This window comes from Lynx rufus, unplaced genomic scaffold, assembly GCF_022079265.1.
Source record: "Lynx rufus isolate CCGP_SWC_20201006 ecotype Redwood Valley unplaced genomic scaffold, mLynRuf1.p SCAF_21, whole genome shotgun sequence".
Classification (NCBI taxonomy): domain Eukaryota; kingdom Metazoa; phylum Chordata; class Mammalia; order Carnivora; family Felidae; genus Lynx; species Lynx rufus.
In genome coordinates, this window is record NW_025814836.1 from 21488518 (window position 1) to 21551087 (window position 62570).

Genomic DNA, 62570 nt, shown 5'->3' on the forward strand with positions numbered 1-62570 from the left:
TATCAGACTAGTTAAATAAATCATGAAACGATCCATATAATGAATAGTATATAGCCTTTCAAATGAATGAGGCGGGCCGCTCCCCTGAACGGATGTGGAGCCTTCTCTAAGACATATTACTATTACGTGGAAAAGCAAGCTATTGAAGAGGGTGTAGACCGTGCAAGAATGTGTTTTAAAAATAAAATGCGAGGCGTGCATATACTTACATATACACTGATTAACTCTGGAAGGAAACACAAGGGCTGGTAACTGAGGTTGCCTTCCAGGAAGGGAACTGGGCGGGGGACTTCCGCTTCCCTGCATACCCTCTGTAACTTTTGAATTTTGTATATACAATGTATCAAAATGAATTTTTGATTAAGAATAAATGAATTAAAAGCCATTTCACAGTAGAAAAATACCAAAAGGCGGGGAAAAAGCAGAAACAAGATGTTACCAGTGATTGTGTGGTGGTACAGGGAATGCCTTTTACTTACTCTTTGTATTTTTCTATATTTAACCCTGTTTCTTTAATGAGCATGTACTGATTTAAAATGGGGAAAAGAATCGTTTTTAAAAAGCATTGGCAGAGTCACTAATCACCATCTTTCCTGTTGAGCTGCATGTGTTCCCAGCTGGATGTGGCACGAAATCCCCCAGCCACATCTGTTAATCCTGAGCCATCCTTGTAAAGACCCTCTGAGCCTCTGCATGTGGCTTTGGGGAAACAGGTCACCCAGCTGCTTTTCTGGTCCCACCCCAAGCAGGCTGGGGGCGGGCCCTGTGCATGAAAGACAACAGAGTTCCAGGTCCAAGAGCCACCGTGGGTCCCCCAAATTTGGAAAGACCACGAAATAGCAGTTAACATCTGAACAGTGCCCCGGAGTTTGCCAAAAGCATCTTATATGACATCTTACTTGATTCTCACAACTGCAGTGAAACGCAGCTCTGATTATTTCCCCCTTTCGAAAGCTGGTGAAACCGCTGTTCTTCCAGAGAAAGTAACTGGTCCAGGCTCACACAGCATCGTGTCCTGGGGTTAGGAGTTCAGTCCAAGTCTTGGATTCCAAACCAGAAGCTCTCTCCACTTCATTAAGTTGCTGTGGTATAAACACTCAGTGTGCTCCCCAAAATTGATCTCTTTTCCCTGGGCAAACAGCTAGATTACATTTCCCTGCCTTTCTTACGATTAACTGTGTCATTGAATTAAACATGTCTCCTTTGTCTCATGTTTCCACATCTGGAGTTTGAAGATGCTGGGGAAACTGCCCTCCCAGAGTTACCAGATTTCTAGAGACAGGCAACTCTTCCAAGAGTATGTCTGTCACCTGAAAATTAACCAGCCCAACCCAAGCCCCTACTTTCTCCGCTCTAACACCGCAGGACATTATTTCTCTGCCCGAATCACACCAGGGCCAGGTATTAGACAACTAGGGTCAGCCCCTATACCTTGAACCCCTAAAATTATTCAAAGTAGCCAATCCTAAAGCAGCTTACCCTGCCTCACCCATCCCCCTCCCCATGAAAAATACAGTTAAGGCTTTTCACTCTCCCTCTGCCTCCTCACTGACCCTGCTGCTTCCCTGTGTGGTCCCCATGGTGCGGCATAACAAACTTGACAACTATGGGCAACAAACTCTTTTCAATGGCAGCCTGCTCCTTTACCCCTTATCTCGTGGCCTCACCGATGAGATGTGATCAGCGGTATAAGATAACACACTTCCAGGGCTGATCCACCAGAGCCCCCCTTATAAGTCTCTCTCCCTCTCTCTGTCTCTCTCTGTCTCTCCTCCCTGCCTCCCTCTCATTCGCTTCCCCTGTCTATTGCTGGATATAGAGCATCCCAACCCAGCAGAGAGTCCTTTGAGGCCCTAGGGGACGGTGGGGCTGCAAAATGGAAGGTGTTTGCATTACCTGAATCACCACATGGGAGGCCACCTGTCAGACACACATCAGTACTGCGATCTAAGCAAAAACTAAACCTCTATTGTGTTAAGACACTGCAACCTTGAGCTTCTCTACTACAGGAGCTGGACTATCCTGACAAAATATGTTGCTTCCACCTCCTACCACATCCCGGCTTCTCAAACCTCTGCTCCCTCCTCCCTATTCCCCCAAGGCCTTGAAGCTCCTCAGCTCCCCTCAGACTGTCTAAGTCTCCCTAGAAGAGCATCCAATTATATCAAGTATATTCCCCCAAGTTCAGCTTCACAAATGCTGCCTAAGTACCTATCACATGCTGGGCACAGAACAAGACATGAGACCAATGTCACAGTCCTATGAGAGGGCTGGCTATCAGCTCCTGGAGATCAGGAGGTAGGATGTGCCCCGAGGACACAGGGCTGAAGCAGAGAGTATCTGCCACCCTGTATTATAGACTCTTTGATTGCTAGCTGTGCAGATCTCAACATCAAAAGAAAAGGAGAAGGAGGAGGAAGAAGAGGAGGAAAGAGTAGCAGTGCAAGTGATTGAGACTCAAAGAATAGAGATAAGACCAAGAAGGAGCTAAGGGGGGCTGGGGAACAACATGAAGAACTCCAATCCCAGGAAAAGGGGGCCGTAGGGGCTCTAAAAGCATAAGTTAGAACAGTGCAGACCAGCAACATTCCAGTCCCATGTGGTTCTGAAGAGGATGCTAGAGCTGTTTGCTTTCTGTCACTGAAACCAAGCCTTCCTTAGGAAATCCTGGAAGCATCCACAGCTCAGCCCTCCCTGGCCTCCCCCGTCCAGTTAAGAAGCATCTGTGTCTTCACCCTGGGTCTCCGCCTGGGGCCCACCGGACTACCGAGGCTCCTCCGTCGCAGCCACACGGCACTCAGAGGCGCACACTTGCCTTTGGCAAACAGGCAGGGTCTGCTGCAAGGAGCTGGGGGTGCAGGAGGTGTGAGATGCTGTCCTAATCGGGGAGCATTTGGCCGCAAGGAACAGAAGTGCCTCAACTGAGCACAGCTACTAGAGGGTTTTATTGAAGGATGATCAAGAAAACTCAAGGAAGTACCGAGCAGGAAGTGAAAGTCTTTTTCACAGGAGCTGGAAAATCGTTCCCCCCATTCAGAGCTTCTCACTCCCTCCCTCTCTCCTGTTTCTAGTGTCATGACTGTGTGTCCAGTTCTCGCTGTATTACAGCTTCGTCTAGCCACCATGGTCCAGACTCACCCCCAACACGGGTTTTCCATGGGCATCCGTGTGCCGGGCCCACTCAAGCTTGGACTCTGCAGGACTCCCCGGCTCAATGCCCCAGAGCTCATCGACTCAGCCCCTCAGAGTCCTCATTTCAAATTCTTGAGATCAGATGTGATCACCTTAGGTCACGTGTCCACCCTTGGTCTAATCAGTTAAGGTCAAGGGAGAGAGACTGCATGGAACAAACGAGGTGCCCCTTCCAGCGACTAGGAGCCCCATGAGATGAATAAGTAGATTACAGAGGCAGAGACACAAACCTACTCACATGTCCACTACAGACTGGCTCCAGCTCTCAAAATCCTCACCATCTCCTGGGAGAGCTTGAGCTCAAGTAGATTCTCCATCAAGGAAATGAGAGCGAGGCATCAGTCCCATTTCCCAGAGAGGAGCAATGAGTCCAAAGCAGGAAGTCCCTACGGCAGGTGAGGAATTCAGCTGGACCCTTACTGGCTCCTTATTGGAGCCATCTACCCACACTTCACACAGACCTAATCTTTGTCCCCCAGTGACAGCCTGACGTTTGGTCCACCTGGACCTGTAGCCCAAAAATAACCCCCTCCCCATCCTCAGTCTATCGTCAGAAACGCCTGCTGTACTCTTACGTGAGCAGAATGCCAAATTAGAGGTGGCCTTCTGACCCAACCAAACAATACCATGCTCGCTCCCTAGGGGCATAAATGTCAGTACACACCACACGGATCTAAAAGCATCTAAGATGTCACGATGTAAAAATACTGAATGTAAAGGAAGAAAAGCTATTAACAGTGGTGGCAGGAGGGCTGAACTAGAAATGCAGAGACCTGGTTGCCTGTCCTGACCCTGAAACTAGCTCACAAAGTGAAGGTGGACAAGGTCCTTCTTCACTTTGTACCTAGATGACCTCTATGGCCTGCCCTTGCAGCTTCTTTGGTGGAGGGTCATCTTGGACAGGGTTAGAGGGGTGGTGTGTAAAAAGGAAGATGGTTCATGCTTTCCCCTGCTTAGAAAAGCGTCCCTGCATGAGGTCGGGTCCAAGAATTGGTTACAAGAGAGAGGGAAGAGGGCAGTAAACTGGACAGAGTTTTCAGGCCTGGTGCCATCTGGGAGCAAGGAGCTGCATTGCTGTCATGTATATGTGGCTGAATAGCGGCCTGGTATCCTGCTGTTGAAAGATATGGTCAGTTGTTGGGGGCACCTGGGTGGCTCAGTCGGTTGAGTATCCGACTTTGGCTCAGGTCATAATCTCACGGTCTGTGAGTTCGAGCCCCACGTCAGGCTCTGTGATGATGGCTCAGAGCCTGGAGCCTGCTTCAGATTCTGTGTCTCCCTCTCTCTGCCCCTCCCCTCTCATGCTCTGTCTCTCTCTCTCTCTCTCTCTCTCTCTCTCTCTCTGTCTCTGTCAAAAATAAATAAACATTAAAAAAAATTTTTTTTAAGGTATGACCAGTCGTGAAAAAGAAGGAAATCCTACCATTTATGACAACATGGTGATCTTGGGGGGTGTCCTGATAAGTGAAATAGGTCAGACAGAGAAAGACAAATACTGCATAATCTCACTTATATGTGGAATCTAAAAAAAGCCAAGCCCATAGAAACAGAGTAGAATGGCCATTGCCAGAGGCTACAGAGTGGGGGAAATGGGAGATGTTGGTCAGAGGGTACATATTGCCTATTATAAGATGAGTAAGTTCTGGGGTCTAACGTACAGCCTGGTGACTATAGTTGACAATACTGTATCGTATGCTTGAAAGTTGAAAGAGTAAGTGAGCGAGAGTGAGTGATCTTAAGTGCTCTCACCACCACCACAACAAAAAAGGGAAGTATGTGAGGTGAAGGATGGGTTAACTAACCTTATTGTGGTGATCCAATCATCACATTATATACCTCAAACTTACACAGTGTTTTACATCAGTTATATCTCAATAAAGCTAGAACAAAAGGTCCTGATGCTACCTTGGGTCGCAGGTATGGGTATGTACAGAGAGGAGCTAGAGTAGTAGAAAGCACACATGAAGTGAAATATTTGCTTTGTGTGGTCTTCTCTGTAGGGTCTCCAGGGAGCCTACTGGCAAGTCTTCATGGTATTCTGGTGTGAGTTAGGGGCATTTCTGTCACAAGGCACAGAAACCCCACCCAAATTGTCTTAAGCCGCAGAGAGAATTTAGCAACACATGTAACTGAAAGTTCAAAAGTTCAGGGCTAGTGCTAACTTCAGGCATGGCTGGATACAGGCGCTCAGAGTATCACCAAAATTTGGCCTTCCATCTCTGCTTTCTCTGGATAAGATCCATTCTCAGAAGGGCTCTTCTGACAGTTACCACAAGATGACTGCGGTGCCTCCAGCACCACATACTTCTAGGTTCAAGGCCTACAAGAAAGTGTGAGGCTACTTCCCCAGTACTGAAACAAATAAAAATCCTAGAGTTCAATCCGACTAGCCTGCCTTCAGTTAAGTGCCAGTTCCTGAAGCGATTCCTGTCAGCAGGGGAATGAAATGTACCCATTATTTAAGCCACAGCCTAGAGAGAGAGAAGTACACCCTCAGAGGAAAATGGGAAAATGCCATTACAAGAAAAACGGGGAATGGATGCTTGAGAAGCAAGTGACTTGTGGCCACTAGAGCAAGTAACCCAAACTGGACATACTGCTAACAGTGCATTTCCGCTGCAGACATAAATCCACGTGGAAAAGAATTCCATCACCGCTACTTTTGACACGTCGTAGCCTCCTCCCAAGAGCTGATTCTTACTCATCATTCTAACACCTGAAGTGCATACTACAGGATCTGCCTGGTAAACAGTAGTGCTTACCACCTGCTTCTTGAATCGAACTGACTATCTGCAGTGGACGTAGTACCATTAGCACTGTCTGCAGCCTTTAAATAATTTCCCAAGCTCTCTTGTATCCGTTATCTAAAAACCCAGCAAAAATAGGCATTACTGGCCTTGTTTTATAGATGAGAAAACTGAAGATCAGTGAAGCTAAGAAACTTGTCGACTCTAAGTGACTCGCCCAGCTAGTGAGTATTGGAGCAGGATCTCACCCCAGGATTTCTCAGCCCAAAGTATGGGCTCTTTCCCCTCCACTGTGTGGTCAGCCAGAGGACCAAAGACAGGACACAAGGGCCAGAGTTTGGGTCCCTGCCGCCCCAGCCCGGACAGATTCAGACACGATAAACCACTTCCCCCCACCAAGCTGGCCAACAGGGCCTCCTTCCCTAGGGATGGTCCTGCTGCCATGTCATGTGGCCTGGGGACAGCAATAAATACTCAGCTGAACTCTGTAATGCCAAGTGACCTAATGCATCCTCTCTTAGTGCCCCCACCTCCTGCCACCCTTCAGGCCTCTACTGAGGCTGGGGCCAGGGCAAGGTTGAGTTATAAAGCCCATTTAGTGACATACAAAATCCAAAGGTTTGTTTCCTCAAGATTCCGCTGAGCACACATTTTTAAAATAATGACTCCAGCCACTGGAAAACATGTCTCTCCATTTGGTGACTGCCTTTGAAAGGACTGATATGCTTCTGAGCATTTGTTGACTTAATACTTACAAATTAAATTTAGAATTTTTACAGCATTGATATTAAATATGCGTCACCTATTTTGAACTGTATATAAAAGTGTTGATAAGAACTGTACGCATTTCCGAGTATTTACTTAATCTCCTAAATTAACCTTTGAATTTCTGCAAAGTGCCTCACCAAGCAAGTCACTTTTTTTCCTCTTAATGTAGTACATAAAAATATGCACAAGAATTGCATTGTTTTTGAGCATTTATCTGCTTAATCAAAATTTGTGTGTTGGCGCATTCATTTAACTAATTGAAGGTTTTTAATTCTCAAGGAGGGTAAAGATGGCTAGCCAAATGTAAGAACTCTGAGCAACCACAGAGTAACTGCTTCTACAACCTTGGAGCAGCGAAATAAATGCTAACGCTGACACGAGGCGAGGCGGGGGAAGTGAAGGTGAGCAGAGGCCTGGGGGTGGAGGGGAGAAAACGAGAAACAGTAGAGAAGACACTGCAGAACTGCTAGACAACGAGATGTTCCATTGATAAGTATCAGTAAGTGTTACGGGATAAACAAAAAGCATTTATGTCCTCTCCAAATTCATGTGTTGAAGTGGCACCCCCAGTGTGATGGTATGAGGAGGTGAGACCTTTGGGAGGTAATTAGGTGTAGATGGGGCCATGAGGATGGAGCCACCATGATGGCATTGGTGCCCTGATCAGAGGACAAACACACACCAGAGCATCTTCTCTCCACCCTATGAGGACACAGCGAGAAGGCCGCCATCTGCAAGTGAGAAAGAGGGCCCCTCACCAAGAACCAAATCTGCCAGCACATTGAACTTGTACTTCCCAGCCTCCAGAACTGTGAGAAATCAACGTCTATTGTTTAAGCTCCCAGTCTATGCTATTTTGTTATAGCGGCCTGAGCTATAATAAGCATGGTTGGGCCCAAGATAGGAAGTGTGTAACAAATAATGAGTGTCACAGTGAACTCAGACACTATTCACCTCTGACTCCCCCTGTTGCCCTCCATATTCAAAAGGACAGGTTCCTGGGTTTTTCTCAATGATCACAAACCCAAAAGAAAAAAACTTTTCGTAGAATTTCAAATCATGGAGAATAATATGCTCTTTCAAGACCTCGGTCATTGAGCTCATTAAGAGTTATATTTGAGGGATGCCTGGCTGGCTCACTTGGTAGAACATGTGATTCTTGATCTCAGGGTCATGAGTTCAAGCCCCATGTTGGGTGTGGAGTCTATTTAAAAAAAAAAGTTATATTTGAGAAGAATAAGATTAACCTTCACAATGAGGAAGATAAAAATAACATGGTTTTATTAATAGCAGGTGAGATCTGCTAGAATGAAGTATGTTTGTTATACTGAGTATGGCTCACTTCCCATCAGTCCCTGCCCCTAGAGCCATTCTCTACCCTTTGGGTCCTTCTGACAGACTTCCTGACTTCACTAGACTTGTAGAAAGGATGGCCTTGCATTCTGTCCAGGTCTGTGGGATTATACAACACATTGGACTTGGTGATTTGGATAGCCCTACCCAGTTAATTTAGTTTCTCCAAGTGCTCCCCACCAACACACAACACACACACACACACACACACACACACACACACACACACACCCCTAGCAACCTCAGTTCCTTCTCCTCTTCACTCCAGGAGATCCCATCCTGTTTGTATTCAAGGTAATGCTTGCTGTGATCCAAGGATTTAAGTGATTGAAGCACTATCAACCACAAGCACCAACAGCACAAGCAGATTTATCAAGCCAATTCTTACTATTTTCACCATCATAACACTTGTGAACAATGTGAAGAACTTAAGCATGATAGAGTTTAACAAAACCCTCAAACTATTTTTCAGGGAAATAAGTAGGATATTATAGTAATTTATAATTATTCCATCAATGATTTTTTAATCAATATATAATTTTAGATCAGAGCTATAAATGTAGGCTAGAAGGGGTCTAGCTCACAGAATTTTTTCTTTCCTTGAAATTTTTTCAAGGACTTTTTTCTACCGTGAAAATGAGATGATTTCACACTAAAGGAACAATCATCTGGGCTTCCAGTTAAGATGGAGAAGGTCAGGAAATACCATCACTCTTACCATAACAATGAGAAAACATCAGGTAAACCATAAAATCGTATCTTGTAAAACAAACAAAGAGCTAAGGATGCAAAGAAATCTAAATGAACTAAATTCTAAAGAGAGACAAGCCTTTAATAAGTGAACAGAGACTAGTGGCTGCTTTTATTCTTGGGGACATGGGCAGGCAGAGAAGCAAATCTGCAATAGATAGGGGTACTTTGCTGAATTAAGAGGAAATCGGATTAGTTCATAATGACCATAAAGCCTGGCATGATGGATTGGATTCTGACTGAGCCCTCACGTAGAGATGGCACTTGCTGCCCACCAATTCTCCCCCACAGGATGTTTGTCACATGCACAGCAGCATGTGATCTGGGCTGGAGAGCAGAGCAAGAATCTCCCACAGAATGAAAATGTGAAGGCAGGAAAGGAAATCAGAGAGAGAGCTTATGATCATTTACTATTTAGATCCCAAGGAGAAGCATCATCCCATTCTCAAGGCATTTGAAACCAACGGTGATTAAACCATTATTTTACTGCTGAAGGAAGAAAGGACATCGTGTTTCTGGGGATAAACCTTACTCACCTCAGTTTCTACTGTCTTTTTACACACAATATCTAGTTTGTGATCCAAAATTACAGTGAACACAAAAGAATGACAACTCTCAGCAACAGAAAAATGGTCAATAGAAGCAGACCTATAGATGACCTAGATAATGAAATTAACAGATAAGAATTTTTATAAACATTTTAAGAAATAAGTGTAAAGTATAAACATCATGGGTAATAAGATGAAGAATTTCATGAGACAAACAGAAACTCTAAATAAGAATCAAGTGGAAATTTCAGACCTAAAAAAGATATATATATCTGAAATGAAATCACTTCATAATGGACTGAATAAAGTAGAGGAAAGGATCAGTAAACTCAAAAATAGGTCAATGAGAAAAATTACAAAACTGAAGCACAAAGAAAAAGAATTTTAAAAACAGAATATAGCATCAAAGTTCTACAGGGAAAAAACAAAAAGACAGTGTATATAAATACAATTATACAAAAAGAAGTAGAAAGAGAGAATTGGAGCAAAAGAAGTATTTGAAGAAATAATGGCCAGAATTTTCCAAATTTTGTGATATATACCAACCTACAAATCCAGGAAGCTCAGTGAATCCCAAAGAGAGCAAATACAAATAGTACCATTAAGCAAGTTATAGTAAAACCAGTGAAAAATAAAGATGAGAGAAAATTTTAAAGTAGCCATAGAAAAAAGGGACATTAAGTTTAAAGGAATAACCATAAGATTTACAGCAAATGTCTCAACAATGTAAATACTGTTTACAGCAAACAATGGAATGCAAAAATAATAGGATGACATTGTTTAGACACCACAAGAAAAAATGGTCAATCTATAATTCTATATGCTGTGAAAACATTATTCAAAAATGAAAGCAAAATAAAGCCATTTTCAGAAAAACAAAAGAGAATATTCATCACCAGCAGATTGCACTAAAAAAAATACTAAAGGACGCTCTTCAGGCTGAGAAACAGATGGAGGCCCAGATCTTCAGGAAGGAATAAAGAGTACAAAAAAAAGGGTAAATATTGGCAGTCATATACTACATATATGCCTATTGAAAGCAAAGAAATAATAGCACTGAACTGTGGGGTTTATATCATGTCCAGATGTGAAATACATGAAAAATAGCACAGGGGCACCTGGGTGGCTCAGTGGGTTAAGCATCTGATTTTGGCTCAGGTTGTGATCTCATGGTTCATGAGTTCGAGGCCCACATCAGGCTCTGTGCTGACAGCTCAGAGCCTGGAGGCTGCTTCTGATTCTGTGACTCCCTCTCTCTCTCTGCCCATTCCCTGCTCATACTGTCTGTTTCTTTCTCAAAAATAAAATAAACATTAAAAAAAAAAGAAAAAATACCACAAATGGTGGGAGGTAAAGTAAAAAGAATCATACTTTCTAAGATGCTTGCATTATTAAATGTAATAATACCGATTATATATATTACTTATTAAATATGAAAAATTAAAGATGATTATTATAATTTCTACAACAGACATTTAAAATGAATATGAGACAGGCAACAACAGATGTTGGTGAGGATGCAGAGAAAGAGGATCTCTTTTGCATTGTTGGTGGGAATGCAAACTGGTGCAGCCACTCTGGAAAACAGTATGGAGGTTCCTCAAAAAACTAAAAATAGAACTACCCTACAACCCAGCAATTGCACTACTAGGCATTTATCCAAGGGATACAGGTGTGCTGTTTCGAAGGGACAGATGCACCCTCATGTTGATAGTAGCACTATCAACAATAGCCAAAGTATGGAAAGAGCCCAAATGTCCATCGATGCATGAATGGATAAAGAAGATGTGGTATATACATACAATGGAGTATTACTCGGCAATCAAAAAGAATGAAATCTTGCCATTTGCAACTCCGTGGATGAACTGGAGGGTATTATGCTAAGTGAAATTAGTCAGTCAGAGAAAGACAAAAATCATATGACTTCACTCATATGAGGACCTGAAGAGACAAAACAGATGAACATAAGGGAAGGGAAACAAAAATAATATAAAAACAGGGAGGAGGACAAAACAGAAGAGACTCATAAATATGGAGAACAAACTGAGGGTTCCTGGAGGTGTTGTGGGAGGGGGGATGGGCTAAATGGGTAAGGGGCATTAAGTAATCTACTCCTGAAATCATTGCTTCACTATATACTAATTTGGATGTAAATTTTAAAAAATAAAAAATAAAGTTAAATTTAAAAAATAATAAAATAAAATGAATATGAGAAAGTACAGTTTAAAATTCAAAAAAAGAATAAAATGGAATAGTTAAAAATGCTTGGTTAATTCAAAAGAAGGCTGGAAATGAGGAACAAATATATAAGAAAGAAACGGCACACATATTAAAAGGGCAAACTTAAAGCTAGGTATAGCCTTAATCATACAAAATGTAAATACATGAAACACTTCAATTTTAAAAAAAAGAATGTCTAGATAAAGAATCAAGCTCAAATTATTCCATTTACAAGAGACAAACTTTAAATATAAGGACATAGTTTGAATGTAAAAGGATGAAAAAAGACATGCCATATAGAGGTTAATCACAAGAAAGCTAGCTAGTATAGTTGTATTCATATCAGACCAATAGATTTCAAAACATGGAGTATCGCTAGGAGTAATAGGAACATGTTATAACGGTAAGTGTCCACTTATCAGTTAGACTTAACAATCATAATGCATGTGCACCTAATAAGAGAGCTTCAAATTATATGAAGCAAAACCTCACATATATAAAAGGAGAAATAAACAATCCACAATCATAGATGAATATTTTCATAGAATAACTAGTCAAAAAGTCAAGAAGTATAAAGATTTGGGGCACCTGGGTGGCTCAGTCGGTTAAGCATCTGACTTTGGCTCAGGTCATGATCTCACAGTTCATGGGTTCAAGCCCCATCTTGGGCTCTGTGCAGACAGCTCAGAGCCTGGAGCCTGCTTCAGATTCTGTGTCTCCCTCGCTCTGCCCCTCCCCGCCCCTCTCTCAAAAAAAATAAACATTAAAAAAATTCTAAAAAAAAAGTATAAAGATTTGAAAATATTATCAACTACTTGACCTAATTAATATCACAGAAAACAATATTCAACACTACAGAATATAACTTTTGTTAAATTCATATGGAACAGTCACCAAAATAACTATATGCTGGGACATAAATCAAGTTTTGATAAGCCTCAAAGGGTTAAAATCATACAGAGTATGTTTTATGACCACAGTGGATTAAAATAGAAATCATTAACAAAACAAAACCTAAAATATATAAATATGTAGGAATTAAGTAGCACTCTTTAAAACCACAATAATAACAACTCCAAGAATCAAAGAATAAATTTTCAAGGAAATGAGAAAATATTTTGAACTGAAAATACAGCATACTAAAATCTGTGGGATGCAGGTAAAGCAACATTTAGAGGAAAACGTATAGCTTTAAAGGCATCTATTAGGAAAGAATGAAGATGTATAGATCAATGGTCAATGATTCTACCTCAAAAAGCTTTAAAAAAAAATCAACCCAAATAGAAGGAAGAAAATAAACGAGCAAAAATTCAATGAAACAGAAAAGAGGAAAATAACAGAGAAGTCCAACAAAGCAAAAATGTATGTTATTTGAAATTAATAAAATTGGTTAATGTTTACCAAGAAGGAGATAAAAACACAATACCAGTATTAGGTATAAAAAGGAGAGTATTATGATAGATCCTTAAGATGTTGAAAAGATAACAGGAGGATACAATTAAGAACTTTATCTTAATAAATTTGACAACTTAGAAGAAATAAAAAATATCCTTTGAAAACACTATGTTATGAAACTCATCCAAAAAGAAACAGAAAATCCCATATTTGTTAGTTGAATTTGTAGTTAAAACCCTTATACAAATTAAACTTCAGGCCCAGATGGCTTCACTGAGGGATTCTTTTCTTTCTTCCTTTTTTTGGGGAGTGGGGGGAGAGAAAGAGTGCAAGCTGAGAGGGGGAGCAGAGGGAGAGAGAGAGACAGAGACAGAGAATCTCAAGTAGGCTCCACACTCAGCATGAAGCCTGACACTAGGCTCAATGGAGGGCTCGACGCAGGGCTCTATAATATGGGAACATGACCTGAGCTGAAATCAAGAGTCGGTCACTCAACCAATTGAGCCACCCAGGCGCCCCTTCACTGATAGATTCTACCAAACATTTAAGGAACGAAATAATAACACTATGAAGAATGTGAAAAGGTAAGCAACAGACTGGGAGAAAATATTCGCAGCACACATATCTGACGAAAGGCTTGTACTCAAAATATATGAAGAATAGAGAACAAATACATATAATACATAAATGTATATATAACATAATAATAACTCATCCCGATTTAAAAAAGAGAAAAGGGAATTGAAAAGGAACTTCATAAAAGAAAACACTGAGTGGCCAATAGATACATGTAAAGGTGCTCAATATCGTTATTCATCATGGAAATGCAAATTAAAACCATAATGAGGTACCACTCTACACCCACTGGAACAGCCAAAAGTGCTGGTGAGGATGTCGAGCCACTAGAACTTTCATACACTGCTAATGAGAATGTAAGTTGATATAAATTTTATGGAAAACTGTCCATTTCTAACAAAGTTTCATAGACCTATTTAATGTCCTAGCAATTCCTCTATGTAGATACATATTAATATATATATATTAATATATGTACATATATACATATGTACAAATGTCCATATACAGAGTACATATGTCCAGAAAAAAGACTTATACATGAAGGTTCATAAGCAGTTGTATTCACAACAGGCAAGAAGTAAAAACAATCCAAATATCCCTCAATAAGAGCATGAATAAATAAAATATGACATTTGGTACTACCCAGGAATAAAAGGAATGAACTACTGATAACATGCAAGATGGACAATCTCAAAAGTATTATATTGAGAAGCCACATACTGTTAAGATTTTATTCATAGGAAGTTCAATATAAGATAAAAGTAACTTATGGATATAGAAGTCAGTGGTTACCTTTGGTGGGAAATAGGAGACTATTGACTTGGAAAGGAGCATAAGAGAACTTTCTGAGAGATGGAAATGTTCCCTATCTTTATATGGATGGTGGTTACAAATGTAAAATGTATACATATGTAAGAATTCATTAAAATTTGTGCATTTTCGGGAAAAAAACAGTCTCTTCGACAAATGGCATTGGGAAAACTGGACAGCCACATGCAAAAGAATGAAATGAGACCACTTTCTTTCACCATACACAAAAATAAATCCAAAATGGATTAAAGACCTAAGGTGAGACCTGAAACTCAGCACCAAAAAAATCTAAATAATCCAATTTAAAAATTGGCAGAAGACATGAACAGACATTTCTCCAAAGAAGACATCCAGATAGTCAATAGACACCTGAAAATATGCTCAGCATGACTCATCATCAGGGAAATGCAAATCAAAACGAGATATCACCTCACACCTATCATAATGGCTAAAATCTACAACACAAGAAACAACAGGTGTTGGCGAGGATGTGGAGAGAAAGGAACCCTTGTGCACTGTTGGTGGGAATGCAAACTGGTACAGCCACTCAGGAGAACAGTATGGAGGTTCCTCAAAACATTAAAAATAGAACTACCCTATGATCCAGTAATCACATTACTGGGTATGATTTTTTACACAAAAAATACAAAAACGCTCATTCAGAGGGTTACATGCACCCCAATGTTTATTGCAGCATTATTTACAAGAGCCAAACTAAGGAAGCTGCCCAAGTGTCCCCTGATAAATGGATAAAGAAGATGTGGTTTCTATATACAATGGAATACTACACAGCCATAAATAAGAATGAAATCTTGCCATTTGCAGCAACATGAATGGGGCTACAGAGTATGATGCTAAGCAAAACAGGTCATATGTGGAATTTAAGAAACAAACGAAATGAGCAAAGAAAAAAATAAGAGACAGACCAAGAAATGCATCTTATCAGGGAACAAATGGATAGTCACCAGAGGGGAGGTGAGCAGGGGGATGGCTGAAATAGATGATGGGGATAAAAGAGCATACTTATCATGACGAAAAAATTAAAATTAAAAAGTACAAAATTAATCATAAAAATTGTTCACTTTATTGTATATAAACTATGTCTCAAAAGCAAAACCCAGCATACATCTTGTTTCTTTTGAAAGCATGTGAAAATCTGGCAACACGGAGCCCACACTTGGCCACAGTTGGTTGAGGGAGTGCACATGCCGCTTCACCACAGACCCCACCACTCTCTATTGCACACCCCCAACACATCACACTCACTTCCACTACCCACTGGGCCCAGATCCAGGCACCTTAGCACACAAGTTCAGGAGGGGAGCCTGGATGAGGACACCACAGCCACCACCCACCCAGACTGCCAGCGAGCAGGCTACTCAGACTGTAGTTGTTGGTCTGCCTGGTATTTGGAAGTAGGTCTCCTTCCTTCATACGGAGCCAACAATTCAATGGGGGCAGGAAGCCTCTAAAGGGAGAACCTGAACTTCTGAATAATAAAGACTGCTCAAGCAATTAATTGGAGAAATTAAAGAAATGTGACAGTATTTTCATTCCAACCTCGTGAAGCAGTTCGTATGGACTGCATTTTTCAGTCATTTCAGCAAATCATGCGCAAACTCTGTTTTAAGAGAAATGCGCACTCCCTGTAGCCCAGTTCAACCTCCAGACACAGAGCTCCGTCTTTGTCTAGTGGGTGTGCTGGGGAACACTACTGGCAGGAAGTCGGACGAGGAAGACAGTGGTGGGCCCGGGCATCAAGTCCACAAGCCAGAGTCACTCAGCCCATTGGCCGGGCACCTCTTGGTTGCAGACTTGTGATATTCGACTGATTCTCCGACTGGTCTGGCCCAGGCTTGACCTATCAGAACAGATTTTGGCCAAGTGATGGGAACTCTTTTAGTTAATGGGCCTGTGGGAGGTCTGGGAGGAGCCTGAGGGAGAGAGGCCAGAGCTAACAGATCAGGAGGTCTCTTAAGGCAGGGTCTATTTACCAGCCGGTATGAAAATTTTCTAGTATTTATTAACCAAGCTTATCACACCAGTGGTGCCGGGACGGGGCTGTGCTGTGACTAGCTCCCGTCACCTCCGGAGAGCCAGAAGTGGGCACCTCTTCCCAATTCCCCATTCAGTGACACCACAGTGGCGGCTCAACACCGGCCACAGTGGGAGTGTTTACACCACGGAAATCGGCGAGTAGTACCCACCGACTGCCCACACCTCCAAACACCTATTGGCCAGCACATCGCTGGGACTAAGTATCAGCTACAACCCCACACTCGGGACAGTCTCTGGACTCACGGACCCTGGTGCCAGGCAATCTTCCAAGTGCTTTAAATACATACTTTCACTTACCTCACAGCAACCCCACGGGTATGTCCTATTTAGATTCCCATTGTGCAGATGAAGAACGGAGGTGCAGAGAAGTCAAACGACTTGCCCAAGGCCGCTCAGCTACTGACTGAAACACAGCTGAGTTCAAACCTGACCGTTTGGAGCCAGAGTCTATAGGCCTCACCTGTACGTGACACGCCCTCCTTCACTTCTTCTTCCCTCAAAAGCTTAAGTGGGCTCTGGGCTTTCGGTCAGCCATGGAAGCAGAGCCCAAATTACTAGCTCTAGAAAATCTGACTTCCCATTCCTCACAGGCGGGGAAAGCCCAGGCCTCCGGAAGCACACTCCATTCCTCAAGCTGCACCCCTTAAGGAGGCTGGGAGATATTTGCATCCAATTGAGAAAAATCCCCCTCCGGCCTCCCCAACCCCAGAAATGTGCCCAATGATCCCTTCTAAAATGAGTTTCCACTGCACACACAGGTGGACCATCCACACGCAGTATTACAGGCAATGAATGGGTATCCACATCCCTGCCTGAGCTCCAGCTGCCCCGTTCCTGCCTTCCCCCCCACCAACTCAGGTACTGGGTTGGAAAATCCTGGCCTGGCCTTGGGCACTACGATCTTGTCCAGCCCTGGCCCCAGCGCTGCGTGGGGACCTGAGAAGGTTTCTGGGAATTCTGGCTAATGGCGCCAAGACCAGATGGCCAGGGAGATTACTACAATTTGATTTCCACAAAATCCATAAACTTGGATGAGCTAATGTTCCTTCATATGCCTTGTCTTGTAATCCCAGGGAAAGCTGTGCAGAGCCATGAGTCTGGCTCCTCTCTACCTCCACAGGCCGTGGTGTGCTGGGTAATCCCTGCTCTCCTGGGAGGGGGTCATGAAGGCCAAAGAGCCCTGCCAGGGGGCTGAGGAAAGCCCATCACCGTGGTCATGCTGGCTCTTCTGAGCCTGGAATTTGAGGACAAGAGGGGAGGACCTAGGTTCTCAGAGGCTGCCAGGAAGTCCTGGATCTCATGCTGAGGTCTGGCAGACTCCACATGGTGTCTAAACAAAAGCCCCAGGGGTCTCTGGCCTTTGCCTCTGGCCCTGTGTGAGGCTCAAGACAAGAGACTCCTCCTCTGGGCCTCACGACTCTAAGCGTCAAAGAGCTCACCGGCTTCGCCCACTGCCATGTGAGAGTCCGGCCAGCGTTACCTCCTGTCACATGTCAGGAGCTGCTCACCAGCTAGAACCACTCGAGGCTGCCCTGAGGCACGCGACCACCCTATTAACTGTGCCCAGTTCCCAGGGGTGGCCCTCGCAGCTCCTAAGGACTTGGATTGGAGCCCCAGCTCTGCCACTTCCCAGGTGTGTGACAAGGGTCGTGCCACTTTGCGTCCCCAGCTCTCAGCTCCCCTCGTCTGTCAATTAGGAATATTGACATGGCCCTGCCTTCCTCAGGCACATTGTAAAGCCCACATAATTGTAGGCCACTGGGCAACAGAGGATGTAGAGTAACAGTTGGCTCAAAGCAAAAACATGTTAAATTGAATCAAATACCTGTGAAAGTGTTTGGATGCTGACATTATTACTTTTTTCCTTGGCTCTGTCTTCCCTTTCAAATTTTCCCTCCCCTGGGCTCCCACAAACTCTTCGTAATTCTGCCTAATCCTCATGAGCTCACTCGAATGTGTTAATGCCTTAGTTGGTGACTTCTGCCTCACCATATCATTGCATGTTTGCCTTGGCCTTCAGTGCTTTAAGTCAATTTGCAACAGGCAGATGGCTACTCAGAGGCACTCACACGCAGGGAGGCTCGGCGGAAGGACACCACGGGCTTTTGGCCCCCAGAGTCCGGGGCTGTGTATGCATTTGCGTGTAGAGCCTCCCTGTGGACAACGCATGTACTGCCTGGGACCCACCCCAATCACCAACACCTAACCACCAGCCTGTGGCAACCCGAGCAGCATCGTGAATCCAACCTCCTTACGTTGCAGATGGGAAAGCCGAGGTTTGCACGGAGGCATATTACTTGTTCAAGGTCAGGCAGCTCTTTTGACAAGTTGTAGACAGGAGTTAAGTGATGGGTCACAGTTCCTCATGATTCCATAAGCAAGGAAGCTAAAACAAAGAACACCTTGCCCCAGTTTCAGAACTAGGAATTTAGATTTGGGGGTCGGTGCACCCAAACCATTAGAGAAAGAGAGACACCTCCATCCTATTTATCACAGGCACTGAGAGTCCCCTTGTTTCTGAAACCATGTCTAGCCTGCTGATGCAAAATCTGGTTACACATTAGGCTCCTTGAAAGTTTCCATGACTCCACTCTCCAAAGGGGCCCTGGCTGAGATATCCCGGATCCCATGAGACCAGGCTCACTGCTGTCATTTGTGATCACCCAGAGAGGGCTGAAGATGCCCCTGAGCCACTTAGTTCAGGGATACAACATGCTCTGTCCCACAAAAAATCCTGGAACAGGGAGGAGGGGCCACCATGCTCATTCATTCAACAAATACTGAACACCTACTCCGTGCCAGGATTTGATCCAACAAAGATCTGAGCACAGTTAGAAGAAAATCTGTTGGCCACAGCAGAGAAAATCCTAACATGTGGACACCAGCCGAGTAGCCGTCGGGTCCAGGTAGGGAAAAGTCGCCCGTGCCAGGTAGTTCAGAAGAGGGACTGTAATACATGTGACTACTGACACAAGTGTTGGAAAGACTGAACAAAAACAGGGGAGGGTGAAGCCACTCAGAGATGAGTGGAGGGACACGGGAAGGAGGGGGTGCTGTCTGGAGTCTTGGCCTTCCTGCAGGAACTGGGATCAACAAGGAGGCTGCTAGTGGGAAGGAGTCCACAGAAGTGATGCTGGGAATACCACCAAGGCAAAGAATATGGAGAAATACGTGGCCCTCCCCTTTACCCTCCCATCTCTCACCAGTACCTCCTACTGGACAAACCCAACTGGAACCCAGAGGCAAGAAGGCTTGGAAGATGCAATTTTCAGGGGGCAGCACCTGCCTCGATGCACATGAGCGCATGCATGTGTGCAGGCGCGCGCACACATGCAAACACACACACACACACACACACACACACACACACACACACACTGTAGAGCACAGCAGGGAAAGGGTGAGGAGCAGATCTGAGAGCAACAGGCAAATGACCCGAACAAGCATGTGAGGTGAATACTCAAGTCTGTGTGTGATGTGAATGCTCAAAAATGTGCATGTCATTATCAGTTTCAAAGGTGCGTGTGTGCATGTGTGTAGAGTGTGTGTGTGTGTGTTTTAGTGTGACTGTTCGAGGGTGTGTGTGCATCAGATGGATTTCAAGGTTTTGTATAATGTGTGATAGAAGCAAGCATCCAAGGGTTTGTGTGTGATGTGAACATTCAAGAGTATGTGTATGTGTGATAAGAATATTTAAAGCTCTTGGGTGTGTGTGTGTGTGTGTGTGTGTGTGTGTGTGCTGTGAACACTCAAAGCTGTGTGTATGTGTGATGTGAATCCTGAAAGCTGTGTGGCATGATGTTCAAGGGTGTGGTTTGTGTGGCTGTGTGAGAGACTGGTGAGAAGTGGGGACAGGAAGGAGGAAGGAAGTGTACAGAAATGTTCTCAATGGACATGGGAGGAAAGGTGGCCGTGTGTCTTTGTCGGGGATGGATATGCATGCAAAAATTTTCATTGTCTTGTATGCACACAAAAAGGCTAGGAGGACAGTGTTCAGAGAAGGATGTATATGAGGTGGGACTAGAGGACACGTAATTTTTTTTTAGCAAAAAATAATTCTTAATTTATTGATGAAACCACACAGCTCGGTGAAGCTTTGGGACCTGCTTTCTGCCAGTTTGTGTGCCACACATAAAATCTACAATCATCGCTACAGTCGCCCCATAGTCTTAGAGGCTGAGGCCAGAATTACCTTAATCACTTAAGCACTCCCATTGCTGGCTTAAGAACTTTTCCAAAATGCAAATCTCTCTTCTTAAAAAAGAAACGAAAAGAGAAGAAAAGAAAGAAAAGAAAAGAAAAGAGAAGAGAAGAAAAGAAAAGAAAAGAAAAGAAAAGAAAAGAAAAGAAAAGAAAAGAAAAAAAGAAAAGAAAAAGGAAAAAATAAAGTGCTAATTTGTCACCTTTAAGGCCAAGCCTCTTTGGGGTATGAGTTAAAACACAAGTTTTGCTGTTTAATAATGAGTCACTGCCCAGGAGATTGCGCAGGGAGCTACGGAAACAATTGGGAACCAAATAAATACGATGGAACGGCACCATATGCACCTTTGACTTTTGAAAATTAAAATTACTGGGGCTCAGTCAGTTGAGTGTCCAACTTCAGTTCAGGTCATAATCTCACAGCTCGTGGGTTCGAGCCCCACGTCAGGCTCTGTGCTGACAGCTCTGGAGTGAGCCTGAGATGGGTGAGGAAACACCACCTTGGATCCTGAATGCCTAGCTTTGTGGGAGCACCTCCTGATGACTGAATGTGAGTCTAAATCCCTTTTGTGTTCTTCCAAATTGCCCCAATTTGGGCCTCTCCTCAGGAGACATACACTTGACTCAATTTCCCGTTGGCAACAGGTACAGGAGTCCTAGTATTTTATTTGACCTAGCCCCTAAACACAAGCCATTGGGCAATCTTAAGCTCAACCAAATCAACCATAATTGATTCCATCACTGGAAGAAACACTAGCCGTGTTGGATTCCCCTAATGTGACCTCTTTCTAAAGGATAGTTCAACAGGAACTTTGTCCATGATTTGTGCACTGACTTTACAGTTCCAGCCCCCAGGATGGATGTGGCTTCACTGTAATAAGAGATCATGGAACCCATTCTCCTGCCTGGCAGGATGGAAGTAATGAACGTCCTTCCAACAATGCAACTCTTACGCTGTCTTTAAGACACTGTAAGATAACACCCACATGTACTGCCCTCCAGCCCCACAGAACTTTAGGGCCTCTGTGGGCACCTGCTCGCTACTCCCTCCCCCACCCCAGCTCACATGCCTTTATTCTTCAGGCCTCAGCTTCATCGCATGTGGCCCGGATGCCCTCCCTGCCCCAGACCAGGCTGGGTAAAAACGACTTGTGGTCCCATGGCAGTTTCCCTTCGCTGGTGGATGAGTCAGCTTCCTGAACCCCACCCGCAGCACTAAACCATCAAGAAAACGTTGGCCAAGAGTATTTTGATCAACATTTTATTCCCGGTGCTTGGCAGTCACACCACCTCCTCCAGAAATATTTGTTGAACGGTCACTGGAATGTTTCAGGAATTCACTTTGATGTTTAATAAGGCTAAATGTGAAGGAACTCTTCTCATGTTGTAGTCTCCCTAAAATTCCTCCTCCTGCATTTCAAGCTCACCACCTCCAATCCAAAGGAGACTGATCACCTTCCCTTGTACAAGTAGCATGCAAACTTGAGGACCGTGACTCTTGGTCATTCTCCGAGTTCAGTGGCTTCAACCTCTGCAGTCTCATTGTTCTCAACTCCAAATCCTTTCCATATTCTCCCAAACTACACCAGTTCAGGCCTTTCCAGGGCTCCACGGGTCTGCAGCAGACTGCCCCTGGGCCACAGATGCGGGAACTAGATGACGCAAAGGTAACTGTCTAGGCAGCACGGCTGTGGGTTCAATCATGGCTCCACCACACATTGGCTACGAGACCTTCACAGAGTCCCTTCTCCTCCCCAAGCTTTTCTGCTGATCAAAACGTGGTGAGAATACAAGTTGCCACGTAGGGGTGGGTGACAGGAGAATCCAGTGAGGCAGAGTGGGAGAACATGCCCCACATCTGTGCTGGCCGGTTGCATGTCAGCTTGAGGCTACCCCCCTGATCCCAGGGGACATGGCACTGGCGGTTCTGCAGAGCCTGGGCAAGGAGCCTCTCCCAGGCAGTGGCCTAAGGCCAGGCGCAGGGAGATTGAGGGACAAAGTGGTTGTCAAGCAAATTCTGCCACCTTGTGGTGCTCGTGCAGAAGATCCAACCCCAGCTGAATCCCAAAGCCCTGCCTTACTCCTCTTCCCCTCCACCCACTCCACCTCTCCTCAGCCCCGTCTACCCCAAGACTTCCTGACCTGGAGGTGTCCTCCCAAACCCTGTACTTCCAGGATGTTCCCAATTTCGTCCACCAGTCCTGTTGTCCTCAATGGTCCTCATCTGACTGTACTAGGGCCATTTTCCCCCTTCTGGGCCAAAGGAGAACCCGGGGGTCTCTCCCCCCTCCCCTCCCCTCCCCTCAGTCCCTTCTTCAACCGCTCAGCAGCTACTTGGGGCCTGGGTATCTGATTCCTCAGCAACCAGTGGTGTGTCTGTACTGCCGGATCCCCCAAACAGAACCTGCTGCTGTCTCCTTCAGCCCATCTGAGGGTGACTTGAGACAAGGTAGCTGGTGTGTGTGTGTGTGTGTGTGTGTGTGTGTGCGCGCGCGCGCGCGCGCGCGCGCGCGCACTCCTACGCACCTATCCCCTGCTCTGGACTAGTGCCTCCCTGGCCGTCCCCAGCCAGACTCACAGGGCACCTCCAGCTTCAGGCCCTGGGCTGTGGCAGTGATTCAGCTGTCTGTACCTATCCCTGAGCCTGTGTATCCGGGACACCTCTCCTGGAAACAGGAGCAATTTCCCCCCCTTCACTTCCTGTGGTCTGAAGCACTGACATTCCAAGGTGGGGTGGGGGGGTGGGGGTGGTGACTGACAGCCTGCAGTGACGGGTTATCCCCCAGGCTTCCAGGAAACTCAGAGAAGGGGGGTACAAGGCCACCCCAAGATTTTAGGCAAACGGCCTCTATCTTGCTGTGTGTGCTTGCAGCTTAGTGACCCGTGAGCTCTTAATAACTGGGTTGCTGACCTTTTAAGCTGTGTTTTCTCCCTGCTGGGGTAAGAGGATGGGCCCCCAAGTCCACTCTGTTGTTGGTGCCCCACAGGCCAGCGCCTAGCAATAGCTCCGGATTTCCTGGCCCGGGTGGGACAGTGCTGGCATGCCCAACCAGTCACACGTGCGACCCACCCAATTTGAAAAGGGCTACTGGAATCCATTAATCTCCAATTTCCCATGTCCCTTTCCAAACCGGTCAGAAACGCTTGGTTGCACAAGGTAGCACCTGGACAAGGTGGGAAATGGGAGCTACAAAAGCTAAAGAGGACACAGGGGGCTCCAGAGAATTCAGGAGCCTAAATACACTGGAAAGGGGAAACATTCTTACTTAGTGTTTAGGAGCTGTGAGCAGCGCTAAGTATTTTCACATGAAGTATCACATTACCTGAGAAATAATACCGTCTTCCTCTGACAGATGAGAAAGGTAAAGTCAAGAGAACTTAAGAACTAGCTTGGTGCACAGATCGGAGTTCAGACTCTGATCCCACGATGCACTAGTGAGTCACGCTACACACATTAACCAGCCCCTTGGAGTCTCCTTCCTCATCTATAAACCAGGGATAATGACGCCTGCCCTACTGGTTTAGACAGAAACAGATGCTGTGGGTACAGACACTAGTTCAGTTTCTCCACTCTGTCAACAGAGACTTGTGTAGACTTCAGGATGGAACAAGCCAGCCTAGCTGAGACAACGTCCTTTCAAATAGGGTCGGGGGGCGCCTGGGTGTCCGACTCCTGATATTGGCTCAGGCTGAGCTGTGATCTCACGGTTGTGATACGGAGCCTGATTGGGATTCTCTCCCTCTCTCTCTGTCCCTCTCCTGCTCATGTGTGCAACGCTCGCTCTCTCTCACAAAATAAACATTTTAAAAATGAAATAGGGTCGAGGTGCAGGCCCGTCCTCATGGGAGGAACTGGGAACTTTCTGCCAGCTACAAGCCCTCAGCGGGGACTTCACTTACTCATCACACCATTCTTCACTTTGAAAAGAACCAATTCAATCCCTCATTTGCATATTAACCCAAGTAATCCCAGCTAACCTAGCATTAATCCCTGTTTTGCATAAAGGACCTGAAAGGAGAGCTGTACTTGTGACCTTTCCCGTTTTTCACTCCGCCCCTCTGTCTTCCTCAGGACACAGTCAGGTTTTTGACCTGAGACTGTGTATCCCAAGTTGCAGGACTAATTGCCCAAATAAAATGCCTGTTTGCTTAAATTTTCAATGAATTCCTTCTTGGCTGACACTTGCCTCAGGTCAAAGGACAAATCCAAACCCAGGTTTCCTGACCCCCAGGAGGAAGTTCAACACTTAAGGGGAAGGAGGCTGATTCACTTAAAATATATTTTTTTTTTAATTTTTTTTTTCAACGTTTTTATTTATTTTTGGGACAGAGAGAGACAGAGCATGAACGGGGGAGGGGCAGAGAGAGAGGGAGACACAGAATCGGAAACAGGCTCCAGGCTCCGAGCCATCAGCCCAGAGCCTGACGCGGGGCTCGAACTCACGGACCGCGAGATCGTGACCTGGCTGAAGTCGGACGCTTAACCGACTGCGCCACCCAGGCGCCCCTAAAATATATTTTTTTAAGTGTGGCCATGAGGCAGTCTCTGTCCTGGGATTTGGAAGTTCGGTTAGGTGTTGGAGCAGACATACAACTCCTTGACCTATAAAGTGCTAAGTACAGAAGCAGGAAAGGCACAGGAGGAACTTACTCGTGACGATAAATTACCAGGAAAACAAGTTTATAAGAGTGGTAATATTTCCTCCATAGAACGAGCAAAGGTAAACAAAAATGAAGTCACTGGAAGTCACTTGGGGAGCAATGACCAGGTCGGGGCTCAACTTCCAGAGGGGCTTCTAAGGGCGTTCTCACTTCGAAGTGGCATTTTCTTCGAAGGGTGCACAAACATTCCTCAAACTGCAACTCCTAACCCCCAAAACCCACAGCTTAAACTTCCTCCTACCATTCTCCTGGAAGGTGCTCATCCCCTAAAACACAGAGACCACCACCTCTTGGCTCCCTGGAGATCTTGTCCCTAAGGATACACTAGGAACAATTTTCTGGTCATGTCTGGCAGCCAATGGAAGATTCAGGCTGGCATTCAGCATACACAGTCATTTCAACTCTAATGCCAAAAAAGCTTGCATTTTGTAAAATCACACTCCAAAAATAACAAGGCTTCTGGGGAAAGGGGGTTAGGGCAGACCACGCAGAAGCTATGGGATTTTGCAGCCAGAGCACAAATAAAACAGAACCAAACCCAGTGATACCGCTGCAGTTAAACTCCCACTGGCATGTGCACTGGTTCCTCGCACCTTTACTCCCGGGCCTCATGCTTCTTCCTGACGTGCAGAGACTACTTCCATCAAAATAAAAAGCATGATCCAGGAAAGGGCTTTCTCATCAGTTTTGTAAAACAAAGGGGATGCCTTCCCAGCATCTTTCTTTCCGCGCCATTTCCCCAGACAGCCTAACACGGTGGAAACGCTAATAGTGCTTTTTGAAGCTACTAAACCAGCCACTATTCGTAATAAAAGAAGGCACTTCTATATAATTCGTGGCTTTTTTCTTAAGGTAATTCAATCCTGTCCCTGAACACTTCAAAATATTAATGCTTTGGGGAAAATGTTATAGGAGCTAACCTAATTTCGGGTTATCCTGACACCATTTCTCTATTTACCAATTGTATATATGTTACTTCCCATTAAAGAAGCAACTTTATAACAAAACGGAGCATCTTAAGAACAGTCATTAAGATTCTGGTACCAATTCCAACGTGTGAGTTTTTCCCCAACACAAAGCAATTCCTCAGACACCAGCTGCACGTCCTACAATTCAGCTCAATTCTGATACCATCTACCTGGAGCGAGCATGAGATCTCACAGGTTAAGGGCTCCATCCTACCAGATTCCCCCACCCCACCCCACCCCCTCCAATCCCTGAGATGCCAATCTCCTGTCCAGGTATTTGTGCTTCCAGACAACTGGTTCAATCAGATGTTCCAAGGACCTCCCATCTTGGGTTCCCTTAATCTGCTAGATTGGCTCACAGAACTCCAAGAAATACGTTACTTACTAGAATACTGGTTTATTATAAAAGGACCTAACTCAGGAGCGGCCAGATAGAAGAGATGCGCTGGGCAAGCTACGGGAAAGGGTACAGAAACACCATGCTGTCTTGGAGTGCACCACCCTCCCCAAATTCCCACGTGCTCGCCAACCCCAGAAGCTGTCAGAAGACCATCCACTATCCTTTTGGAATTTTGTGAAGGGTTCATTTCACAGGCAAGACTGACTACATCATTGGCCACTGGTGATTGAACTCCCAACTCCTGCCCTTCTCCCTCCCAGGTCACGGGGTTGGACTGAAAGTTCCAACTCTCTGTCACAAGGTTGGCTTCCCCAGCAATCAGCTCCCATCCTTAGGTTACCAAGGGGCTTTCTAAACTTCACCTCGTTAACATAAGACAACTTGATTGCTCTCAAAACCACTAATTGCATAGGAGTTCTGTGCAAGGAATAGGTACAGAGAACAAAAACATACATTCTTATACACACACACACATATATAAATCATGATATCACAGTCTCCACCTCACCCTGGGGATCCCTTCCCTTCTAGGCTGGAGTTCCCTGAGGTAGCAAATATGTTCACCTCTACAACTCACTCCAAATCCCAGAAAGAGAAATGCACTCCTGGTCCTATGTCTGGACTTACCCTCTCCTGGTGGCCAGGTTTCACTCCCAGGGTGGTACTACTGCCCATGAAATCAGCAAGCCTCAGCTAGGGGACATCTCCATCTGCAATGAGGGGAAAGAGCACGTGCAGGAGGTACATGGGAAGGAGGGCATTGTCAGGAGGAGACACCTCAACTTTGACCTTGGAAAGCAATCTACCTGACCCCGGGGAAGAACACAAGGCTATGTCTGAAGCAGAAACAGAAATCCCAGTCCACTAGCTTACATCACACGGGCCCGTCTGTTCAACCCAGAAGGCTGTGTGAGAGGAAACCAGGGAGCTGGGAGCCAGGACTGGGAGCCAGGGAGCCTTGCTAGTGGAACCACTATCCCGTGCAGACACAGGCAGGCCTGAGACGCTCCCTCTCTTCCACTCATTTAGCAAATGTTCCTGGGTGCCCTCTGTGTGCCAGCGACCAGTGATGACTCAAGCAACACAGGGAGGGATCAGAAGCCCCAACGCAGAGGCAAGAGATCAGCATTCTCCTCCTGCACCCTCAGTGCCGTTAAGACTTGGGGCCAAGTCCTGTGCGGCCAAGATTCCACCATTGATAAAAGGGAGATAACAGTCCGACCTGCTTATTCACATGACTGTCTCAGAACAGATATGATTAAATTCTGCTTAAATATAAAATGTTTAAAAAAAAATGAAAAAAGAAAATAAAAACCAAAAGAAAAAAACAAAGGAAGAAATTATTTCCTAGGCTAGACTTTCATATCAAGTACAAAGGGAGAAAAACACAAAATGGATAGAGGCTAAGACACTGCACAGAACTCGTTTTTTTCTCTTTTTGCCTGAGCCTAGAAGCTTTCACAGACCTCAAAGCTTTTAGAAGTTCAGTTTCCTTCCTTGGGTTCTCTTTCTGGGCCCAGGGAGCCAGCTGATTCTCTATGAAGTAACGCAACACTCAATTATCAGCTTGGACACAAGCGAAAGGCGCCCTAAGAGACGGCCCTCTCTTCACAGGGAAAAGCCAGTCGTTCTCAAAGGAGAAATCAGCCAAGACCCACACAAGAATAAACTCGTTTATTTCTCTGAGTTTGTTGCACGATGTTCCCTCAAAGACGGAGCCAGCACATAGTGTCCTTGAGGCCCCGGTCGCAGGCCTGTTCGAGCACTGTCCACAGCAGCACTGTTCGTCAGAGGTCCAAGAGAAATCTCCTAACCTGGGCCAGGTACTTCGGTTTCAAATAGTCGCCCAGCTCTTCCTTACAGACCCAGACATGCTGGCCCTTCTTCCAGGCCTGGGAGAAGTCTCCTCTGGTTAGGAGCAGTGCTTTGAAGAAGAATACTCTGGCCCCGAGGCTACTCTCTGTCCGCATTGCCTGAGGGAACTTGAACTTGTAGTGGCCACAGGGGGCGTTTCCCAGGAACTTGGCTTCCACTTTTTTTTCTGAAGGGGGGGATGGGGAAGAAACAGAATTGGAAGATAAGGACACACCCACCTGTTCACTCTGGCTCCCCAAGTCACAGGGGGTCTCTGTGAGAGCCATTTCCCGCGAGAGGTAAAAGCAATCCCTGGGAGTGAGGAGTGAGGAGTGAGGATGAGGGTCATTCCTGAATAGCCTCTTCCCGTCTCCATCCAAATGCTCCTGGCCCGTGGCCTCGGGCTCCGGCTCCAGATTCGCTGGGTCTATCACACTTGCCAGGATACTGCCTTCAAACTGAAGTCAGCAATGCAGTTCAAATGCCACTACCTGGAGTCACAGCACCAAGCTTCTAGACTCAGCCCGGCCACTGTCTGCTGATGAAGGACCAAGACACTTGGTATCTGTAAAGCAAAGCTCATTAGCCTCTTAAAGGGAGGGTTACTTGAAAAGCATGAAAAAGACCCAATTTGACTTCCATAGGGTGAAAACATAACCAAAGTTAAAAGACAAAGACAGATGGATAGATATTATCTGCAACCTATAACGAGGGTTAACCCCAACCAAGCACTTCAGAGGACAGGGAAAGGATGGATTAATTACTAAATGGCATCTAGAGAACTGGCTGAAGAGGAAAAATAAAGCTGGATTCCACCAATCTCAGTCCTCATATCAAAATTGACACCATACAGATCCAAGATTTAACAACAGACATTTAACTTTCATAAAAGGATTGTTCATTCTGGATCATGGATGTTTAATACTTCCTGAATTGTTCTGTCTCTTCAAATTTTTCATTAATGAAAAAAGAAGCCAAAAGAGTACTAGAAAAAACTGTGGGATACTTTCCGTACCATTTTCGAGAGGGAAAACCCTAACCAAGACACAAAATTCAAAAAATCCGTAAAACAGAAAACTATGTATTTACATAAAATTTCTACCAGGAAAAACAAAGCATAAAAGTGAAAGGCAAAAATGACACACTGAGAAAAATATTTTTGACACGCTCCACAATAGAAGATCTTCAGGTATAAGAAGTACTTAGAGATCAATGAGGAAGAAGCCAACAAATCTAAAAGAAAAATGAACTAAGCATATAAGCAGGACCTTCCACACAAAAATAAATATCACTGACCTATAAACTCTTTGAAAGATGCTCAGTCTTATTCAATTAAAGAAACGTAAATTCAAACAACAACGTGTCATTATTACCCAAGTCCCAAAACTTTGAGCTATACGCCGCCTGTCAAGGATAAGAGAAAAACCAGCACTCTCATGTATGTTGCCAGGGTAGAAATTAGTATTAACCGTCACCTTTGATGAGAGTTATCGATTTCAAGTAGGCGTACCCTTTCATCCAGAGACTCTGCTCCTAGAACTTGATCCCCCCAGATGGTTTCTCTGCGCACGTGAGCAAAGGCGAGTATTAGTGGATGCTCACTACAGCTTATTTGTAAAAAGCAACAGACTGGTAAGGAGAACTGCGGTACATGCCTATTATGAAACCGCTGGCTGGTGTCAGAAAGCCTAAGCTATGGCTTCCCGCGCTGATACACAGAGATGCTTACGAGCTGAGAAAACGGAGGCATGTAACCATGTTCCTACTACGTGGAGAACAAAAACCGGAGGGGATATGTATGTGCTTGTGATTTCTTTTTCGTTTTCTAATTTTTTTTAATGTTTATTTATTTTTGAGAGAGAGACAGAGTGTGAGCAGGGGAGGGACAGAGAGAGAGGGAGGCACAGAATCTGAAGCGGGCTCCAGACTCCGAGCTTTCAGCACAGAGCCTGACGTGGGGCTCAAACCCACAAACCGAGAGATCATGACCGGAGCCAAAGTTGCACGCTCAACCGACTGAGCCACCCAGGCACCCCTGTGCTTGTGATTTCTAACAGGATACACCAAAAAGTGTTAATGGTGTAACTGCTCTGAGACAGAAAATTATTTCTTATCCTATATTACTACATTTACTAGGCACCATATATAATGAATTGCTTCTCTCAATACTAAAACCAAAACAAACAAAAAACACTATTAGCATCACATGAGGAATTTATGTATGAGGTGAGCTCACCTGCAACAAACACACACACACACACACACAATGTCAGCAGTGGGTATCTACCGGTGATGGAGTTACTAGAAAGTTTCTTTATACTTTCCTGAATTTTTCACTTATTTCAATGAATATGTATTATTTTTCTATAATCTGGAAAAACAGATTAAAAATATAAGCCAAACAATATGAAAAAAGAAATGGTTCATTATAAAATGAGCGAAGAATCTAAATAGGCACTCACAGTGGAGCCGTGGTGCTCAGTAGGTTAAGCATACGACTTCGGCTCAGGTCACAATCTTGCAGTTGGTTAGTGAGTTCAATCCCCACATCAGGCTCTGTGCTGACAGCTCAGAGCCTGGAGCCTGCTTTGGCTTTTGTGTCTCCCTCTCTCTCTCTGCCTCTCCCCGACTCAAGCTGTCTCGCTCCCTCTTCCAAAAATAAATAAACAGGGGCACTTGGGTGGCTCAGTCGGTTGGACATCCAACTTCAGCTCAAGTCATGATTTAGTAGTTCATGACATCTGAGCCCTGCACTGGGCTCTGTGCTGACAGAGCCGAGCCTGGAGCCTGCTTCAGATTCTGTCTCCCTCTCTCTCTGCCGTGGCCTGCTCGTGCTCTGTCTCTCTCTTGCTCTCTCTCAAAAATAACAAACATTTTAAAAATTTTTTAAAAAGAAAAATTAAAAAATAAACATTAAAAAAATTTAAATAGGCACTCACAAATAAGTACAAATGCCAATAAACACTTGAAAACATGGTCAATCTCACTAGCAATCAGGAAAACCCTAATCCAGAAGAGATGTTTTACTAAGATAGGCAAAAATTAAAAAGAGATGATTATATATGTTGGTGGGGTCTAGACAAACAGACGCTCCACTACACCAATCCTGAAAAGGTCAAATGTTACGGACACTCTGCAGGACAACTGGGTTGTACTTATCAAACAGTTAAGTGGCCATCCTTGAGCATTTAGCCCACCTCTAGGAATTCCATCTTGCAGAAGGACTTGGGAAGGGAGGTTCCAACAAGCAGGAAATAAATGGACTCCAACTTTTACACGTACATATACTTTTATATTTTGTGAGCTTTTCTTCGCCACTTTAATCATTTTATATTATTTACCATTTTAATAACTTCGCAATCAACACATTTTGTTTGTTATGCACCCATTTAATGTCAATACCTCTTTTATACATTTCCCCTCACATTTAATTATTGCAACGGGAATATTAAAAGGAGGAAAGTGGGTGCCGAGATGGAAGCCTGTCCACGTGGCTCACAGGAGGCAGAGCTGAGCCAGCATCAGTCATGACTGTGTGAGAGAAGCAGAGGATCTGAACACAGTGATCCTGGCGAGAAACCCAGATGCCACCTCCTAGGTGACAGCTGAGGACATGGGAGCACAGCTAAGGTCCCCACCCACTCCATTCTGTCTCACCCCCTCTCTCGCAGATTGGGGAAGGACCGACGGGGCTGCTGCTTCGTTAGCACGTGCTTGTGCCGGTGGCAGGGCAAGTAAGGTGACTGGGAACCGATCCTGCCAAATCTACATCCTCGGTAAACACGCGAGCAGTGAGCCAGGTACCTGATGGGAGCTGGGATGATGGGGAAGAACAGATACTGTCCGTCCCTCCAAGGGAGTCATAATTCTAGCTGGGGAGAGATATGTGTCAATAAACAATTGCCAGGCGATGGAGGAAGTGAAAGGGCGTATTCTCCACTAGAACACAAGCTCGCACAGAGCTGGGGTAGTGTCCCGTTCGTCGCTGTGACCCCACTGCCTGAAGAGCATCCGGCAAATGGCAGGCTCAGAGTAAACGTTTGTTGCATATAATGAATAAAGGCACACACAAATTCTATGGAAGCCTAGAAGGAGGAGTAGCTGTCTACCAAGGGGCTTGGAGAAGGTTCTACCACGGAAGGTACAATGTACAAGCTGAGTCTTCAAAATTGAGCAGTCAGACCAGGGAGGAGTAAACCGCTCCGGTCAGAGACCAGCATGCCACAAAACAGAGACACACACATGACCACGTTATTCGAGGAACGCAGAAGGTCTGCTGGGTTGGAATTCAGAATATACGGTGATGTGCGGCCAGATGGAAGACCGGCAACCTCAGGACCAGAGCAAACGGATTTGTGGGCCATGCTCCAAAGTCTGAACCTTTATGGGAAACCCAGGCAGAGAAGGGACAAGGGACCTGTGTCTGAACACTCATTCTGGCAACACTGAAGAGCATGACATGAAAGCAAGGGGGAGCTTTTTGGGCAACTATTTCAAAGGTCCAGTGCAGTGGTTCTCAACCACCGTGACTTGAGTCCCCAGGTAATACGTGGCAACATCTAGGGACATTTTTGGTTGTCATGGCTGTCACACTAGGGGGAGTGGGGGATGGGCGAGTGCTACTGGCATCTAGCAGGTAGAGGTCAGGGATGCTACTGAATCCTACAACGCTCAGAACAGCCCCCACAAAGAATTACCCAGCCCCAATGTCAACAGTGCCAAGGCTGAGAACCCCTGACCTGGTGAGAAGCAAAAGGGGTGACAGCTAAAGCTGTGAGAATAAAGACAGGAATATTCAGACCAGACAGGACTCAAGAAGCTCTGGAGGTCAGACCGAAGCCAAAGAGAACTCTGAGGTTTCTAGCTGGGTAACTGAGTTAAGTGTCGGGCCAGTAAGCAAGGCTGCCAGGATAAGAAGAGGTGCAAGCTGAGCGTGGCAGGATTCTCACTTTTGAAAGTACACACTAAAGTTTTAAATGGGGGGGGAGGGGAAGCAGAGAAGGAACAGGGATGGCGCCTGCCAGCGTCCCCAGAGGGTATTTGAGCAGCCCCCTAGATTTGTGTTGAATTAAATGCTTGCCCCTCAAGCCAACTATTTGAAGAGAAGCAAATAAGCCTCTTTCATAGAAAGTCTGGGTACTTTTCAACTGGCTGCCTCTGTGCTGGGCCCTGAGGCAGAACCTAAATCTGAGGGGAAACAGCTTCATCAAGGATAATACAGTCTGTCAAATACTGAGCCACCAAAATATCTTCCTCAAAATGACAGCAGACAGCCAAGGAAATGAAAAATGTCCTCATTTTCAAAGAGACACTCAAACTTCAAAGCTAATTTTAGAACACAGTGACTTAGAAACAGAGGTTCTAGAAGACTGAGTACTTCTTCAAGATCTGAAGTATGGGCTAAAGAGTGAATCTGTGACAGACCATATTCTAAATATGAAAGAGCTAAAGACACTTCATGTCATTTAGCCTCTCAGCACAATGCTGTAGCTTAAAAAAAAAAAAGAAGAAAAGATAACTCTACACAAAGCAGATCAGGAAAAGATCCATCCTATGCGGAGATTAAAGGAAATCCACTTCCTCAAGAAATCCAGATTAAAATAATCAAAAACGTGGGAAAAGAGAAAGCCAAACAGCAACTCCTGATCTGTTTTATGAACAATAAATAATGAAGATTTCAGTGGTGTAAAAACTGAAAACCATTTTACTGTAGATATTGATCCTGCAAATACTGTCTGCACTGTTAGTTTCACTGGTGTTCCAAACGGAGACAGAAATCCCACTGAAGGCAACGAGTAGGACCCACCAAGACGGCAGGATCCGTCGTAGCTACCCACTACGATAAGGTATTTCACAACAGTGGGCTCAAGAGAAGATCTGGGCCAACGAAACCAGGAAAAGTACTAGAACATCCATCCCTGTGGAATACGTAAAAGCATGGAAACCTGAAGATGAATGTTTTATACTCTGTTGGGAAGACAACAAGTCTTACTGAGAAGTTGAAGCTCTCCGCTCTTCAGCTACGAAAGCAGTTGTTAAATTTACTGATGAAGGGCAACCACGAAGAAGCACCACTTTGCAACCGGCCCGCAGAAACAGAGGCATGCGGGGAGGAAGGACATACAACCAAACTCCTGAGTTCCGCAGACGAGGTGAAGGCCAAACAACAAGAGCCACTCGGCCAAGCCAGCAGTTTCTCCAACCTTTCTGGCTTGGCACTAAGACCCTCAGAGTCTTTATAAAGAAAAGGGCCACTGACTGAAACTTCAAGATCCAAACCTGTAGATGGACCTCTTCCTTTCCCTTCAGAAGCAACTGCCATGTGGATGTTAGTAGTTAGAGAATGAAAATGTAGATTTTAGGGGGGAAAAAATTCAACCCACACAAAGAGTAGAAAAAAAATATAGAGAGTTCAATAAAGCGAATACATTTTACAAGTGAAAGAATTGTTTCTTCTGCCATCAATAAGACCGATGTGCTATGATATAAAGAAAGAAAAGAAGACATAAGAATTCTTTCTAGCTGAAATGTTTAGAGACATCAAAGTTTCCATCAATGACCCACCTCCAACCCTTAAAGCCATCCTCGTAAGTCAGCCTGGGACTGAGTCGGAAGGGAGTCTTGTGAAGTTCAGAGGAGGGCAGAGAACTCACCTGACAGTGTGGCCAGGGTTCGCTCAGCTGTTCCTCGGAGGGTCTCCCCAGGCTGCCACTCGGCCTGGGGAAGTATCCACACATCCTTGTCTCCAAGCTTCTCTTTGACCAATAGAACAAGATTCCTGTCTAGCTTCCGGTGCAGCGAGGTTCTGTCGTTCTTTTCATCAGCTTCTGTGAAGAAAAGGGGGTCAAAAAAGACAAGAAGTCTGTGATCTGCCAGAACCAAGGAGAAAAGAATTTTACAATCTTCCTTTGAGGCAGACTGTACCTCGAAGCCACAACCTCTGTCCTCTTATAATCAAATTACAACCCTGACACATCTAATTCGTACCTCTTTCAGGGCAGGGTCTCACAATCTTGAGAAAACTACAATGTAAGAAGAGAAGACCAAAAGCTGAACTTCTCCTTTGAGGAGCACAACACAAAGTTCTTTGAGCCTTTGGAAAAGAAGCTACACCCACACTACTTCAAACACCACAACTTCGCTGGGTTTGACACTATTACTGACTTCACTAGGCCCGACTTTCTCTGTTCTTCAGTCTTCACGTATGAACTAAGATAAGAGAGCTCAATCCTCTGCTTTAGGAAGGATTTCAGATAAAACACAGGAAACTAATGGGAAAGGTTTAATCTCCCTCCCGTTCTCACTCCCAAACTGGAGTTAAACTCAGGTAACATTCATGAAGTTCAACTGAGAGAGAAGAGGCTATCCCACCAGCACCCTTACCTCCCGCTCAAAAATAACAAAGGCCTTTAAAAATGATATTAGCGTAGATGTGAGGAACAGGGAAAATAATTTATTCTTCGCCAACCTGAAAGAAGTTTTGCAATTACTTGTTACTTACAACACAAAGTAACGGCTAAGCAAATGTTCTCTGTCTGGGAACCAAAATACCTAACCACCCCTTCCCTTGTCTCTTGCTGGCCTGAAAAGACCACAAACCTGTTATGCGAGCTCCAGGTTTGAACTGTAGGAATTTCTGCTCCCACACATCTTCCAAATCCTGCACCAACAGTACATTCTGTCCATCTTCTTCTTCATCATACAAGTCAGCTTTCCTCTTTGCCAGTCGCTGGGCTTCATCCAAAGCACGAAGCTCATGGTCTGAATACATACTTCTCTCTACCTCAATCTGGGAAAATTAAAAGGACAAAAAAAGAAAGCCACAGGCAGAGTAGAAAACAGAGCTATAGCACGCTTGACAAAGAACTTTACCACTCATCATAACCAGACATACAATCAAAACACCATGGAAAAAGAACCAAAGAAGAAAGGTCACCTGCACTTTGGGCTTGGGCTACATTTGCTAAAATGTTAGAAGGTGATTGAAGGTCAAGCTGCTTCAAAGAACAGAAAACTGGGACAGGCATTTCCTGCCCACTTACTATGCTCCCATCCTATCAGTCTTCTATCAAAATCTCATCATGGATTTTCCTGCCTCACAGAATTTGTACAGGTGCTGTCCCTTCTTCCTAGAATGTTGTCCCTCATGTTTTTCTAAGAAATTCCTGCTTATCCTTCAGATTTCAATTTAAATATCACTTTCTTGGGGAGATATTCCTTGACACCGCCCATAAAATCAAATTAGATACCCCTGTTAAACCTTTTACAGTATCCTGTATCTTCCTTTATGACACTTAACAAGATCTGCAGTTATACAGTCATGTGATTATTTGGTTACTGACTTGGTCCACCTCCACTAGACTGAATAGTCTGAAAACCAAAGGCATGTCTGTCTTACTCACTACTGCGTGCCTACCACTTAGCACAGTGTCTGTACAAAGCAGGTGGTAATGGATTATCTATAAAATGATTAATAAAGTGTTTGCAGAATAAACTAATAAACCAAGTAAAAAGCACAAACTGAAGTTTCGAACTCTCAGTAGCCAAGACGCAAAACATCTCAGACTCTGGGAAAACAACCTTCAGTCAGTATCTGAGGGGATTTAAGCCCCTCACAGCCACTACACTGAATACTTGCCCTTGTTTTCTCACTTGGCCCTCAGACAGCCTTGATCGCACCGTTTTATCGATGTGCCCACTGCCTTCTCCTAAAACATCACATCAGACTTTCTCCTCTCTACATTATTGACGACCTAGGAGAGAGACGTCCGTCTTCTTCACCACCGCATACCTAGCGTGTGCAATGAAAAGGGAAACCATTTTCCAAAGAGCTGCCTAACGTGACAATAAAGAACAAGGAAAACAAACTATCTTTTAATGAACGCCTTCTATGCACCAAAACAACCCAGGAAGGTAGATACCAGAGCGCAGGTAAATACCCTGAAGTTCAGAGAGGAGATAAGACTTGCTCAAGGACACTCGGACTCACTGGTGCCGGAGTCGTGATGGAACCCAGGCCCACGTGTCTCTATTGGTTCCCCCAAGAGCCTCCTAGAAGCTGTGAGCTGCACCTCAATCCTACCTGCTGTAGTAGAGCCGCCATCTCTTCCTGCAACGGGGTCAGCGGCTTCGAGACCAACGGTGGCCGCTGCAGGCACAACGCGCCCACCAAGCGCCATGGAGACCCGCTGCTCAAGGGTGCGGCCGCAGGGGCCAGGCTGCGGGAGCCAAGGCTACCGGCCCAGTGCCCCTCGAACCGCCGCCAGCCCTTCGCCGCCTCTAACAGAGTCCGCCTTACGGGCGCCGCCATTCTTCTGCTCTCCCACAAGGTACCGCGGCTCCCCGCGGCATCCTAGGCCAATCCCATGCTCCCACAAGGCAGCGCGGCAGCGGCAAGACGGAAAGAGCTCCGTCCCGGGAACTACTAGAACGAACCATTCCAATATGGGGGGGGAGGTGAGCGAAGATATCATGTTAGACGATTAGGGAAAAGGGAAGACACTACCAGTTGGTACTATAAACTGAAGTTATTGCGAACTATTTAAACTGGAACAAAAAAATCTTTAATGAACCCTCTGAAGAGGAATGAGATGACTTTCCTTCTAGGCCCCCCCCACAAGCGCTCGTGGTGCTGGCGCCGCTCCAGCTTCGCCAGGTTCCGGGGTCGCGCGGACGGGAGCTGACAGGGGTCAATTCAAGTCATGCAGGTGGTTCGAAAGACGGGGTCTTGGCTCTTGTGGTCTTGGGCTCGGTCACCGACGCCCGGGTAAGAATGATCACCCCCTCCGAACCCACCTCTACCCCCGCGACTGCGCTGCTGCCCGTGTCCCTGAGCCGCCCGGACTGCAGTAGCCGTTAGGCCTGGACCTCACCGAGATTTCCTTCCCCGCAGGGTCGTGGCTGGGGCGCCAGCCTCCACCATCCGCACCGGCGCCCGGCAGCTACAAGATGCGGCGGCCAAGCAGGAAGTTGAGGAGAAGGCGGCCGCCCCGGCTCCGAGCCGCAGCAGCTTCAGGTGAGAGCCACTTAAGTCTAGCCCACGGAAGACCCATTCCACCGACCAAAGTCAGAGAACCAGTCAATCCCCTACTCTGCCACTTGCCATCTTTGGGACCTTATGCAAATTAATCTCTCAGACTCAGCTTTCTCGCCTACGAATGGAAAGGATACCGAGAGACGCTGTGAGGATCACATGAGATGCGCCTGGGCACAAAGTGGATGCTCTGTTAACAGTCTGATGAATGAATGAGTGAATGTCGGAGGTGTAGAGTAGATGTCACCTTGTTTCCCTTTGAGGGGTATCCCGGCAGACTAACAATTTTCCCTGGGCTCGGATACAAAATAGAAAGCGGGGGAGCGGGGCGGGGGGTTGGGGGGACAGGAGGCTCTAGGCTGTGGTGTAGATTATTGGGTTGGTGCAGGGTGGCTTTTGTGCTGAGCCCTAGGGATTGGCACCTTGCTTTCCATCAGTGCCACCACCCCTGTGTGCCATCACATGCATTTAACACACGTTTACTGAAAACCTATTTGGTGCCAGGCACTGTGCTAGGTGCTAAGAACACAAATACAAAAGATCATTCTTCTGCACAAGCAGTTCCCAGAGTACTAGGGAAGACAGATGTGCAAGAATTTTCAGCGTAATGTGGTCAGTAGTGTACTGGAGGTAAGAAATGGTTGCTTGGAAGTGTGAAGGAAGAGATGTCCCACTCCTGAGGAAATCAGGCAAGTACTGCCAGGAAGATAATATGGAGCTAAGAACTGAATTGAACGGGAGTTCAGCTGGACAATGTGAAAAGGATCATTTTAGGCAAAGCTAATATTCTGGGTAAAGGCATCGGTATGAAAGAACGTGGTATGTTTGGGGGCGGGGGAGAGTGATGGCAGAGGAGGGCAGCAAAAGCAGCAGTAAGAATGCTGAGGTCTTCTCTGTAACAGTGGGGCTTTCACCCTGAGCTGCTGAAAGAATTTAAGCCAGGATCCTGCTGGAGTCTTTCAGCAACATCAGGCATTGTTTGAGGTGTTGGGACACATCAGTGACCAAACACCCCAAAACCCTGCCCCCATAGAACTTAAGTTCTAATCGATAGGGGACCAATAAATAAGAAATACGTACAATATGAGGATATGACATGGCGAGAGTGTGTCTGTTGTCCAGGAGGAAGAGTAGGAAGGTCAGTGTGGAGTGAGGAATAATGCAAGAGATGGGGGAAGGGGGTGAGTGGTGCAGCAGGCATGCAGGGCTGCATCTGTATGGCCTTGTAGGACTTCGTGAGGACTTCAGTCTTGACACTGAATGAGTTGGGAAGCCGCTGGAGAACTTTGAGTACAGGGTTGACATGATGTTTCTTCATTTCAAAGAGTCCCTTTGGCTGCTGTGTTGATATTGAACTATAGGGAAGCAAGGATGGAAACTGGGAGGAGTCCTGTAAGCTATTAGAAGATTATTGAAATAATCCAGGCAGGAAATGATGGTGGCTTGGACCAGGGTGACAACTGTCTGGGTGGAACACACAGAAAGTGACGCCAACAGGATGTGTCCGTGTAAGGTGTGAGAAAAGGAGAGGAATGAGGAACGCTGTAAAATTTTTGGCCTAAACGGCAGGAAAGGTGGAATTGTACCTAAGACAGGAAGATTGTAAGAGTTTGGTTTTGGGTGGTTATGTTTGAGGTGCTTAATTAACATCCAGTGGAGATACAGTGTAGGCTTTTAGAAATGGAGTTCAGGGGACTGCTGGAGCTAGAGACACACATTTAGGAGATTCATCGTATAGATGGTGTTTAAAACCACAAGACTGTACAAGGTCATCAAGAGTATAAGTGTAGGTAAAGCGAAGAGGTCCAAGGACTGAAACCTGGAGTCTTCTTATGTTTAGAAATTTAGGAGATGACGAAGAACCAGCAAAAGAGACAAAGAAGGACACTCCACAGAAGTAGTGAGAAAACCTAGAGGGATTTTTTTTTTTTTTTTTAATGTAGTTCAGGGGCAGAGAGATCAGCTGTGTCAGATGTTGTGGATAGGGTAAGTCACTGTGTTGATGGCAGATCTGCTTATGGGATTTAACATCGTGAGTTGGTTAGTGACCTTGCCTAGAGCATTTTTGGTGGAGTCATAGGGCTAAAGTCTGAATGGAGTGGGTTCAAGGAGAGCAGGAGATGGAAAAAAACGGCAAGTACAGTCAGTTCTTTTAAGAGGGAATCAAGAGATGGGCAGTAGCTCCAGGAGGCTTTGGGATCAAGAGGTTCTTGTCCGTTTTCAGGTTGGGGAAATGACAGCATGCTTTACCGACGGGAAGGATACGGGGTGGAAACGTTGCTAGAGTGGTGTCCTTGAGAGGCTAACACAAGTGGAGCATCCAAACAGAAGAGAAGGCAAAGATCGTGGGCACAGATGTTTGGCAGAGGAAGCTGGCAGAAATTCTGATTGCCTGTATTTCCCTGTCAAGGTCATCAGCTGGCTGTGAGGAAACAGAAAGCAGGCGGAGGTTGAAGGAGACAAAGGAAGGTATAAAGCATCATCCGGGAGAGTGGAAGAAGGATAATTGAACTGGGGACATGCATACAGAGCCGGTCGCCAGGCAGTGCTGAGGGCCCACTTGATGTCAGAAGTCATTAAAATAAAGCGGCGGCTCTCAACTGGGGCGATTGGGCCTCCAAAAGGACTTTTAGCAGTATCTGAAGACATTGTTGATTGTCACAACTCAGGACGCTGGAGGGACAGCGGGTAGAGGCCGAGGATGCTGCTGTACAGGCCACAGCGTGCAGGCCAGCCCCTCACAACAAAGAATCGTCCTGCCCAAAATGTCACTAGTGCTAAAGTTGAGAAACCATGATACGTGGAAAGGCCAGTCGACACTGGTGTGTATTTTTCCCTAGTCAGCTGTGCAGATGCACGCCCAGGCTCAGAATGGCTGCAGAGATGGGTCGGCCAGGGTTAGGGTTTGCCAGGAGGGTACGATGGAGAGGAGGCAGAGGATTGAAGGGGTATGCGAGGGAGTGATTGTAATGATTGGCCGGTGGTGGAATTTACTGGAGGCCAGGAGAGAAGTGAAGGCCTTGGTGGGGGGAAGCATATGAGTGGGGAGAATCAGTGGGCTTGAAGGGTTCCCGGCGTGAGGTTCTGTGGGTGCGCCTGCAGCCGGTGGCCTGAGTGGTGCTCGAAACCGAGGTGATGAGGCTGCAGACGTGGTAATGACAAAGGCCAGGTACGACCACAGGAGTAAGTAGCCAGGCTAGGATAGAGGACACAGGGTCACTGGAGAAAAGGAGGTCAAGAAACAGAAGCCGTATATACCATATATACAATTATGATACGAGTGGTGAGCCAGGAGCTATGACCTCTGCGTTTTTCCACATTTATTAAATTTAAAAAAAAATCCTCTCCAGCCGCAATGAGAAAGTGGGCTGAAGAGCGGGAGGCCAGGCCTTCTTTATCTGGGAGCGGAACTGCAGACTCCCCTGCCCAGGTTCCAGCACCTGCCAGGCTGTCAGGGTCAGTTTGGGTTGGTGGCATGCAGGGCCCAGCACACACCCATGCCTCAGGTGCTTGCAGTGGAAGTCAGACCCCCCCACCCCCACTTTCCAGCCCTTCAGCAGAGAGAGCAGCAGCTGTTTTCAGTCCTCACCCTTCCAAAGAGACGCCGTGTATGCAGGCCTCTCTCCCTCTCCCTGGTATGAGGACGGGTGTGAAGAGGCTGCAGACCGGCGCCCGGAGGCTTTGTCTTTCCTTTGTCTGGGCTTCCCTGCGGTGAACCGCTCATTCATCTGTACAGTGGACCTGGTTGGCTTAGAGGCCCTATCTTGTCCGTGCCTTCGATTAAAATGGTTCACATTCCAAACCCTCCCTAGCTTAGAACCCTTGCTGTGTATAAAAGGCAGTGCACTGGTACGTTCAATCTTGGGTAGCCTTAAGTTTTTGGACCCCAAGTCAGTAGGGGAAATGATGGTGTTTTAAACATTGATGTCATCGCAGAGCCTCATCCACTGTCCGTCTTGGCTTGTAGGTTGAAAAGCCAGTGACCTGCTGAGGGGCTGAATCACCTCCACAATCTGCCCTAGCAGGAGGGAGCACACTTGTAACTCTTGAATACCGTTGTGTTATTTTCTGTTTTGTTTTTTGAAACTATCTAGGGAAGCAGGTGGGGCTCCGGGGCAGGACCGTGATCCTCTAGTAGAGTATTTTCTAACCCAGCATCCACTGAATTTCAGGAGGCCGTGGGAGGTACAAACACCGTCTGATTCCTGCGTGTAGGCGGGATACAGCAGTAGGTTTACTCAGGTCTGGAATGTTGAGTCACAGCTGTGTGTGTTTGAATAAAGAAAGCACAGCGTGGTGAACAGAGCTTTGAACCGAGGCAGGTCTCCTAAGCCCGAAGCCTGGCTTCCCTTGCTCACCCTGCTCCCCTATTTGTACCTCCGTGTCCCACCTGCAAATAAGAGTACTGACCTAGAGATGGCCAGAGGACAGATTCGACTGAGCTAGAGAAAGAACTTGAGCCCCACATAACGCCTAGGTCACTGCTCTCAGCTGGAGTTCACATCTGCTTCACCAGGGATATTTTAGAAATAGATTCTCGGCCCTTCCAGAAGTCAGGCGTGGGGCCTAAGCATCACAACCATGTGATTCTGCCGTTCAACCAGCTTGGAAAACTGGGCCCCTGCTCAAATCTGGCCAGTTTCCTGGTTTTTCATAAATAACATTTTACTGGAACATTGTCCCACCCATTAATTTACCGTGGTCTGTGGCTGCTTTTGTACTCCCAGCGGCAAAGCCGAGTAGTTGCAACAGAAACTTCATGGCCAGCAAACCCTAAATTGTCTATTATCTGGCCCTTTACAGAAAAGGCATGCTGACGTCTCTCATAGGGGATACTGGCTTGGTTTTTTTTTTTTTTTAATAGTAATGATATATTATTTTGTCTTTTTTTTATAAAATAGAGAGTCAAGATGCCACCTAAAACCAGAAATAGAGATTTGACCTTATTTTTTTTAATTGCAGAGAGTGGCCCATAGAGAATTGAAAATAGTGATCTGATCGTACAAGGGACAGGGGAGGGTCGAGAGCGTGGATGAAATCCTCTTCTCCTAGCAGAAACTCACTAGGAGTGTCCAGAGTCGGCACACAAGAAAAGACCACTGAAGCATGGTGTTCACCCATAATGGCAGTGGCACCGGACGGATTGGGGGCAGCTGCCACAGGAGCAGGTCCGGGTGGCAGACTGCTGTTTTTTGTTGTCTTAAAACAAAAAAAATCAGGATTCACCTAAAGTGTTTCTTTAATTGCAGCATTTACCCTCCAGTTCCAGGACAGGAGAGCCCTCTGAGGTGGGCAGGAAAGAAATTCGAGGAGATCCCGATTGCACACATTAAAGCATCCTACAACAAGTAAGTGGTAGGAGCGCCTGGGCAGGTCTCGTGGGGGCTTCTGTCCCCTTCGTGGGGGAGGGCAACCCCGGCGGGGAGAGAGGGCCGAGTTCCACAGGGCAGTGTTGATGCACACACCCCCCCCCCGGCACTCCTCCCTCCTTTTTTGGGGGGAATCCACCTCTGTCTTTATAAAGTTTATTCAGGGTGCCTGGGTGGCTCAGTCATTAAGCTCTGACTTCTGCTCAGGTCATGATCTCTTGGTCTCATGGTTCGAGTCCCATATCGGGTGAGATTGAGCGTCTCTCTCTCTCTCTCTCTCTCTCTCTGTGCCCCTCTTGGGATTCTCTCTCTCTCCCTCCCTCTCTCTGCCCCTCACTCACTTGCACCCTCTTTCTCTCAAAAAAAGTTTATTCAGATTTCACGAGAGTGTGAACTAGGTTGGGCATACTACATTGATAAGCTTTCTTTGCCTTTCTTGGGAGTAGTATTTCCTGGTTCTGCTCCAGAGCTGGAGAGAGTGTTTATTGAGGTGTTTGTTTGGTGTTACTGTGTAATGGGGAACAGCGAATGGGTGATACATAAATGAGAGAGGCGGTTGAAGAGTATGCAGTTTATTTACAAACTAACCAAAATGTCAATCTCCAAATAAGCATTGTCCCTTTGAAGTACTTGCCTTGGGCCACTGTGCGTTGACCTCTCACCTTGTAGGGCTAAACAAGAACAGTGATTTAATGTGACAAGACTAGTATTCTGAGTGGCTGACGGGTGGGTGCCCAGGGACTTCCCGGCTGTGTATTGGCAACAGAAGCCTTGCTGACGTTGAGGACAGCTTTGCAGGCCAGGCCCCCACATGGAGGTGGGGTCACTGTTTGGTCTCAGCCTGCCCACGACGCGATTCAGAGAACCACACGGGAGACTGTTGGTGGTCAGGGATGGGGCGTGGGGCACACGTGAGACGCTGCAGGATTCACCCAGCATTCGTCTGATAAGCTCAAAATGAGAGCAGCCGGACTTCTGGCTCCCCCTCTCCGGCTAATAAGGACGTGGGTTAGCTGTGCTTGTTCGAGCCTCTGTGGCCCACCCTGTCCGTCTGCTGAAGTTGTGTCGGGGACAGGCAGCTCTCTTGCACTCTGTTCAGTACAGAAAACCCAGGAAGCCCTGCCAGGGGGAAATGGCAGTTCGTAGCCGGGCCAACAAGGTCATAGCCAGGCCAGCAAGCAGACTGCCCGAACCCGGGCAAGCAGACTGCCCGGGGCCGCCTAGGGTCCCCTGAGCCCCTTCAGGCCAGAAAGCAGAGCAGTGTTGACCGAGGGGAAATAAGTATGTCTAAGTATTTCTTTTTTTTTTTATGTTTATTTTTGAGAGAGAGAAAGCACGCGCGTGTGCAGGGGAGGGGCAGAGAGAGAGGGAGGTCGGCTCTGCACTCACAGCAGAGAGCCTGACAAGGGCTCGAACTCATGAACCACGAGATCATGACCTGAGCCAAAGTCAGACACTTAACCAACTGAGCCACCCAGGCACCCATGGCTAACTATTTCTTGAAGTCAGTTAGAGATGACTATAAAAAAAGTTTCACTTCTCTAAAAAAAAGTTTTTTGGTCTTGGAACAGAGTGTCATTAGCATTAAAATTGTCCAACAGGAGGGTCGCCTGGGTGGCTCAGTTGGTTAAACGTCTGACTCTTGATCTCAGCTCAGGTCTTGATCTCAGGGTCATGGGTTCAAGACCTATGTTGGGCTCTGCACTGGGCATGAAGCCTACTTAAAAAAAATTATCCAATATGGTAGTATTGCTCACTTTTTTAGGTATGATCATGGTTTTGTGGGATTTTTTCAAAGTCATTATCTTTTAGAACTAAATACTGAAATATTTACCGATGAGATGTTGGGTCTCGGATTTGTTTCAAAATAACCCATCGTGGGGGAAGACCAGAGTGGAAACAGGATTTATAGATGAGACTAAATTAGATATGAGTTAATAATTCCTGAAGCTGGGTGCTGGGCCCATGGGTGTTCATATACTTTTCTATTGTTTTTGTATATATTTAAAACTTCCCCTAACAAAAGCCTTTTTTGTTTTTTTTTTAAGTTACCTGATATAAAACATCTAACTTCTTAGGGAAAAAAGCCAAACAGGGATATCAAGTCTAGACACTGGCCACAGGGAAGACACTAGGAGGGAAACGTGCCACCCTTCTGGATGACACTTGCCCACTCCAGACTGTGCAGCCTGTGTTAGCTCGGCCTACTAAAACCACCACAAACAGGGGCTTAGACGGCAGACATGGATGCCTCACAGTTCCAGAGGCTGGAGTCGGGCATCAGGGAGCCAGCGCGGTGGGGTTCCGGTGAGAGTTCCTCTGAGTCACAGGTGGCCGGCTTCACGTTGTGTCCTCACACGATGGAAGGGGTGAGGGAGCTCTCCGGGGTCCCTTTTATAAAACAGAGCACTGACCCTGCTCGTGGGGGCTCTACCCTCGTGACCTACTCACCTCTCAAAGTCCCCTCCTCCAAATACCGTCACATTTGGGATTAGGATTTGAACATGAGTTTGGGGAGGACACACACATGCAGTCCATACCTGAGCTGTCCTTAGATTCTGTGACGTGTCAGATTTTGACGGGGTTCAGGGGGTGATTGGGACCCTTCCTGACGCCTCCTGTAGGAGTTCAGAACATTCATCTGACAAGTTCAGAGGGCACTCAACTGCTAGTTGAGTGCCTTTCTCTTTCTCAGCCAGGCGGGCAAGGGCCCGGCTTAGTGTTATTTCCCTGACCAGTGCTGTGTCCTGTGTGCCTCCCTGCTTTCCCAGCACGCAGATCCAGGTGGTCTCTGCCGCCCACCAGCCCCTCGCCCGCGCGTCCTGTGGCACCGAGGGATTCCGGAATGCCAAGAAGGGCACCGGCATCGCCGCACAAACAGCAGGCATAGCTGCGGCCGCGGTAAGCGTGTGTCTCTCTGGCGCCCCCTGCGGTGTGTGCTGGTTTGTGCAGGCCTGATCCCTGGGAGGGAGCTTCTCCTTGAACTAGTCCCCCAGGAGCAGTGGTGTTTGCCAACTGTTGTTCGATACCCTAACATCGGGGGCAGTTTGAAGGGACCTCTTTTCTCTCATGAAGTACCAATCTGATTGTGAACTGCTGCAGACCTTTCTAGAAGCAAATTGGCAGTGTGCGCCTATTTGTATATTTATTGACCATCTGCTGTACAGCAGGCACTCTTGCTTTCGTGATCTTTCCTCAGAGGATGCTCAGTATTACCCACGTTTTTAAGAGCCAGTTAAGATCCGGGGTGTGGGCCTCGCTCAGAGTAATTGGTCTAGGACCACGGCCTATGCCTGGGCTGCCGTAGCACGGGCCTTACAAAGGTTCACACTCTGCCAAATTGGAAGTATTTCCTGAAGGAAAACTTCAGCCTGCAAACAAAGCTGGATGCCCCAAAATAGTATTTGCTATGTATAAATGACCATCAGAATGTGTTAAGTGTCCACCACTGGACAGACTGTATACACTAAAATATGCCATCATTAACAGTGAGCTCTGCGTGGCAGGTTGAGTGGACTTCTTTGTGTTTTCCAGACTTTCTATAATGAACAGCCTTTATAATCAGGAAAGAAACTTTTCAATGATAACCCTTAAAATTTAAAATAACACTTTTTAAGTGGGTTACTTAGTATTTAGGCTCAACCTTAAAAATCTGCATTCGCTCCCCTGAGAACACGGAAGCGATATTTAGAAATCTCCATCAGGTGGCAGTGCTGACCTAGGGTTTGACAAGTTCCATGCTCTCTGCCGGTGTCTGCCCTGCACTGTGGCCTTTGCTGCCTTCCCTGTGTTCTGCCTGTTTAAGGACGGGGATGCCTCTTCCCTGCAGCTCATAACCCTCTTGGTCCCGGTAGCAGTAGCAACAGATCTGATGGAGCAGTTCCCTCCCTGGAGCACTGACACTCTTTCCTCCTCTCCAGAAAGCTGCCGGGAAGGGCGTGACCCACATCCGAGTGGTCGTGAAAGGCCTGGGGCCAGGGCGCTTGGTAAGTGAGCTGGGGTCTCCGCAGGGTGTGTGCTTCCTTCCTGAGAGAAACGGGGCTTGAGCGCAGAGTCAGGAGACTGGGAAAACCCCGTGGTGGATTTCCATGAGGGCTTCAGTTTCTTTCTGGTCTTCGAACCTACTAAGCTTCTCAAAAGCATGCCCAGATCACTTAGTTTAACTCATCAGACACTTACTGAGTGCCTGCTGTGTGCCAGGCACTGGGAATAGAAAGGTGCTCCCTGGGGGCTGTCACAGACGGACCCCTCGGCACAGACAGCAGGTGCGGTGGTAAAGCTTGTGCCCAGCGTGTTGGGTGCCCATGGGGTATTTCCCCAAAGGTGACATCTTTACTGACTTTTCAAGAATAGCAAGGTATTAGCCAGGTGTGGGGGGAGAGAGGACATTCCAGGCAGAGGAAGCAACAAAAGCGTAATGCTTACAGGGTGTTGGGGTTTACAGATACTCTTAGTTGTCAGATTCCAAAGCACACGGTGGGAAGTGGTCGGTGCACCTAGAGAAATGGAAGCATCGAGGACGTGGTTAAGGGGTTTGGTCGGGAGTCCTTTGGGAGAGATCAGAGTCAGGATTGTAGGTATGAAAGCCCCACCCCGGCCCTCTCCAAGGCCCGTCTGGACATGCTGGGTCACTGTCTCTGGGACCATGCCATTCTACTGTTCTGCCCCTTCTAGTCTGCCATCAAGGGACTGACCATGGGGGGCCTGGAAGTGATCTCAATCACAGACAACACCCCCATCCCGCACAACGGCTGCCGCCCCAGGAAGGCTCGGAGGCTGTGACGAAAAGGAAGCCTGCCCCTGAACGTGACCTCAAGTCCCGCCTCCAGCTGGACCTCGTAGAAAGCACACTGTCAGAGCTCTCTCCAGAGGAGGGCTTGCCGGAGATCCTCAGGGAGTAAGACAGAGCTTTGCCCCCTTATGTGGTCTTCTCACTTGTTCCTTCGACTGGAGACCGGTACCCAGAAGTGACTCAAGAGGAGCCCGAGGGTGGCTGATGCCCAGACTCCAACCAGGAAATGCCGCCTCTGCTCTGGAAAAATAAAGATGTCTCTACACTTGCAGTGGTTCGTGCGTGCTCTCTTCCAGAGTTGCAAACAGCGTTCCCCGCTGCCTTCAGACAGTGAGAAAGTGATCGTGGGTCGAGGTGAGAGCCTAGACAGAAGCTGAAAAGGGAAGTCTGAGCTGTTGTTTGTCAGATAGCCTCCTCATTGGTTTCAGGTATTTCCTTTCGGGCCCCAAACCGAGGGCTTTTTGCCTCCTACCTCGAGTATCATGGGAGTAGAAGATCCCACTGTTAGCAGACACGTCTAAAGTTCGCACCCGTGGTGGAGGAGGACCCTGCCTGAGCTCAGGTTCCGTAAGTGTGGACGGTCAGAGCTTCCCCACGGCGAAGTCACCTGACGCCCACCCAAGCCCTTCAGCATCCCCAGCGCCCAAGATTGGGGGACCCTAAAGGGAAGAGATAGAGGGGTGTAAGATGGGATTCTCTAGAAAATCGGGTGGTTGGAGGGGTGGGCAGGAGCAGGAATTGGTGGGGAGCCCAGAAGGTGTGGACACCGGTGGGCTCAGCCTGGGAACCCCAGGCAGGACTGGCTGCTCGCTGATGGGTTCTGGGCTCCCCGGATACCACACGGGAGCCGAGGGTGAGGGGTCTGGAGACCCTGGGGCTCTGGACCCCCCGGAATACCACGCGGGAGCCGAGGGTGAGGGGTCTGGAGACCCTGGGGCTCTGGACCCCCCGGAATACCACACGGGAGCCGAGGGTGAGGGGTCTGGAGACCCTGGGGCTCTGGACCCCCCGGAATACCACGCGGGAGCCGAGGGTGAGGGGTCTGGAGACCCGGCAGGAGGGACCCGGCCTCCCTGGACAGCCGGCCAGCATCCAGAGCGTCCACACGTGCCGTTTCTCCCACGTGAACAAGGCTGCAGGAAGGGCCTGCCGAGCACAGAGAGGTGGGTGCCGTGCAGTCCCACATCTGGGCCCAGCCGGCCAAGCAATGTCATCTGCCTGAACTCCTGGGACTTCATCCACAGGCGCTGTCTCAAACAGGAAAGCACCTGTGATATGCAGGGTTAGAGGGGAGAAAGACCACAGGCTGGGCGTGAGTTTAGAAGGAAAAAATGTCTCCCTACTGCCTTCTGTCCTCGGAAGGACCTGAGACTGACTTGTGACCCCTGACTGAAGAAACCCAACCGGAGGCTTGTCGGGTTAAGGCCGTTGCTGGAAAGTGTTCTGTTGTCTCAGCAAAAGCACGTAAACAGGATTCATGAAAAAAACACGAGCGCTCACACAGCCCTTGAGAACGGCTCTGTGATTTGTTGGGGTTTAGCCTTTAGTCAGGTGGGCAGAGGACCGTCAGACGGTTTATCAGGCAGGGCCCAAGCAAGAAACAAATGGTTCCAAAGGTTTAAGAGAGAAGTTTAACGAAGGTTCTCTACAGAGGTGTGGGCGGGGTTGAGGGAACGAACACGGCCGCATTCCCCTTCTAGCAAGAGCCGGAAGCCCTCCCACCCGCAGCTGCCAGGGGCAGGGGGAAGCACGGTTCCCAGAACCTGGCCGCGGGGAACGCAGCCTCGGTCCCGGAGGCTCAGCCTCACAGGCCACAGTGGTGGTCCCCATCCTTCCTGAAGAGCGGTCCTCTGTACGCTAGTTTTAGAAAACGTTCTCTTAATCACAGCGGGGCTTTGAACAGGAAGATCACGCCCAGGGGAGCCTGCAAGCACAGACAGGACACCGGGGCCCTAAAGGATCGGTGGTTTTGGGTCCAGAAACAGATGCCTGGCACTGCCTCCAGAGCCCACGGTCAGGGTATGCTGGAGGGTGCACGCCGCGTTGGTGTGAGCGCTCCGTGCACGCCGTGGTGTGCAGGCTCTGTGAGGCCAGGCCAGGCTCCGGTGCTCTCTTAAACTGTAGTATGGTCTTGACCTCTCAAAGACCTGCTCCCCACCCCTCCCTCCCCCCACCCCCGAGAAGACTAAAGCGCGTGCACCCAAGTCTGACTTAGTAAGGCAGTTAACCATTGACCTGAACTGCTGGCCGCCCCGTCCCCTGCGGCTGCAAACCCTTCCGAGCATCGGGCCCCACGGTCCTGAGAACACAGGTGGGCCGTGTGCTCGCACCTTCCCAGGGGCAGAGAACAGGCAGAGCTGGGCGGGGGGTCCCCACTCTGCACCAGCAGAGTGTCGGCATCAGCTTGTGTGACGACTTCCTCGTTTCCGGGCAGCAGGGCCCCGGACTCTCTATGAGGCACCTGCAGTTTTGCCCCAACCGCCTCCGAGCCGGTGGCACAGGACTGGCTCCGTCACGGAAGCCTCTCTGCTCCCACGCAGGCAGAAGGGCAAATACGACTTCTCTCCTTTCCGCAGAGACCCAGTGTTTTCCCTTTTTCCAGCCGAGGTCATCACCTGACACTGACATGTACCGTCACCGCCGAAATAAGCCTGCTTCACGCTAGAGCACCTGGACGCTGGCAGAACATCCCTGCACGTTAAGGGAAACCATTCTCCAATTACCTCTGCCTGCAACCTTGCCCTGACACGTCCATTCAAAAAAACCCACAAAACATGCGTATATACCTTCCCCCTGGGCTCCCTTATTATTTTTCTCTACTTGTTTTTCCTCTAGTGGATAGACACACTGCTTTTTAAATCTGAGTAGTATCAGCCCCAAGCAGAAATTACCCATTCAACCGAATTAAGCAAACATAGGTTATTTTTTTTTGCACAAACAGGTTGGGCACCGGGGGAACAGAAATGCCGTGACCGTCCTGCATGAAGCTCACAGTCTTGGGAAGCTAGACAGACACGGGGCCAAATCAGAAAGAAGTTCCAGAAAAGAGGCATGAATGGCCTCGGTGTTTGAGTGTAAGAATGGCCCCCTCAGTTTCAGGGACGGAAGGGAGGGCTTTATGGGGGAGATGGCAAGCAAGAGAAGCCACCGGACCAGACTGTGTCCTTAGGATGGAAAGCTGGCAAGGCAACACAGCCCAGGTGGAGGGGTCAGAGATCATCGGGTTACTGGGTGTAGCTTGGTTGGCATGGAGGGGGTGGTCCCGGGGTTCAGACCGGATAGGAGGACAAACGGAGGGAGAAGCTTACGGAAGGAGTCAAATACCTTGTGGCTACACCAAGAATAAAGGGTAGGTCCAGCAGATGCGGAGAAGGGGAGGTGGGTATGGAGAAGGCAGGAGACAAGAAGGAACTCCAACATTAGGAACTTTAACGCTCGCTGTTTACAGGCGATGAAATTGGGTAGGTAGGCATCGTCTAAGATCAACTGGAAATAAGAATCCCAGAGGTTTAAGGCAGGAAACTATGAGCTGCAGACAGAGTTGTCCGTCTTAATGCTGAAGCCACAAAGGGAAGTCGGAAGGGGACAGAGAAGAAGGCTGTGAGAGCAAAGGTCCCTAAACGAAGCCCAGTGGCCCAGAGAAGAGGAAGAGCAACCCCCTCCCGTGGCCACCGCTGTGTGTGTGAGGTGCAGGGTTGGGGGAGCGGAGCTCTGGGGGCCAGGGAGGAAAGGGAGGGGTGGCGGGAGTCCCGAAGCAGAAAGCAGGCTGCGCGCTGGGATTGGGGTGCGGGGGGGGGGGGGAGGGGTGCAAATGGAAGGGGCCTGTCATGCCTGGAGGAGGCAGGGACAGGGACCCACCATAGCCCCGGTCTGCACGGACAGAATCTGGGTCCAAGGTCTGCTCTGCTTCTAACCTGCTTTTATATGGAATATAAAAGGTCAGAAAGCATGAAGAGATGCTCAGTCTTACCAGCAAGCAGGAAAAGGGAGTTAAAATGCATGACCTTCCTTCCCCAAATGATGCTAATCAAAGCCATGGTGGGGCAGAGACTGCCCAGGAAAAAAGTAGAGAATGAGGAGAGCAGGAGGCTGAGTTGTAAGAGTTGTAAATGCTCCAGGAGGACAAGGCTGCAAACCGGGGGGGGGGGGTAAGCGGTCAGAGAGGCAGCAGGTGTGGTGTCTCGGGAGCCAAGGGACAAAGTGCAGGTTGTGGCTCAGAGCTCTAGCCAGGTGAGGGCCGGGCAACAGCCACCTGGATTTGGCAACGCGGAGGTCACCGTCCGCCAAAGGGAGAGTGGCTGGGGGAGCGTGGGAGGTGAGGAGAGAGGCAGAGGATCCCGGTAACGTCTGTGTCGTGGCTACAGGGAGCGTGCCAGAACACCCGCACTCTCCCCTGAGAAGTGGCGGGCCAGGAGTCGGGGTGTGGAGGCGCCCCGGACCTCGGGGGGGAGGAGAGGGAAGTGGCTCGGAGCTGGGGAGAGGCAGCCCTCAGCAAGGTGGCAGGAAGCCAGGCCTCAGGGGAGAGGCAGCCCGCGTGGGGCTCCCTGTGACAGGCGTGCCCACTGTAAGTTGGGGACAGCAATGCTTGACTGGTCACCAGCAACTGAAACAGAATATCCTTGCAATCAGCACACAGGTAACGTTTCTCCCCACCTACCCCGCCACCACTGCCCCCACACGCCATACAATTGTTCTGAAGTGAAATAAAAGCGCTATTCCTCTCTGAGCCCTTACTGGGGGGACTAGAAATAGCTAGAGCCTCTTCAGAAGGAAGTTTGGCAGTATCTGTCAACACTTAGGATGTACAGACCTTTGGCTTCAGAATTCCCTTCGAGGAATAACATCCTGGGGAGTGAGCGGTGCTGTCCCAGAGAACATTGTCCCTGTGCAATACAAATGCTCCACCTCCCCGCTGGCGTGTTGGCTACTGGCCCCATGTGGCTCTTGAGAACCTGAGATGTGGGTAGCATGACCAAGGAGCTGAATTTGGGGTTTTATTCAGTTCGGATTAACGGACACGTGAATAGAAACATGCTGGTGGTACCTACTACCTTGGACAGTGCAGTTTAGATCCTGTTCATGGGTGTGGCAAGTATATGCAAAGATACAGATTTCCTGAAGCACTGTGAGTAAAGGCCAAAAACTGCAACCAAGATGTGCATCGATAGCGGGCCAGTAAAAGACATCACGGTGCATCCATTATAATGGAGCATTAACCCTAAACAAGCCAACATGTATCGCTGAGTGAAAGATAAAAGGGTCCAGGGGACAGTGTGCATAGGATAATCACTAATTTTTGTACAAAAGGGCAGGATATGGGGCTCCTGCGTGGCTCAGTCGGTTGAGCACCTGACTTCGGCTCAGGTCATGATCTCACGGTTCACGGGTTCGAGCCCTGTGTCGGGCTCTGTGCTGACAGCTTGGAGCCTGTCTTGGATTCTGTGTCTCCCTTTCTCTCTGCCCCTCCCCTGCTCGTGCCTGTCTGTCTCTGTCTCTCAAAAATGAATAAACATTAAAAAAAAATTTTTTTAAAGGGCAGGCTAGGTGTACGTAAATGTATATGCATTAAGAACCTGAGAAGACAGACCCCAAAATGGCAGTGTCTCTGTAGGGAGAGAAACGGTAACTGGGACACAGGCGGAGAGGAGTCTTCACTTTTTATCTTTTTCACCCTTAGGATAGGGTGCCTTGTAAACACTGGTGCTTGTTCAGATTAATTAATGAACCAACTACAATAAAATAGAAATAAAGGACTGGTTTGTAAAAAAAAAAAAAAAATGTATAAAAGCTGCAAAGTTAGACATTATATATAAATTATCTGCTAAAGTATGCACACATCATTAATGGATATTTTGACCCACTCGGACCCTGTAACGCACCCCACCCCCATCCTGCAGGTGGTCCGGTATTTGAGGGAAGACATCTGACTTGGCTCAAAAATGTGTTGTGGTAATTAATCTGGCTTCTCCCCTCTGCCTGCCTGGGTTCAAATTAAATTGTGCACACACTCTGCGATTTAGCATAACAAGTCTTGCCAGAGAAGCCGGCCTCGGTGTCATTATTGCTGGGCTGGAAGGAGGGGGCAGACAGAGCGAAGTGCTCTGTTTCCATAGTGCCCCGTGGCGGCTTAACCACCATGGATTTGCGTAATCCCCTTGAACGGAAACGAAATGTCAACGAAGGGGCAGCCTAGTGTCCAGGGGGCCCTGGCCGGCAGAACAAATGTCATCTAGACCCAGATGAGCACAGACTCGGCACACAGGCTGTCAGGCCACACTCCCCACCCCACCCCCTCCAGACCTCAGGGTCCCCCTCAGGTCAAAGAGGGGGTGAGTGGGACGCAGCTCTGGCATCCCAGGAGCCCACAGCTCATTCATGGAAGGCCCAGGTCCTGACACACTGGTGGCCACACTGGGGGAGAGCCTCTGGGGTGTGACAGAGGCCTGACTGTGTGTCCCAGAAATGCAGTTAGCCCTTCTCCCCCTAATCCCGTCTCCCAGGGGCCTTCAGGCTCCTCCAGCTGCCCGTCCCTTCCAGCCTGCTGAGGTGGGAAGGGCTTGGTCGTTGGAGACCAGCCCTGCCTCAGTCTGAACCTCAGCCTCTCCACCTCCCAGGGCTGTTAGGGGCATTTGCTAAGACCATCGTGTACTCCGCTGTATACAGCAGGTGCTCATCCAGGGTGCCTGTGTCCCTCTCACACCTCCTGTGGGCTCTGGGCAGTGTGGGCACCGGCTGGGAACACAGTGGTGAACACAGGTGTGGGTCCAGCTTGCTGCCATCATCATTATTACTTTTTAAAAGCTTTTTTTTTTCCTGTGATTTTTTAATCAGAAAATGTTCTGTAGGAGCCAATCACCTGTCCTCCTGCTCCCTTAAATCCACTCAACTGTAGATTAAGCCAGATTGTTAAAAATTTGCAGCCAAAAATTAAATTAAAAAGCCAAATGACTCAAGAGTCTATCCCTCAAGGGTTTTTCTTCCCTCCTTCCTTCCTTGAAAATCTATCAACACTCAGACACAATATGCCTGAAACCTGGTACCTGCCCTAAGCAGCTTTGAGGCTAGTGAGAGAGACAAATTCTGGAAAAGACCATTGTAATACCACTGGTGCTACCACAGAACAGGGGCACCTGTGTGTGTGTGTGTGTGTGTGTGTGTGTGTAAGCACGTGCATGCGGGAGCACATGTGTGACAGTAGGTATCAAGGAACACTTCCTAGAGGAGGTGACATCTGAGCTGAAGATAAGAGTAAGAGAAGGCATGGGGCGCCTGGGTGGCTCAGTTAAGCGTCTGACTTCGGCTCAGGTCATGATCTCACGGTCCGTAAGTTCGAGCCCCGCGTCGGGCTCTGTGCTGACAGCTCAGAGCCTGCAGCCTGTTTCAGATTCTGTGTCTCCCTCTCTCTGACCCTCCCCTGTTCATGCTCTGTGTCTCCCTATCTCAAAAATAAAAATAAAAACGTTGAAAAAAAGAAGAGTAAGAGAAGGCAAATGTTGGGGGTGAGGGTGAGGGGGACGTGTCGAGCAGAGGATGGCATGAACAAAGGGCAGAGTGCAGAGATGACAGCCTGCAATAAACTGCACGCTGTTCAGAGCATAATGTGAGAGAGGGAGGCTGCAGGGGGCTGCATCATGGTCCCCAGAGGTATCAGATCTCAACCCTGGAACCCGCACTTGTCACCCTATATGCAAATAGGGTCTTTACAGATGTGCCAAAGGATCTTAACATGGGAAGATGACCCTATCTGGATGGACCCTAATGAGATCACATGTATCCTTATAAAATGGAGGCAGCGTTGGGGCGCCTGGGCAGCTCAGTCAGTTAAGAGACCAACTTTAGCTCAGGTCACGATTTCACGGTCCGTGAGTTCGAGCCCCGCGTCGGGCTCTGTGCTGACAGCTCAGAGCCTGGAGCCTGCTTCAGATTCTGTGTCTCCCTCTCTCTCTGCCCCTCCCCTGATTGAGTTCTGTCTCTCACCACCACTACAGCCCCCATATTCCATACGATTGTTCTGAAATAAAAGCAATATTCCTCTCTCCAACTCTGACTCTCTCTCTCAAAAATAAATAAACATTAAACAAATAAAATGGAGGCAGCGTCTGATTGCACAGACAGAAGAGGGGAGGCCGGGTGGCCACACAGACAGAGATTGGCAGAGATGCGGCCACAGCCAAGGAGCACCTGGGGTCACCAGAAGCTGGTAGAGGCAAGGAGCGGACTCTCACCCTAGAAATGAGATGAGAATCTGGTAGAAAACAACAGCAGTTGAGACTGTCGGGCAGGGCTCATCCAACAGAGGTCCAGGAGGCAAAACTGCTATTTCCAGGTGAAAGAGGGCCGAGAAGCACCAAGCTGTCACCGGTAATGTCTCACGGAAGGGACCTGGAGGGTGGCAGTGGCCCCAGCTCCTCACAGGCACCCAGGAACAGATGGGCCCCAAGAGGGCCCTGCACTGGGGGGCAGAAGGGGCTCCCTTCTCGGGCTCTACTTCCCGGGCCCTCTGAAAATGAGCCGCAGCCATCGGGATGACCCATCTCTAGCCCCTCGGTCGCGCGAGCTGAAGACAAAGCTGCTTCTGGGGGAGGAAGGACAGTCAGGGGATCCTGACAACTGTCCCTGGGAGCAGGCACATGTTTTTGTCCTGCTGGGATTGGGATAATTGGGGCACTAACAGAAATGCATTTCTCGCCTATTTCCTGTCTGATTGAAAAGTACTTTGCGGTCATTTAGAGTCCTCACACCCCCATAATCAGAGCTCAGTCGCTCTGGCAGAGGCAGGAAACTGGGTCACCAAGTGGGCTCCAGGACCTCCCAGGATGCAATACCCACAGAGTGCAGGCCCACCCACCCTCCAGACCCCCCAAGGAGATGGCCAGCTCTGTGCAAGCCCTGGGTGAGGGACAGGTTCAGGAACGGGCTGGACTTGGATGGAGTCTAACAGGGTCCGGTTTCCTTTTTCTCCCATCACTGCCTCAAATCAACTATGTCAGACCTCCTTTTCTATAGCCCTGAACCCCATCGCAGGAAGATTCCATGGCTTCCTGGTTACTTTTTTTTTTTTTTTAGTTGGCATACAGTAATATTAGTTCAGGTGTACAATATGGAGATTCGGCACTTCCATACATCAGCCGGTGCTCATCACGACAAGTGCCCTCCTTAGTCCCCATCCCCTATTTAATTGTAAGAATAAGTCCCAGGGGCGCCTGGGTGGCTCAGTTGGTTAAGCGTCTGACTTCGGCTCATGTCACGATATCACGGTCCATGAGTTCGAGCCCCACGTCGGGCTTTGTGCTGACAGCTCAGAGCCTGGAGCCTGTTTAGGATTCTGTGTCTCCCTCTCTCTATGACCCTTCCCGTTCATGCTCTGTCTCTCTGTCTCAAAAATAAATAAACGTTAACAAAAAAAAAAAGAATAAGTCCCATTTGGGGGCACCTGGGTGGCTCAGTCAGGCATCCAACTCTTGACTTGGGTTTGGGTCATCATCTCACGGTCATGGGTTCGAGCCCCACATTGGGCTCTGTGCTGACAGTGCTGAGCCGGCTTGGGATTTTCTCTGTCTCTTGCTCTCTGCCCCTCCCCTGCTTGCTCGCTGTCTCTAAAAAATAAATAAAAATAAAACTGAAAAACAAAAAAAGAGTAAGTTCCATTTGGATAGTTACCACTCCCTTTCAGAGACTCAAAGTCCAGCCCAACCCATAACCAAACTTCAACCTCATGGCAGCCCAGAGCTTCTCCCCCACTCTCCACCCTGTGTCTGCAGCCTGTCTCCACTCCCCTGAGCACAGGGTTGAGGGGAATGCAACGTGGGGGCGAGGGGCTTGGAGAGTGCCTTGTCCTCCTGTCTGGGGTTCTCTTGGCCGACGCTAGCATTCACACCTCCATAGGACAGGCTGGTGCTTGTACAGGTCCATGGGGGCTCTCTGGAGACCAGTCCCATCCACCCAGCCACCGATGCAGGGACCTCAGCCCTGGGCCCGTGGTGGGCATGGAGTTGTGCTGTCCAGACCCTTTCAAGGAAGGGGGTTGCCCAGCTGCCAGGAGCTCCATCAGCCTCAGGGTCGCCTGCAGAGAGCTGCCTTGAACCAGTCACACCCTTCCAAAGGCACACCCACCCACAACGACCCATCTGACACGAGTGAGCGAGTGTGCACCTGGCCCCCTCAGCTCCAGGCTGTGGGGCCTGCACCACCTCTGCTCGACCCTGCTCCTCCCCTCCCTTCCACAGGCCTCGATGCTGGGCCACTCCCTAATGAACAGTTTGTACCCAGGGCTGTCACAGAGTCTGCTCCCCAGAGAACCCCAACATGACTGCTTCAGCGACAAGCATGTGCACCATCCCAGCACCCAGCCTCCTATGGCAGGGACCCCCCTGGGCCCTGGCGGATGAATGGGGTACCAGCAACGGTGGCTCAGGCCCAGCTCTCTCCCCAGTGCCCACTGAGCTGCAGGAACCTTGGGGATGCCCCATTTAGCCCAGCCCTACCAGATGCCAGCAGCGTGGCTTACCCAGCCACCACCCCCTGCCCCTGCCCTGCTCTGCCAGCCTCCCACCGCCCGGCTTCTCCGGCAGGAAGCAAGACTGCACACTGTTCTCTGCGTCCACATATATGTTCCACCTGAGCTCCTGGAGACACATCAGTAGGTTGCTCCCAAGAACCTTCTTGTAAGACCCTGCCTTGGAGGTGGCGTGGAGCAGGTTCACAGGGTTCCCGCAGCTGGGCACGCTTCCCGCCAAGGCACGAGACCGCACCCTCCTATTCCGATAGGCACCCTGAACTCTGCAGCTCCCCCCATCACTTGACTTCAAAGCCCAGTCCAGGTCCTAGATAAGGTGTCACCAAGTAGAAGATATGGAAGGAAGATGAGGCCATCCCCTCCCCGCTGCTTTGGTTAGGGAGATACTAGACGTTTTCCAGTTCTGCAGGTGTTGAGGGGTGGTGTGGCAGGGGCGGGGTCCCCATCCTTAAGTCAAGGAGAGACAGTGGTCTGAGGTCACCCACGCCTGGGCGCTTCCAAAGGCACTGTAAACACCTAATTTCCAGTAACAAATCCTTTTCAACTTAGAGGAGCCAGAGTAGTTTCTGTTTCCCGTGACTGTACTTTTTCAAATTTCTAATCTCTTCCTTTGCCTGGATGGGGGGGACAGTTATTGGGTTGGTTCTGCTATCTTTTATTACATCCCACGTGGACGTGACTGGTCCTCCTCCAGGACCGTGCGCGTGACTCTCCAGGAGACCCTTGTTAAACTGCAGGTTCTGATTCTGTCGGTCTTGGATAAGGCCCAAGAGTCTGCCTTTCGAGCAAGTTCCTGGTAGCAATGCCTTTGCAGTAACCGGACCCCTGGCCTGCTGAAGGGCACAGCTGCAGACTGTGAGGGAACCTGGCATCTACTGTGCTCAGCTGCGGGCCTTTATCGCAATTCCAAGGCAGCAGGAAGTAGCCCCCTTACTGTCCTGCACAAGCGGGACCAGGCCAGGTGAGTGGGGGCCACAAAGGTGAGTCAGACACACTCGGGAACCTCGAGGATCACAGCCAGCAGTCTCTACTGTGCACAGAGCCTCGTGAGTGATGGGGACACAGCCGCCTGCCTCCTCCATACCTTGTGACCGAAGGAGTCTAGCTTCCCAGGCACAGGTCAGTGGTGCTTCCTGGTGGGACTGGGGTTTCCGGTCGTCAAAGGACCGGCACTGCAGAAGCACAGGGGAGAAAGCGGGCCTGCCGGCTGGGGCTGGGAGGAGGAGCAGGCAGTGACCGGGGAAGGAAGGCTCAGAGGTGGCTCTGAGCTGGACCTCTGCAGCTGTGACGGTGGAGAGCATCACTGGGCAGGGGGGACAAAGAACAGCAGAATAACTGATGAGAAACAGGAAAAGGGCGCTGGCCAGCCAGGTGCCCCCTGAGAGAGGATGGCACAGGGTGGGGTGCTGGGGCAGGGGCAGGCTGGGAATGCTGACAGGAAGGACTGAAAGGGAGATGAGGCCACCCAGAGGAAAGCCATGCAGAGGAGTTTGGGGTGCACCTGATGGTTCTGAGCAGGGCTCTGTCAGAGGCATGACAACATCCCGGAGCAGAGGAAGGTGGCAGCCTGAGTGGCCTCCCACCAGCCCGGGTCACAGGGGCCTGGCCTCGTGGGCCTTATTAATTATATTTTATAAACAGATCCATTCATTCATCTGGCTTTCCTGTTTCTTCAAAAGTTAGAATACTAAGGGGCGCCTGGGTGGCTCAGTCAGTTAAGCGTCCAACTTCGGAGGTCACGATCTCGTGGTTCGTGAGTTCAAGTTTCATGTCGGGGTCTGTGCTGACAGCTGGGAGCATCGACCTGCTCGGATTCTGTGTCTCCCTCTCTGCCCCCCGCCCCCGCTAGCGCTCTGTTTCTCTCTCTCAAGAATAAACAAACATTAAAAAAACAAAGTTAAAATACTAAATGGAACAACAGAAGTGGACATGTTGTCCGTTTAGATGGTCATAAACATGTGGCTTTGAGGGGCAAGTGGAAAACACACAGCACAGCACTCAATAAACATGTGTTGCATGTGCCAAGTGAATGAATGAATGTACAAGACGAGCTGCCGTGGGCGGGGGGTGTTCCAGAAGAGTCCGGGCTGCCCTGATCGAGGCAGCACCGCGTGGGACAGCCTATCCCTTTGGGACCATCCCCTCTGTTCCTGCATGTCCAGACCACTCAGAAAATTATAGATCTTTTTTTTTTCTTTTCACTGAAATGACATCTTGACCTCACATGGCCAAAATAAAACTCTTTCCCTCTCCTTGTCTTACCTAAGGTACCTACGGGCCCACTTCAGGCCAAAAATCTTTGGGCGCATCCTTGCTTCCTTTTCCTCACGCCCACGCCAAATCCATCAGCTGGTCCCGGTGGCCTTACCTCCGAAACAGACCCCATTCTGACCGCTTCTCCCCATGTCTGCTACCACCCTGCTCTTGCCCGGCCCGCTGTCTTGGCCTCCCGATTGGCCTCCCTGTTTCCCATCACCCCTTCCCTCAAGCATAACCCATGTGCCACCCCAGCCAGAGTCATCTTTTTAAACCTTAAACCAGATGATGTCTCTGGTTTTAGTTTTCCTGTTTAGATTCTGCTTCATGGGCGGGAATGTAACTCCGTGAACGTAAGGGTTTGTGGATTTGGGGGGACCCAGGGTGGAAGAGAGAGCGCGCACGTAAGGAGTACTCAACAACCACTCACTGAACAAAGGCCACTAAGCCAGCATCTGGGTGGGGGGCTGGCCTCTACCTCAGTTCCCGGGGGGCTGCCCCAACCAGCTCCACACTGCTGAGCAGTACTACCCGGATGCTGACTGAGCTGTTTTCCAGAAAGATGCCATGAGAATCGTTGGAGAGCATCACATAAAGTGGGTTTTTTTAAAAAAGTGGTTTTCGGGGCGCCTGGGTGGCACAGTCAGTTAAGCGTCCGACTTCACCCGGGTCACGATCTCACGGTCCGTGAGTTCGAGCCCCGCATCAGGCTCTGGGCTGATGGCTCAGAGCCTGGAGCCTGCTTCCGATTCTGTGTCTCCCTCTTTCCCTGCCCTTCCCCCGTTCATGCTCTGTCTCTCTCTGTCTCAAAAATAAATAAACGTTAAAAAAAAAAAATTAAAAAAAAAAGTGGTTTTCTAGAATGTTTCTGGAGAAACATTTCCAAACAAGAAGTAGAAAGACTCTGGATTACCAACTAGATGAACAATAATACTCAGGAGTGGATTCCACAGTGCTACCTGGGATTCAAAACACTCGCCAGTGTCTGGTTCGGAAAGGGCACCACAGCAATGTTTCCAAAATGTGGCAAAAGAATTCAGAAGGTAGGGGGTGGTTTTTTAAGTAGGTACTTAACAGATATTTACTGAACGAATCGACTG

General features: G+C 48.0%; 2 protein-coding genes across 2 annotated transcripts; one reads left to right on the forward strand and one right to left on the reverse strand.

The window, feature by feature from the left end:
• Positions 1 to 28309: 28309 nt before the first annotated feature.
• Positions 28310 to 37886, reverse strand: MRPL46 (mitochondrial ribosomal protein L46). Its single transcript, XM_047086724.1, has 4 exons — positions 37587 to 37886; positions 36104 to 36293; positions 35158 to 35331; positions 28310 to 28691 (listed from the first exon to the last, which is right to left on the reverse strand). Exons 1-4 carry the CDS (start codon positions 37812 to 37814, stop codon positions 28438 to 28440), a joined length of 846 nt encoding a protein of 281 aa, XP_046942680.1. The 5' UTR covers positions 37815 to 37886; the 3' UTR covers positions 28310 to 28437.
• Positions 37887 to 37963: 77 nt separating this feature from the next.
• MRPS11 (mitochondrial ribosomal protein S11) lies at positions 37964 to 48963 on the forward strand. The gene is made up of 6 exons (XM_047086725.1): positions 37964 to 38270; positions 38397 to 38519; positions 43787 to 43885; positions 46678 to 46807; positions 47827 to 47892; positions 48581 to 48963. Exons 1-6 carry the CDS (start codon positions 38206 to 38208, stop codon positions 48686 to 48688), a joined length of 591 nt encoding a protein of 196 aa, XP_046942681.1. The 5' UTR covers positions 37964 to 38205; the 3' UTR covers positions 48689 to 48963.
• Positions 48964 to 62570: the final 13607 nt, after the last annotated feature.

Coding starts and splice junctions, on each gene's coding strand:
- MRPL46 (XM_047086724.1), bottom strand. CDS start 37,814: ATGGCGGCGCCCGTAAGGCGGACTCTGTTAGAGGCGGCGAAGGGCTGG. Junction 36,294..37,586: donor TGGCGGCTCTACTACAGCAG/GTAGGATTGAGG, acceptor TAATTTTCCCAG/ATTGAGGTAGAGAGAAGTAT. Junction 28,692..35,157: donor AACCCTGGCCACACTGTCAG/GTGAGTTCTCTG, acceptor CCCCCCCTTCAG/AAAAAAAAGTGGAAGCCAAG.
- MRPS11 (XM_047086725.1), top strand. CDS start 38,206: ATGCAGGTGGTTCGAAAGACGGGGTCTTGGCTCTTGTGGTCTTGGGCT. Junction 38,271..38,396: donor GCTCGGTCACCGACGCCCGG/GTAAGAATGATC, acceptor CCTTCCCCGCAG/GGTCGTGGCTGGGGCGCCAG. Junction 47,893..48,580: donor GCCTGGGGCCAGGGCGCTTG/GTAAGTGAGCTG, acceptor TGCCCCTTCTAG/TCTGCCATCAAGGGACTGAC.